This window comes from Chenopodium album, chromosome 24 (assembly GCF_948465745.1).
Source record: "Chenopodium album chromosome 24, dcCheAlbu1.1, whole genome shotgun sequence".
In the NCBI taxonomy this organism is placed as follows: domain Eukaryota; kingdom Viridiplantae; phylum Streptophyta; class Magnoliopsida; order Caryophyllales; family Amaranthaceae; genus Chenopodium; species Chenopodium album.
The window spans coordinates 26,905,277-26,977,365 of record NC_137857.1 but is presented as its reverse complement, the minus strand read 5'-3'; the positions used below and the strand labels follow the sequence as shown (position 1 = coordinate 26,977,365).

At 37.8% G+C, this 72,089-nt stretch overlaps 5 protein-coding genes across 6 annotated transcripts in view; 1 reads left to right on the top strand and 4 right to left on the bottom strand.

The window, feature by feature from the left end:
- Positions 1-370, top strand: part of LOC145612100 (phospho-N-acetylmuramoyl-pentapeptide-transferase homolog) — a 17,775-nt gene extending 17,405 nt beyond the window's left edge. For both annotated transcript variants that reach the window (XM_081667471.1, XM_081667470.1), the window contains one exon: positions 1-370. This exon is cut by the window's left edge and continues 140 nt beyond it. In XM_081667471.1, coding sequence (XP_081523597.1) covers positions 1-43 — 43 coding nt within the window. In that variant the 3' untranslated portion in view covers positions 44-370.
- A 31,435-nt stretch (positions 371-31,805) lies between these two features.
- LOC145610719 (replication protein A 70 kDa DNA-binding subunit D-like) lies at positions 31,806-36,821 on the bottom strand. The gene is made up of 10 exons (XM_081666020.1): positions 36,612-36,821; positions 35,362-35,478; positions 33,865-34,132; positions 33,684-33,780; positions 33,455-33,585; positions 33,298-33,376; positions 33,097-33,208; positions 32,832-32,994; positions 32,616-32,734; positions 31,806-32,198 (listed from the first exon to the last, which is right to left on the bottom strand). The coding sequence occupies exons 1-10, from the start codon at positions 36,819-36,821 to the stop codon at positions 31,806-31,808; spliced, it is 1,689 nt and encodes a 562-aa protein (XP_081522146.1).
- A 178-nt stretch (positions 36,822-36,999) lies between these two features.
- LOC145610718 (uncharacterized) lies at positions 37,000-37,860 on the bottom strand. The gene is made up of 3 exons (XM_081666019.1): positions 37,603-37,860; positions 37,504-37,557; positions 37,000-37,350 (listed from the first exon to the last, which is right to left on the bottom strand). Exons 1-3 carry the CDS (start codon positions 37,858-37,860, stop codon positions 37,000-37,002), a joined length of 663 nt encoding a protein of 220 aa, XP_081522145.1.
- Positions 37,861-38,583: 723 nt separating this feature from the next.
- Positions 38,584-43,661, bottom strand: LOC145611197 (uncharacterized). The gene is made up of 2 exons (XM_081666488.1): positions 41,397-43,661; positions 38,584-39,249 (listed from the first exon to the last, which is right to left on the bottom strand). Exon 1 carries the CDS (start codon positions 43,426-43,428, stop codon positions 41,641-41,643), a length of 1,788 nt encoding a protein of 595 aa, XP_081522614.1. The 5' UTR covers positions 43,429-43,661; the 3' UTR covers positions 38,584-39,249; positions 41,397-41,640.
- Positions 43,662-45,373: 1,712 nt separating this feature from the next.
- Positions 45,374-54,196, bottom strand: LOC145610717 (uncharacterized). Its single transcript, XM_081666018.1, has 9 exons — positions 54,013-54,196; positions 49,075-49,165; positions 48,925-48,989; positions 48,758-48,829; positions 48,567-48,638; positions 48,376-48,447; positions 48,205-48,270; positions 47,229-48,110; positions 45,374-47,124 (listed from the first exon to the last, which is right to left on the bottom strand). The coding sequence occupies exons 1-9, from the start codon at positions 54,194-54,196 to the stop codon at positions 45,374-45,376; spliced, it is 3,255 nt and encodes a 1,084-aa protein (XP_081522144.1).
- Positions 54,197-72,089: the final 17,893 nt, after the last annotated feature.

Genomic DNA, 72,089 nt, shown 5'->3' with positions numbered 1-72,089 from the left:
CTTGGCAGTTCTAGCAGGTTATGTGGGTCTTGTTTCAGCATAGCTTCAACCAGGTTCTCATCATAGCTTATTTTTTGTAAAGCTTTTCATTTATTGTCCTTTTTCTTTGGTCTCTCCCCTGATTAAACAATCTGGGTTACAGTAGCATCATCATGAATGATGTTTATAGCATATTCTATGCCCAAGATGTTGTGATGCGGGTTGCTAACATCTAGGCAACATTTTGTAGGGTTTGCCATAGATCATTTAGAATGAAATTCAGGAATTTGTAAGAGATACTCTGATGTGTTGGGATTCTTTGGCTGGCTATTTGTTCTTTTTGGAATGTAACTTGATATTGTTGCATGATGACATAAATCCTTAAATTTCATTTTCTAGTGGTTGGTGTTGTAAAGGGTGGACAATATTTTCCTTTTGAAACAGATAACTGTCATATTCTTCCCTGCTTCTAACTTTCCTTTCCTTTTTGAAAATGTATGCTATTAAAAATGGAAATTTTGTCAGAAAAAACCTTTTAAAGCAACGTTTTTGTTGAGAAAAACCTTTTAAAAATTTCTTGGCAAAATGAAACCTGATTTTAAATCATTTTTGCACATGGTCATTATTACTAATCCCGAAGTTGACAAAGGGCTACTTTTCGAAGTTGACAAAGGGCTACTTTTCGAAGTTGACTACGCTGATTCCGACGTTGACTCCCCCTTGTGACATGCACATGGTCATTATTACTAATCCCACCCCCTTTTTCTTATTATTTCCCTTTAAATTCCTTCTTTATTACTTCCTCCATTTCTATTTAGTTGACGCGTTTGTTTTAGGCACATATATTAAGGAGAGGAGAGAGAGTGATAGAAAATGAAAAAGTAAGTGGGGTAGCTTGTAAATACAAGGTAAAAAAATTTACCCAAAAAGGAAACATGTCAACTAAAAAGAAACTATCTAAAAGAAATACGTGTCAACTAAAAAGAAACGGATGTAGTATTTAACAACTTGATTAATTTATAAATTAAAAAACCACCACCAGCTATCCCCTTCCTCTCCCTCCCTAATACCACCGCCCATAATCGGCGACGCCAACCTTTACTGTCGGTAGACCCGCCTCTACCTCCTGTTGACCCTCCACCGCTCACTATGTACCTTATCTTCACTCTCACCCCTCTTCTTTCTCTCCAAATTTCCAAAACCCAGTGATTTCTTCAAAAACACCCAAAAATGAAATCAAATCAAAATCAAGCTAGTGTAACCTATTAAACAATGCATGCCTGGAAACTTGCAATGTCAATTCTTCTCAAATCAAAATGGCAGATTATAAATGCTCCTGTTTCAAACCCAAATGTATTAACAATAATGGCTTTGCTTGTCTATGAAAGAGGAGAGAGAATTTAAACCCACAACTGTCCAGTCGCTCGAATCCTCTCTTGCTTTTCGCCGTCAGTGTTGCCAAGACTTTCATTGCGACCCTCGATCGAATTAACCTTCTAATGTAGGTTATTTCTTGTTTTATTTTTGAAAATTTGGGAATCTTGGCAAGAAATATTACCCAACTTGAGAATTTTGGTTCAATTTTCTTGAATTTTGTTTTGTTTTGTTTTGTCATATATATTTTAGTTATATTCAATTTCGGCCATAGAATTGGCCTCGATTTTAGCCTCACCAACCCCTAGTGGTTCGGCCGACAGTGGATGCAGCTTGCCGGGGGTGGGGAGATGTGGGCAGAGGGTGGGGTGGGGGAGGGGGTGGCTTTCAGGTGGAGGTAGTTGTGCTTTTTTTTAATTCATAAATTAATTTAATTGTTATTTAATTGAGCGATTTAGAGGGTAATTAGTAAAAATGGGGTGAGAATAGAAAAAAAAATAACATGTGCAGGGCACATGGGGGAGTCAATGCCGGAAATAGTGTAGTCAACGTCGGAAAGTAGCCTTTGGTTGTCTTCAACAAAAAAAAAAATTCAATTACGTTTCATTTTGCCAAGAAATTTTTAAAAGGTTTTTCTGAACAAAAAAGTTATTTTAAAAGGTTTTTCTTAACAAATTTTCCTTTAAAAATATGTGCAAAATATATTTTGAGGTGGATGGAATTTATGCATAATTTAAAGATAGTTGTGATGAGAAGATATCTTTATATTTATGTTTATTAAAATATGTACAGAAAACAAATGATACCTATATTATAAGATGAAGGGACTATATGCATAGAGTATAAGAGCATCTAAAGATAGCTATGATGATTAAATTTATGCTTTTTAAAAAATGTACGGAAAACAAATGATACTTGTACTAGATTAGTCTTGTGGATTACACAGTTTGATCTTTATTTTTTTATTTTCTAAATTTATTAACAAAAAATCATTAAACAACATTATTCCCAAAATAAATAAAAACATTAAACATTAACAAAAAATCATAGAGCTCGTAGAAAAAAATTGAATGATGAAAAGGGCACGCAAGGAAGAAAAATTAAAATATTATTACCGAATAGAGTAGACCTTTTTCAGAATTTTATACTAATAATAATGTAATTGACCAGAATTTTAATAAATTAAAATCAAAATCACAAAACGATGACAATATATAGTTTTGGAGGGAAACTTTTTAATGACTACTTCCTCTGTTCTTTTTTACTTGACCTGTTTCTTTTATCACGCTTGCCAATGCAAAACTTTAACGAACAATAACTTTAATTATCCATAAGTAAAAATTATAAAATTTACATATTATGATAGTACTTATTGAGACGAATTCAAAAAGATCTTACATGAATATGTTTTTCCTTACATATTATTCGCAAACGACGGTCAAAGGAGGGGTGATGAATAGTGTAAAAGTCAAAGCGGATCAAGTAAAAAAGAACGGAGGAAGTATATGACATGCGTCTAATTTTAAAATAGAATGATGTCAGCGGTTTCTATTTTTAGTATTAGTTATAGATTTTGTAAAGTGGATATTTGACTAGCTACTCCGACGTTGACCCATGCACGTGACATTAAATGAGCCCTAATTCCCCCCCCTCCCCCCCCCCCCCCCGTTTTCTTTCATTTTCTCTTTCGATTTCCCTCTTCTTGCCCCTGTTCCTCTTTTCTCTTCACCTTCTCTTCTATGTTCCTCTTTCTTCCTCGCACCTCTGTTCCTCGGCTCGGCTCCTCTCCATTGTAGTAACTTTTTCTTGATTTCTATGTACCAAAATCTGATTTACACCCTGCTTGACTTGTCGACTCCAAACTAACAAGCAGTAATCGTTCATTTTGCAGATTACGGTAACTTGGATAAGTGGCCACAATATCTCTTAAGGTGCTATCTATTAATGCTTTAATCTATGTTACTCGTATGAGTGTCTATTATGGGTACATGTCGAATTGTAGGATTATGGAAGTGCTGAAATTTCAAATATGTGGACCCTGTTTTATTAGCTATCAGTATTGTTCTAATAAAACACAATAGATCTTATATTGTTCAATGATGTTATCTCTATTTGTTCATTTGAAATCAAAAGATGTGTTTCGGATGAAAACAATGGGACCTGGCTGAAGGTCCGATGAGGTGGTGAAGACTGGATTCGGTCCAAATGACGTTGGGCCGAAGATTTCCTGCACAGCAAACACACGTAAACTAGCCTCGGGGGTGTTGCCGAGGAAGGCCCCTCCGATGCTAAAGTCAGTACAATGTGTAGAGAGAAAGCTATGCAAGAGAATTAATTGCTTGAGGCTTTGTGTTGTTCTTTCTGAATGAATGTACAAATGTCATATTGATGGCTTTTATACCTTGGCATATATGAGAGATGTGGGCCTTGGCCCAATTGACTTGACTTGTGGACTGATGTTGACTTTAGCATGGGCTGGAGAGTTGAACCTTGACCTTGGGCTTTGAATTGGATCATTTAATGACTAGGCCCAATTGGATTGAATTGGACCCAAACAACTTGCCCCCCAGACCCGATTTGGAAGAATGACGGGTCGGGTTTGATTAACCAGAAAAAGGAGGGAAGTAAATGATTTAATTAATCCAAAAATTTGAATTTAAACCGCAATTAGTGAAATAACGACGGTTAAATGGATAATTGAGGAAGTTGGACGGATAATGGGTCATTAGATTAGGGGAACGTGCTTAACGGTTACTTAATGAGGAATTAAAGAGCAAATTTAAGCGTGAACCTCTTAAAATTCCCATTTCTGGAAATAAAACCAAAGGATACGCACTCTTTCCTCATTTCTTCACCAACACAAAATTAAACCCCGCAAGAGAACCCCTGAATCCGCATCAAAACTTCACTGAATCCCCGAGAAATAAGCTTAGAAACCGAAATTCGTCATTCCGAACTTGTAGATCGGCGAATTCCGCTTCAGATAAAGGTAATTTCCTCTGATTTTTGTTTGATTTTCTTCAGATTTGAACTCCTTCCCCTTTTCTTTCGACTTTTTTCTTCGAAACTTTGACAATGGTAAGAGGAGTTAGAGACAGAGCCCGTGCTCCAAGAAGAGCAAGGCCGATCCCAGATCCTCGGAATAGGACTGGAACATGGAACGGACAAGTTGTGTCCGACCCTGCTGAAGGAATTAGGGCAACTCCAATTTCATCGGCGCCTCCTGAAGGGACGGAGGGTCCGAGCACTTCTGGGCAGGACGGAGAGGTTCCTGCTCTGCTTTGGGACGTTCTCCCTGGGTACCAGGAGTGGGAGGACCCCGAGGTTGCCTCGGCCATGATAAAGAATGCCCCCTACTCCTGGTGGGTACAGCGCGCCGAAACGTATCGGTTCGCTGAACAAATTGAGCTGCACTACGGCATAATGGAAGCCGATGGATATTGGTGCCGAATGCCTGACGCATCTGATAGAATCCATCGTCCACCCCCGGGGTATGTAGGGGTGTACCTTAGACAGCTTCAGTATGGGCTGAGGTTCCCATTGGACTTATTTGTCCGAGATTTGCTGATACATTACAAGGTCTCCCTATGTCAGCTAACTCCTGTCAGCATCCGAAGGGTGATGACATACCTCTGGGTCTGCAAGTTCATGAGATACAACCCCAACTTGCACTGCTTTAAGAAGATCCACAAGCTGGTGCCGAACATCCAGAGTGGACATGGGGACCATGGTCCTGGGTGGTTCAGAATCGAGTCTCGGCAAGGACATCTGACAATGTGGCCGAATGACTCTTCGGACAAAGAGTGGAGAGGCCAGTGGATTTGGGTTAGGGCACCCACAGATCCTGACCATCCCCACGTCTTCAGCGTGCCGAGATATCTCTCCAACCCTGACCCAGAAATGCTCAGTCTGGGTCCCTTAGAAAACGATGGCCGAGGTGATTGCAACCTTGAGCAGGCCAACATTTTTGGGAAGGTTGAGAACCCATCTGGGAGAGGTCGTCTGAAGACCATTCCAACAACTTGGCTCCCTGATAACCACTACATCTTTCAGGAGCACATGCTTGCTGCTGTCGGCCTCAGCCGAAAGTTCAGAGATGGTAAGCTGTTTCGGCTGAGGCTGAAGCCCTTTATTTTATTTTTTCGCTTTTGCCCTTTGTTCGCCACTTTGATGTTGCTGAACTAACTCGTGCTCATTTTCTTTGTTCAGTGCTGAACGAGGTCACTGCCAAGATCGACTACGATCGTCTCGGCGTTGACTAAGCAAGGAACATCTTGGACAGAGCCCCTCCTATTACTCCATCCAAGGATCGTCCTGTCCATCTGAGCTATACCCACTCCTTAATCGAGCCTTCAGACCACTATTTGCGGCAGAAGCCTTGGTGGAAGAAGAGAGATCCTTGGGGTCAGCTCTTGGACGAAGAACTCGAAGCTGCTCGCACTGCCGAAGAGGTTGCACGAGCTGCTGAAGCTTTGAAAGGAGGAGAAGGGTCCTCCAGGGCTGCTGAAGCAGAAGCAGCAGCGGAGGCAGCTGAAAAGGAGGACGAGGCTTTGCTGGAGACCTCGGTGAGTTTATACTTAGCTTTTTGGCTTCAATTTTTTTTTTTTTTTTTTTTTTTTTTTTTTTTTTTTTTTTTTTTTTTTTTTTTTTTACTCACACCTCTTCTTGCCCCCCCTGTTTTTTGCAGTCTGAAGGGAGCAAAAAACAGAGAGAAGGAAAAGCTCTTGCTCGTCCCGAAGACCAAATCCGGGAAGACTCCGAGGAATCTGATATGGACGAGCAGCCCCTTCGGAAAAGGAGGAGACGGATGGCCATCATCGGCCCTCACGACTTCCCGACGAGGCCGAGGCCAGCCGGCGTAAACATCAGGGAGCCTGAGGAAGGCGGTGAATTGCCGAGGGTTCCCCCACCACCACCACAATCTCCACCGAAGACCCCTCCCCCACCTCCTGAGATGGAGGTGGACCAGAAGACTCCCGATCCAAAGGGAGGGGTCCCAGCTGAGGGGGTGGCTGATAGTGCCGAAGGGCACAAAGCTGCAAGCGCTGAGAAGCCCGCTGCTGAGGGTTTCTCAGTTGACATTGATAGAGAGGTTGAGGATTTCGTCCTCAAACCTGAAGGGGAAGCAGAGGTCATCATCATCGACTCTGCTGAGAAGGAAGAGAAGACCGCTGAAGAAGAAAGTGCTGAACCTCAAAGGGTTCAGGAAGTTCCTGAGTCTTCTTTCCCCTCATTCCAGACGCTGCATTCTGCAGACATGGGGTTCTCGGCCCCCCGGATTCCAATTCCAGATCATATCTGGGACACCATATGGGGTCAGAACCGAGAAGGTGCAGAAGCCTACTTCGGCAATTTTGCTGGAATGTCTGAAGTAGACAGGGCAAGGGCCTGGTCGCTGAAGGCCACTGCTGGGATGGGTGAATCCAGCAGATCTGTCACAGACCCTGCAAGGACGAATCAGTTGCTGATGATGCAGGTAAATCCTTACACTTGCCTCTATTTTTCTATCCAGCTCTTCAGCTTGAAGTTTTTTTTTACTGAGTTATGCCTCTGCTTTTCAGTTTGTGCACAATCAGACTCTCACTATAGAGCTGATAGATTCCCTACAAGATAGGGTTGATGAGGCTGAGCACGCCCAGAAGGTGGCTCTTGAAGAGCTGAAGCTTGCTAAGCTGAAGCAGGCAGCAGCCGAAGAGAGGCAGAAGGAAGGAGAAGAATATGAGAGGAAAGCTGCTGAAGCTCTCCAGACCTTCTGCACTGCTATGGAAGAGGAGGTTTTTCCCCCGCTGATAGAAGGGGAGAACTTCCTCCGAGACCACATGGGAGTGGACGTCACTAAATTCAAGGCTATCAATGAAAGTCGAATCAGGGATGGAGCTACTGCACAAGCTGAGGTGCAGCAAAAATTGGAAGCTTCGGAAGCCAGTAGGATGGCTGCTGAAGAAAAGCTCCAAGCCCAAAACGTCCAACTCTCAGAAGCTGCTGCTGCTGCTGATGCTGAGAGAGCCAAGCTTCAAGAGGCTGAGGATCAACTATGGGCCAAAAATGACGAGCTGGCTCGACTGAAGGCCGAAACTTCAGAGGTTCAGCAAGAGCTGAACAAGCAGAGAGGCGCCTCTTCCAAGCTCACTGATGAGCTGAATCAATCCAAGGAAAGCTTGGAGGAGGTACAGAAGAAGCTGTCAGATGCTGAGGCCCTGCTCAAGACCCGTATTTATACTCAAGAAGAGTATGAGATGGGATTCACGAACGGGCTCAGAGTATGCCGAAGACTCTGTCTCCATGCTGAGCCAAATCTGGACTGGTCCAAATGTGCTGAGTGGATCCAGAATTCAGAAGATCCCCACATGAAGTTCCCTACTCCAGCCGAAGCTGAGATTCTTGCAGCTGAGGAAGCTGAGGAAGAAGCAGAGAGGGAAGTCGAAGAAAGAGAGGCTCAGCAGGGTGCGCGACCTGCTTCATCTGCTGCTGGGGCTGAAGCCAGCATTGCTGATCAGTCCGATCCTCAGGCTGAAGAATAGGAAATCGGGCAGTCGTCTTCAGAATCTTGCGGTTCATCATGCGCTCAACTTTAGACTTGCCGCTTCTGAACTTTTTTGCCTTGTATTTTTTTGCTTCAGCTTGCCTTGATGTACAAACTGCTTTATTGCTTTTGCATGTACATCGGCAGCTGTTATTTTCTGTTTGTGGACGGCTGCCGATACTTTATTTGAACATTTGAACTTGAAATTGTAGCTCATTTTCTGAGCATTATTCTCGTTAATCTAATGCTTTTTCTTCAACTGCTTTGCCTTATTTTGAATGCTTTACTGTTTCTGAACTTTGAGAAATCTTCGTAAAATTTGCTAAGTACAAAGCTTTCAGCTGAAGAACTCTGCTGAAGATGAACTTGCACTGACAGTGCTCCTTGCCCCCCCAGTAATCTGAAGATCCAAGTCTTTGGATTGCTGAGTTGGGTTTTAATCCTTCAGACAAAGCTGAATAAAAATGGATATCTGAGACACAGGGCCAACTGAAGGCAATGTCTCAGATAGTGGCCCTCTGGGATACAAGGCTCAGTTAAGGTAGTATCTCAGATTTGTCCATAGAGTCTTGGGGGAACAAGTCTTACTGAAGCTGAACCTCAGCTGAAAGACCAGAGTTCCCTAAAAAGACAAAGTTGTTAGCAATCTGGAACCCAGTTACCCGAAGGCGAAAGTTCCAGACGAGGCTGAAATAAAAATGGGTATCTAAGACACAGGGCCAACTGAAGGCAATGTCTCAGATAGTGGCCCTCTGGGATACAAGGCTCAGTTAAGGCAATATCCCAGATTTGCCCATAGTCTTTGGGGGAACAAGTCTTACTGAGGTTAAACCTCAGCTGAAAGACCAGAGTTCCTTAAAAAGACAAATTTGTCAGCAATCTGGAACCCAGTTACCCGAAGGCGAAAGTTCCAGACGAGGCTGAGATAAAAAACTTTAATAGTTGTTGTTATGCTTGATTTTCTGTCTATCTATAAAAATGGATACCCGAAACACAAGGCCAACTGAAGGCAATGTCTCGGATAATGGCTTTCTGGGATACGGGGCTCAGTTAAGGCAATATCCCAGATTTGTCCATGGACTCATTGTCTTTGGAGAACAAGTCTTACTGAAGTCGAACTTCAGCTGAAAGACCAGGGTTCTTTAAAAAGACGAGCTTGTCAGCAATCTGAAACCCAGTTACCCGAAGGCGAAGTTTTCAGACAAGGCTGAATGAAAGCCCTTAAAGAGTAGATAGCAAAATGAAAACTTGAAAGCATGAAATGTTGAAAACTATTGTAGAAATGGTGGCTCTGAGGCCTTTCATTAATAATTCAAAATGTACTTACAAAGATTTTTCGCCCCGAAGGGTTTATACGTGATATTTCTTAAGCACATCGGCATTCCAATGATTTTTCAGCTCAGTTCCATCCAACCGCCGAAGTCGGTATGTTCCTGGCTGAAGCTCATCATAAATTTCGTAGGGTCCCTCCCATGCAGCTGAGAGTTTCCCATGGATTCGGCTTTTCTGAACTGCAGCAGCATTCCGAAGGACAAGGTCTCCAATTTTGAGAGGCCTTGCATGGACCCTTCGGTTGTAAAATTTGCTGATTCTCTGCTTGTAGGCAGCCATCTTGTCTCGGGCTGAGTCTCTTACTTCGTCGAGGAAATCAAGGGATTCCTTCATAAGTTGTTCGTTCTCAGCCGAGAAATGGTGCACTCTTAAACTTTCAGAACCGATCTCCACTGGCAGAACGGCTTCGGCACCATACACCAGCTCAAAGGGTGAATAGCCCGTTGCCTCTTTTTCGGTTGTCCGAAGTGACCAGAGGGTTCCTGGAAGCTCCTCTATCCACTTAGACTTTTGATCTTCAACCCTTTTTTTCAAAGCGTTGAGGATTTGCTTGTTTGCAGCTTCGGCTTGGCCATTACTTTGCGGATGGCACACTACTGAATATGCCAATTTGATGCCGATTGATCTGTGTACCGCCTCAGCGGTAGGTTATCAAATTGCCTCCCATGATCAAAGACAAAAACCCTCGGAATACCAAAGCGAGTAATAATATTCTGCCAGATAAATTTCCTAACAGTTTGCTCTGTGATATTCGATGCTGCTTCAGCCTCAATCCATTTGCTGAAATAGTCGATGCCGACTATTAACCATCTTTTTTGGTATGGTGCATCTGGAAAGGGTCCCAAAATATCCAGCCCCCATTGGGCAAATGGAAGCGGATTAAGGATCGGCTAAAGGTCTCTAGCTGGCTGATGGATGACTGGTGCGAATTTTTGACATTTCTCGCATTTTCTAACCAGCTCCTTAGCGTCTGAGATCATGGTGGGCCAGTAGTATCCGGCCCTCAATGCCTTATGGGCTAGGGTCCTTCCCCCGATGTGGTTCCCACAGATGCCGAGGTGAATTTCCCGAAGGATGTAATCTGCATCTGTTGGTCCCACGCATTTCAGCAACGGGGCTGAGAAGGATTTTTTCAGAAGCTTCCCTCTGAAGACGATGAACCTTGAGCTAGTTCTCTTCAGTTTGGAGGCCAAAACTCTGTCTTCAGGAATTTCTCCCCGAAGCTTGAAAGCTAGGATGGGATCCATCCAGCTGGGCTCTGGGTCGGCGCAACACACTTCAGGTGTTTCGTCGACACTTCTCTCTCGGCGCACTTCCACATACACAGATCTGTTCAGCTCAGTAAGAGTTGAACTGGCAAGCTTGGAGAGTGCGTCGGCCTGAGCATTCTGACCCCTTGGGATCAGCTGAACTTCAAAAGTTCTCAGCTTCGCAAAAGTTGCTTTGATCTTTGCGAGATAGGCTACCATTGAGGGCTCTTTGGCCTCATATTCGCCTCGGATCTGATTTGCGACCAGCTGAGAGTCTGTTTTCAGACGGACAAATTTGAGTGCATACTCAAAAGATTTGCCTTCGGGAGAGGTTATAACTACCCCTGCCCCCGAACCATTTACGGTGGAGGATCCGTCCGTAAAAACGGTCCAGATTTTCTTTTCATCGTCTAGCGTCTCTTGGTACGAGCATTCGGCCAAGAAGTCCGCTAGAGCTTGAGCCTTGATGGCTGTTCTCGGCTGGTAGCTGATGCTGAACTCAGTGAGCTCGAAAGCCCACTTGGCCAATCTACCGGATTTTTCAACTTTGCCGAGAACTTTTTCCAGCGGCTGATCAGTTAAGACCACTATCTGATGGCAATCAAAATAGGGCCTCAGCTTCCGAGCAGGTACCACTACTGCGAAGGCAACTTTTTCAAGTAGAGGGTAGCGAGTCTCGGCATCCGTCAGAGTGTGACTGACGAAGTAGATTGGTTGCTGAATTTTGTTTTCTTCTTTCAGCAGCACTGCACTGATAGTGGCTGGGCTGACAGCCACGTATAAGTACAAAGTCTCTCCCTCTACTGGGCTTGCCAGTGTTGGGGGCTGAGCCAGATGCTCCCGAAGCTGCTGAAAGGCTTTTCTTTGCTCTTCTTCCCAAACGAGCTCTTTTGTTTTTGGGAGTTTCAGGGCTTTGAAGAAAGGTAACCCCTTGTCCGAAGCTCTAGAGATGAACCTCGAGAGAGCTGCCATTCTTCCGGTGAGCCGCTGAACATCCCTTTTTGTTTTCGGCTCGGGAAGATCTAGAGCTGCTTTGACTTTGGAGGGATTGGCATCAATCCCCCTCTTGCTAACCATGAATCCAAGGAATTTTCCTGACTTCACGCCGAAGACACACTTCTTCGGATTCAGCTTCATCTGATGTTTTCTTAAGGTGGCGAAGGTTTCGGCCAGGTCCTTAACATGGTCCTCAGATTTTTTGCTTTTGACGATTGAATCGTCCACATAGACTTCCATGTTTCGGCCTTTTTGATCGGCAAAAACCTGATCCACCAGCCTTTGATAAGTTGCCCCTGCATTTTTCAATCCGAAGGGCATCATTTTGTAATTGTACACCTCGGCGTTCGTGACGAATGCCGTCTTTGCTCGGTCGTCGAGGTGCATAAAGATCTGATGATACCCCGAGAATGCGTCCATGAAACTAAGCAAGGCGTGGCCACTTGTCGAGTCGACTAGCTGATCGATCCTCGGCAAGGGATAAAAGTCCTTCGGACAAGCCTTATTTAGGTCCGTGAAGTCAATGCACATTCTCCAGGTGCCATTAGCCTTCTGAACCATCACCACATTTGCCAGCCATTCTGGATACTGACAGGGTTCGATGAAGCCTGCATCCAGTAACTTTTTGACTTCGGCTGCGATGTCTCGGTTCTTATTTGCGGAGTAGTTCCGCTTCTTTTGCTTAACTGGCCGACATGTTGGGTCGACGTTAAGCTTATGGGAGATGAGGTATGGACTTATCCCGGGCATATCGGCTGCCGAGAAAGCAAACACATCTCTGTTGTCCCGGAGGAGCTGAATAAGTTCACAACGGGTGCTCGGATCAAGGTCCATCCCGATTGTTACACATTTGTCAGCGTCTCCTTCGGACAACTCGACCGTTTCGGTCTGCTGGTCTAGCTCCATTGTAGTGGGGCCGGACTCTTCATTATCTGGCCTGCTGTCTATGTCAGCGGGTGTCCCAGACTTTTTATTCTTCGGTTGGCTCCCTGAGTCTTTCGGCTCAGATGAAGAGCTTGCCTTTTCTTTTTCTGACCCTTTTTCTTTGGGTGCAGAACCTTGTGCCGAAGCACTTAGACCTTTCGGCTTCTTCGTGCTCGGCTCTTTTTCTTTCTCCTCCTCATCCTCGTCATCGTCCTCTGGACGACTAGTGGATGGCTTGAGGTAGTTGCACCTTCGGGCCTCCTTTTGGCTGCCTTGGATCCTTTCGGGGAAGCCGCCGTTTGAAACGTATATCATCAGCTGATGATAAGTTGAGACGACTCCCTGGATCTCGTGAATTATGGGTCCCTCCAAAATCACGTTGTACACTAAAGGAGCATCAATGACAAAAAATTCGGTCATGACATTCCTAGCTGCTTCGTCACAGCCGATAGTGACAGGAAGTAGAACCTTCCCATCTGGAAAAGTTGAAGCCCCATTGAATCCGGATACTGGGTAGGATACCGGCGTGAGGTGCTTGGGCTTCAGCTTGATTTGATTGTAGGCCTTTCGGAACAAAATATTTGCCCCGCTACCACCGTCAACTAAGACTTTGCTGACGTCGTGGTTGGCCACCGTGGCGATGATCACCAACGGGTCCTCGTGAGGGTACGTCACCCCCCGACAGTCAGCGGCTGTGAACGTCATGTTCGGCACCGGTGACTGGGGTGGCTGTATATCAGCATGATTCACCTGATGGGTCAGAGCCCTGAGGTGACGTTTGTGCTCCCTCCGAGAACATAGTCCTCCCGAGATAACATGAATTGGGGGGAATTTTCCCTCCGCAGTTTTGCTGTTCTTTCGGGGGAAGTCGATCTCCTGCCGAGAGTCCTTTTCGGACCTCTCTGCTTCTTTTTTCTCGCGGTGATCCGCGATATATTTTTTCAAGTACCCTTTCCGGACCATATCCTCGATTTGGTCCTTCAGCTGGATACATTCTTCAGTGTTGTGTCCCGATGATTCATGGAACTCACACCACTGATTTTTATTTTTGCGCTGATACCACTCTGGGAGCGGTCTCGGCTTTCTGTAACTCTGCTCCTCCTTCGTCACGCTGTAGATCTTAGCGCGCGGAAGAGAGAGCGGAGTGTAGGATTCGTATCTGCCCGCGAAAGGAGCAGATTTTTCCTTCTTCGACTCGTTGGCCGAAGATTGTTCCGAGGCTTTTGCTTTTCCCTTTGCCTTCTGGCCTTGGCCTTCAGACGAGGGTATTTGTTTTTGTTTCCCTCCCCCAGACTGGGGTTGGGTTTTTGTTTTGTTCCACTCTTCGGCTCGGATGAACTTATCCGAGGCATTCAATGCCTCCTCCAGGGTCTGAGGTGAATTCATGACCATGAAGTCAGAGAATAGTCCGACTCTGAGTCCGTGCTGAAGGGCGAAAACCGCTAACCCTTGGTCCAGCTGAGAAATGCTGGACGACTCGTTGCTGAAGCGAGTCAGGTAGTCTCGGAGGCTTTCAGCCTCCCCTTGCTGCAGGCCCATCAGCTCTGCAGTAGTCTTCTCTCGGCGATTTGCCGTGGAAAACTTACTCTTAAACTTGGAGGACAGATCGTCCCACCCAGTTATCGAGCCTTCCTTTACTCCCTTGGAGATCCACGATTGTGCGACCCCCTTGAGAGTGGTTGGGAAATATTTGCACCAAGTCGCTTCGGACCTGGGGCAAAGATGCATGTGAGCCTCGTATGAGGCAATGTGGTCCTTCGGATCCGAAGTCCCATCATAAGTAATGTGCGACGGGATCTTAATCGTCGACACAGGGGCTTCCAATATCCATTGCTCGAATGGGGAACTGGAAGGTAGCATCACGGCCTTTCCCTTACTCCTAGCCGAAGGGACCGCGCTCCGCCCTCTCAGAGAGGTAGAAGTGGTTTTCGTCCCTGGCTGGGAAGTCTGGGCCTCGGCTACAGGGTAAGAGAGGCGGCTATGCACGCTCCGTTCCCTGCCGCCGAGACGGTCGTGAATGCTTCGGCGAGCAGTTTCTGGCCGAGAGGCAGAACTACTGCTTTTGCGGGTCCTGCTCGTGAAGAGCTGAGTAGAAGGTTCCCTGAAGAAGTGAGAGTTCCTGTTTTTCTCCCTCTCGGTTCTCCAGGTATCCTCCTCCCAGTCGCCGAGCTCCTTGTAAGACGAGGGTTGCCCCCCGTCCTGACCGATTTTCCTCCGAATATTCCTAGTTTGCGGAGCGGTTCGGTCGCGTGGAGGCGGCACGTTCTGGGCCTTCATGGCTTCCATCAGGACCGCTAAGGCTCTCACTACCTCCTCCGAGTTGGGCCCCGTCAAGGGTGTCCTCGGCTGAGAGCGAGAGTGTGAGCGAATGCTCCGGGATTGGCTCCGGGCATGAGATTGTGTCCTTTGAATGGACTGGTCGTCGTCATTCGACCGAGGTGGACTCGGTGGATGATTGGACTGGATGATAGGAGATTCGGATGTCTCCCGAAGCTCCTCACGAGAGTCGGGTCCCGCGGAGGGGCTCCTATCCCGGGGAGGAGACTGGCTAGAAGTGGGGCGTTCTAGGGGACCCCTTCCTAGTGACTTTCGGCGCCTTCTCGAAGGAGAAGCACCGTCATTTTTGTTCTTGCGATTCTTAGCCATTGGAACTAAGATTGAGGTAGAACGAGCGAAATTGGCTTAGAGATTTTTTGAAAGTCTTCCCCACAGACGGCGCCAAATTGTTTCGGATGAAAACAATGGGACCTGGCTGAAGGTCCGATGAGGTGGTGAAGACTGGATTCGGTCCAAATGACGTTGGGCCGAAGATTTCCTACACAGCAAACACACGTAAACTAGCCTCGGGGGTGTTGCCGAGGAAAGCCCCTCCGATGCTAAAGTCAGTACAATGTGTAGAGAGAAAGCTATGCAAGAGAATTAATTGCTTGAGGCTTTGTGTTGTTCTTTCTGAATGAATGTACAAATGTCATATTGATGGCTTTTATACCTTGGCATATATGAGAGATGTGGGCCTTGGCCCAATTGACTTGACTTGTGGACTGATGTTGACTTTAGCATGGGCTGGAGAGTTGAACCTTGACCTTGGGCTTTGAATTGGATCATTTAATGACTAGGCCCAATTGGATTGAATTGGACCCAAACAAGATGTAAGGCTTGAAAACAAGAAAAACTATATCACAACTTCCCAATGATAAGGTGATAACCTATAAACTCCTACTCATATCTACAATTGCGATTTGTTAGTATATGTTTTTCAGGTATGAATATGAGCAATTAAGTCATTGTGTTTTGTTTATTGGCAAATTGGGATTAACAAATGTCGTAATATAATTTTCAGGGTAAAATTTAATTGTCGTTGGTACTTAGGAGTTCTTATGGAGTTAAAGTTTAACACTTACCACAATTCTATAAGCTACTTAATGCAAAACCAAAGGCTACATCTAATACTTTGGTGCACTGAATTATTGAGTGCTATGATGTAGAGAACAAGTGTTTTAGAGTTAAGGATCTAGTTATATCATTTGATGCGACTCATATAGTAAGAATGACAGGGTTGAGTGATAGTAGGGACCCACTTGCATGATGAGCCAAAAAGTTATCTACAGACTAAGGTCTGGCGCATTGCTCCTATATGTAAACATTGCATATAGGATGGCAACGTAGTAATTAAGTTGAAGTTGTAGTGGGAGTACAAAGTACTATTTTATAGGTAAATATTAACATTAAATGTTGTAGTGGTATAAATATAATGTTAATATTACAATTAAGTATGTAAATGGTACATCAAAATATTATACAACTGTGAGATATGATAGTACAATTAAGATATAATGGTACAATATACATGTATAATAGTACAAAAAATGTACCACTTAAACCATAAAAAGTATTATTCTGAATGCGCTTTTCCATTTTTACCTTCCTATATGCAACAAATGCATATAGGGGCTATGCGACAAGATGCACTCCCATCTTGCTACTATTATTTGTGTAATGAATGTCTCTCGGGATGAGCAAGAGAAAAGGAAGACCAATGCCGCAAAGACAAAATACAAACAAGGTGAGAAAATCAAGTCCAAACGAGTTGGACATAGAACAACTGTGTTTGAAAATCTTACCAATATGTCAGTACGAAACTGAGGCGGCACATCACAATTAACCATAACATCGAATGGAGTGGATGGTTATATTAATATTCCAATTGATAAGAGATATTATAAAATAAAAATAAAAAAATTGCATAATTACCTTCAAAGTATAAGCCATAAAGCCATAATATTCAAGAAAGGTATTTAAATAAAAAAAATAGAACTTTTTTTTTTTATATAAACCCCACCAAGGAACTAGACTTTATTCATGGGAGAATCAGAAATCAAAAGAGAAGTAAGGGCCAATCTGATTTACTGAACCGAATTGTTTATGAAAGAAAGAAATTAGGAACTGAACTGAACTTAGCTGAAATTAAGCTGAAGAGAACAGGCCCTAATACATGATGGAAAATTTAGACACACGAACCCTTCTACCGCCCATGACAAGTTGTGTGCAAGCTCATGTGCTATTTTATTGCCATTCCAATGAACAAAGCTAAAATATAATTGATATATTTGTAATTGTATATCAATGGCAAAGTTGTAAATAATTTGGTTTGATTATTAATATACTAAATTTGGTTTCAATAGTTTAACTTTTTGTTTTAAAAGTATTTGTAATACCCCGTATTTTTAAGTCATTTAATAATTATTAAATATGGATTTTTTCGAAATATTTTATTATTATACGAAAATATTTAAATGATTTTACGAAGATAATTTCATAATAAAGGTTTTAATTATACAAGTCAAAGTTAAAATTTATCATACCCAAAAATCGAAGTTCAATTGATAATATTTTCCCGGGTCAATAAACCTTGTTTTCGAGTCAAATTACAAAATATCAATTTTATTTCTTAAGCCCAAACACATACTTGTTGTACACTAGTACTACACAAAACAAATACTCCAATCTAGCTATCTTCTTGCTTCCCCAAAATTGGTATGTATTAAAAAAAAATGTTTTGATGTCGGCAAAGGTGGGAGTTAATTACCCACTTGCCTCCTTCATTGAATGCCATAGTTGAAGACCTTGAAGTAGTACCAAACTTCCCTATAAATAGTCATGGAATATGAGCTATTTCATCACATCTCCTACTTCTCTTCTAATCTTACTTTCTTTCTCCTTTCTCCTTCCTCCTCCATACTCACCTCCTTTTAGCTTTCATTTGTGGTCTTGAGCTCCTCACGAGCACCTCCTTGCTGCCACCCTACTGCCGCCATTCGACCACCATCGTGCCGCCACCTCCTTCCTTGTTGTTGTTGACCATAAGTACCAAGCTACTGCCATACTTCTTGATCTTCTATCATGCACTAATATGTCTTACTACTGCTACTAATCCTACTTCATACTACCTGCTAGACTATTACTACTCACGTATTACTACTACTCATTTTGTCACTACAATGGTTATCAACATTAACTAATTTACTACCACTATTTACTACTACTAGATACTATGTACTACTACCATACTACATACTTATTATTATTATTATTATTGTTATTGTTATTTATTATTATTATTATTATTATTATTATTATTATTATTATTTTTATCAAAAACAAAAGTCATACAACCTACAATAAATTAGTGGGAAGTCGAGATACAATCTGGGCCTCCACTCCTCTAGCTATAGCAAATCCTACCCTAGTGAAGATATGAGCTGCAGCACGAGCCCCAATGTCTTGCGTCGTCGAGAACCTCTGAATCCGCTTCAGTAACGCAACAGCCTCCTTCTCTAATTCCCCAAGCGAAGAAAAGGAGAAGGGAATGAAACCATATCCAATCGCCTGACATCGAGCTTCATACTTAACCCGCTTCCGATGAGCAGCATCAGCCACAACCCGCCCAGGAATAAAGTCAGATAGCCCTGACTGTGTCAAAGGAGAAGACCCTGTCAAATCAATACAGACATCGCGACCACGATCCCATGAATAAAGTAACACATCCGCAGGTCTGAGGGCCTCGTCGTTCCTATTATTATTATTATTTGTTACTATTGTTACTATTGTTATTATTATTATTTGTTATTATTATTATTATTATTATTATTATTATTATTATTATTATTATTTGTTACAATTGTTACAATTGTTACAATTGTTATTAGTGTTATTATTATTATTATTATTATTATTATTTGTTACAATTGTTATTATTGTTATTAGTGTTATTATTATTATTATTATTGCTATAACTATTATTGTTATTATTATTATTATTATTATTATTATTATAACTATTATTATAACTATTATTATTATTATTATTATTATAACTATTATTGTTATAAAAAGAGTTAAAATAATCAATTGTTCATGCACAACTAGTCAAAGTCGGTATTCTAAGTCCTCGTGTCTATGGGTTGAAAAGTATTTGATTAGGATTATTGGTTTATTGTAGAAGGAATTTCCGATTGGTAACTAGGAGCCCCGTGTTTGTTTTATAAAGATCGAGGTACGTACACGTGGCTAGATCTTTTATAAAGTGACCTTTATATGAAATGTGATTTACATGTTAAGTGATTTCGAACCATGTTTAAATGATTGGGAAATAAATTCCAGTGAAGCATGTTTTAATCGTTTAATCTCAAATGCTTAAATATTTTATATGGTTGATTATAAACTTGTATTGATATTTAAGAAGGAAATTTTATTGTTTAAATTATCCCGAGTATGGGATATTGGAAAGTTTATTTATTAGGATTTATTCCTTCGATCTTGGATTTTTAACTCCCACTATGCGGAGTAAGTTGAAGACTATGGAATTTGTATGACCTAGCCTTTCTCCTTGATAGCAAGCACTATGTAAAGGAGTTACTAGCTTGGGGGGTGTGCACACTTAGATGGAAAAATGATTTATGAAAATATGGATTGATCCACCCTATTCAGAATTATCTTTGGAAAGTTAATTATTTCGGAAATTGGTCCTTTTGACAAGCTTTTATACATGAATTTCTATTAATGAATGGTTAGGATAAATTATGATTTATTAAAGTCAAATCTCTTCGAAAGCATGTTTAATTAATTAAATTGATTTTACATGTTTAGCATTTGTATGTACTTAGCATCTTGGCTAATACGTATTTGTTTTGTTTTGGCTTGGTCCTACTTATCATTTTGATGAGTAGATAGGTGAAGGCGATCGGACAACGTAAACTATATGTTGCATTGGGAAGGATGGGCGGTGATCACCTAGTTTAATTTAGCAAGCATAGTATTAGTGTTGTAGTTACTTTAGAAGTGTTTCAAAACTATTATTATTACTATTATTATTAATGAAAGATAAGTACTATTTTTCGCTGCAAAACTCTATTAAGCCTTACGTAATCACGTGGCGGTAATACTCCCAAGTTACTCACTAAGTTGGATTATTATAGAGAGTAATTTGGGGGTGTTACAAAGTGGTATCAGTTTTCGGGTCTTAAAAAGATTAAAATTGGAATATAAAACTGATGGGTAGACCTAAGAAGGGCATATAGGATAGAGTTTTGCATTTTTTGAAAGTATATATTAAGTATATATTTAAGTAAAAACTACTTTCTATTTTAATACGAAGAAAGATTAATAGTGGGGATTATTGGATTGACAATGAGCTCTGGCTAGGTAGGATTTGGGCTCTGGGCAACGTTGACCCTAACCTCTCCTACCTGGGATCTCATTAGTCCAATTAGTCCACATTATGAATCAAGTATTCAACTTATAACTATATATTATATTTTCAAAATAAAAGAATTTGAAACGTATTCAAAAAGTGATTTCGAACTTTACGTGAATTATGTGCATATGGACTAAGCAAACGTCCAAACTATGTTTTAGAATATAAAGGTTCGAATTTAATTTCGAATTGCATTAAGATTGATAGTCTTTTGGGAATTTTCATATTCCAACGTATATTAGTGAAGGTTCATGAATTATTATTCGATAATTATTCATAAATTGGAAATGGATTGGAAGGTGAATTGCGCTTTTATGTGACGAATTATATGGAGAAGTGTTTGTTGATTTGTATGTTATAATTCTATGCAAATTATGATAAATCTTATGATGATTTATTTTGAGATGTTACATAGAGTTGCTTCTAAAGTGACAATTTAGACTTGCTAGTTAATTTGATGAAACGTCTAATACTCAAGATATTCTATGAACAGTAAAGTTATTACATTTTCCGAGTCTTTGTTGGATAGATGAACAATTTGTTTGTAAATTTATGTGTCTAATTACCACATTATTCAGGATCATGTCTCTAAGGCAACGAATTAAGAAAGGGAGTAGTTCCAAAGTCAACTCTGTCATCAAAAGGCTAACCAAAATAACCGAAAACATAGCTGGTATTGTCTCTAACCAGGGAAAAGCCCATAATGGCCTTGATGCTTTTGGGGAAGTTTTTAAAAGAGTAGCTGCAGCCAAACCACCCACTTACCTTGGCAAAGTAGACCCAGCAAGCTAAGAAAATTGGGTGAGAGAGTTTGATAAACTTTTTGATGCTATTAATTGCCCCGAGGAGTTAAAGGTCAATAATGCTGTTTATTACCTTAGAGAGGATGCCGATTTGTGGTGGAGTCAAAGGAGAAATGACTTACTAAGTATTCTTAACTTTGGGTGGGCTGAATTTAAGGAAGCTTTAAGAGAGAAGTTTTACCCTTCCTACTTGAGGAAACAAAAGTGTATGGAGTTTACAGACCTTAGGATAGGGAACATGACAATTAATGAGTATTATAGCAAGTTCATTGAGTTAATGAGATTTGCACCTGAGGTAGTACCAACTGAAGCACTTAAGGCACATAGATTTGAGCAAAGTTTGACTATGACCCTTCAAGGAAAACTAGGAGAGTGGCCTTTGAAACCTTAGATGAGGTTTATGGGAGAGCTGCGCACCTTTATGGGATCAAGGGGAGAGAGCTAGAGGGAAACTTTTTCGGGGAAAAGAGGAAGCCTAGTGGGACTTTCAATGGGAGTGATAAGAAACCCAAGGTTGAGGAGAACCCGAGTGGGAATTTCAATGGGAAAAGGGACAACAGGGGTAAATTTGAAAGAGGAAATGGAAACCGAGGGATTGGAGACAAACCCAAGAGAACTTATTTTTGCAAGAGATGTGCGAAGAACCACCCAGGAAGGGATTGTGAGGGAAACCTAGTGACTTGCCGCTACTGTCAAAAGCTAGGTCATCGTGAGTATGAGTGTTACAAGGTCTCTGATGAGCAGTCGGGTAAACCCCAAGATGAGATGAACCAAACCAAGCCAGCTCAGCCCAGTGGATTCATTCCTAAACAAACACCCAAAAACAGTGGAGCCGCTCCCAAGGGTCGTGTGTTCGTGGTGAACAGCCGTGAGGCTGCAATTGTTTCTGATGTGGTAATTGGCAATTTCTTTATTTGTTCTATGTCTACTAAAGTCTTGTTCGATTCAGGGGCTTCTCACTCTTTTATTTCTAGAACTTTAGTAGATAAACTCAAGTTAAGGAGTCCGGTGTCTGTTTCTTTAGATATTGCTATCCCATCAGGGGAAGTGGTGAATTGTACTAAGATGCATCAGGGTGTACCTCTTGTCATTTCAAAAGTAGAATTTCCGTCAGACTTAATCGAGATTGACTTACAAGATCTTGATGTTATTTTGGGGATGGACTAGTTGGGCAAGTACAAGGCCCAAATTGATTGTGAGGCCCAAAAGGTCACGTTGTGTTGCCCGGGCAAAGTTAGGGTAACCTATCGAAGGGAGGGAAAGAAATCAGGGTTAAAGATCATATCTGCTTTGCAACTTAAGAAATGTGTAGCAAAAGGATATCCACTGTATTTGTGTAGTGTCTAGAGGATAGAAGAGGGAGGTAGAGATGATGGAAAAAATATTCTAGCAGTAAATGAATTTCTTGATTTTTTTCCCGAGGAGATTCCAGGGATGCCGCCTGTGAGGGATGTTGAATTTACCATAGACTTAGTGCAGGGACATGACCTATTTCAAAGGCTCCATATAGGATGCCCCGGCTGAGATGAAAGAGCTGAAGACTCAGTTAGACGACTTGTTAGAGAAGGGATATATCCGACCTAGTTCATCACCATGGGGTGCACCAGTTTTGTTTGTGGAAAAGAAAGATGGAAGTCTAAGGTTGTGCATAGATTACCGAGAGTTGAACAATGTGACAATAAAGAACAAGTACCCACTGCCTAGGATTGATGATTTGTTTGACCAGTTGAAAGGGGCGGGAATATTTTTGAAGATCGATTTGAGGTTAGGGTATCATCAGTTGAGGATAGCAGAGTCAGACATTGCAAAAAGTGATTTTAGGACTCGTTATGGTTACTATGAATTCACTGTGATGCCATTTGGGTTAACCAATGCACCTGCGGTTTTTATGGATTTAATGCACTGAATCTTTAGGCCATACTTAGACAAGTTTATTTTAGTGTTTATCGATGATATTTTGGTGTATTCGAAGAATCGAGATGAGCATGAGGAGCATATGAGGGCGGTATTGTCAACCTTGAGAGAGCATCAATTGTACGCCAAACTCTCAAAGTGCGAGTTTTGGTTGGAAGAGGTAGCTTTCTTAGGTTATGTGATTTCTAAGGAGGGAGTATCGGTGGATCCAGCAAAGGTAAAGGCTGTAAGTGAATGGCCGACCCCGAGGAGTGTGTTAGATGTCCGGAGTTTTCTTGGGTTAGCAGGTTATTATAAGAGATTTGTTAAGGATTTCTCGAGAATTGTAAGGCCTATGACGAGCTTGATGAGGAAGGAATGTAAATACGAGTGGACTCCGGAGTGTGAGAAGGCTTTTCAGACATTAAAAGAGAAGTTGACTACGGCACCTATGTTAGCCCTGCCTGATGGAAGTGAGCAGTATGAAGTGTATAGTGACGCGTCAAAGTTCGGGTTAGGTTGTGTGTTGATGCAAAATCGAAAGGTGATTGCTTATGCCTCAAGACAGTTGAAGCCTTATGAGGTGAATTACCTGACCCATGACTTGGAGTTAGCCACAATTGTGTTTGCATTAAAGATTTGGAGACACTACTTGTACGAAGTGACATGTAGGATTTTCACCGATCACAAGAGTTTGAAGTACATATTCACTCAAAAGGAGTTGAATATGAGACAACGGCGATGGTTGGAGTTGATTAAGGATTACGACTTGGAGATTCAGTATCATGAAGGGAAAGCGATTGTTGTAGCTGATGCATTAAGTAGGAAGTCAAGTCATGCAGCTAACGCAATGATTCTCCCAGACCAATTGTGTGTGGAATTCCAAAAGATAAATTTGGAGGTATTGGTACAAGGAGAAGTTAAGAAGATTTTGAGTGCCTTGTTGAGCAGACCGTCAATCTATGATGAGATTCGGGAAAGTCAGCCTGGAGATGAGAAGTTAAACAAGATTAAAGAGAAGATCGAGGAAGGGCAAGTATTGGACTTTTCAATCGCCGATGATGGAAGCGTGAGGTTTAAAGGGAGATGGTGTGTTCCTCAGAATCGAAGTGATATTAAGCAGAAGTTGATGGAGGAAGCTCATAGTTCTCCTTATTCAATGCATCCCAGAGCGGATAAGTTGTATAAGGACATGAAAAAGACATTCTGGTGGTCGAATATGAAAAGGGAAGTGGCAGAATTTGTGGCTAGATGTTTAACTTGTCAAAAGGTCAAAATCGAGCATAAGAGACCCCAAGGAATAATTCAATCCTTGGAGGTGCCTAGTTGGAAGTGGGATCTGATCTCCATGGATTTTGTGAGAGCCTTACCCAAGAATCGACCAGGAAATGATACGATTTGGGTCATAGTGGATCGACTAATGAAGTGTGCAATGTTCATATCCATGAGGAGTACATAGTCAATGGATCAATTGGGAAGAGCATATGTGAAATTCGTGGTGAAATACCATGGTGTGTCGAAGGACATCATCTCGGATAGAGACTTAAGGTTCTTATCCAACTTCTGGCAGAGTTTACAAAAGGCTATGGGGACTAAGTTGTTGATGAGCACTGCATTCCACCACACAACCGATGGTCAAACAGAGAGAACAATACATACATTAGAGGATATGTTGAGATCATGTGTCATGGAGTACCAGGGTTCGTGGGAAGATCATTTGGACTTGATAGAATTTTCCTACAACAACAGTTATCATGCAAGCATTGGGATGGCGCCATTCGAGGCTTTGTATGGGCAGAAGTGTAGAAGCCCAATATGTTGGAGCGACATAAGTGAGACTGTTACACTCGGGCCAGAGATGATCGAGGAGACGGTGAAACAAGTAAAGATGATTCAAGAGAAAATTAAAGCCGCACAAGATCGTCAAAAGAGCTATGCAGATCAAACTAAAGACAAGGATATATGACTGTTACATCACACTTCATAGATGACCAATGGAATTTGCGAAACAGAACCTTAAGGTATCCATAATATTACACTCTTTAATATACTAGTCGTTGGCCCGCGCGCTACGCGCGCGGTCCCCCAACATTATTTTGTTTTGTAATTAGCGCGTGATTAGTTGATGTGTATGTGTTAATTTCGGCTGATTTATATTAAGTCGAAATGCTAGCATAAATATGACACAAGTTTAACTTCTTTTGCTTGGGAAGGCCTTCTTATTCCAAATAAATATAATTCATTCAAGAGATATCGTATAAGCAACGAAGCTTATCACTAATTGGCAGGAAGTTATTTGTCAGGAACTTTGGTTAATTAAATAAGAATTATTACTAATAAGTCAGAATCATGTTTATCTGCTAATTTAATTATAGAAAATAAGCAAATAAGAATTGTGCAGTTATATATTTTAATCTAATGTATTAAAATAGAGTTGACATATAATAAGAAAATAAGAGTTATTATGAACAATCAGTTTTCATTAGTAATAATCAACAAAACTTAGATGTAATCATTAAAGCTAAATTAGTTTAGTAGAGATTATAGAAAGAAAAAAAAAGATATGAAAGCCCTTATGCAAGCTAATACAACGAATATTGAGAATTTTCCTATTTTCACTTAATTAAATGTGCATAAGACAAATTGCAAAGCTTCGTGCATTGATTTTGCAAGTTACGTTGTAAGGTGAAGATTGTTATCTAAAAGGTTGATATTGATATTTAGTAGTAACTTTTGTAGCTTATTATTAATGATGGAAACTTTTCTGCTGTAATTAAATAAATTTACTTGAAAAGAAAATGCAAAATAACAAAGAATTATTAAATGTTACTGATATGAAGAATAATTGAATATTTTTGTTTTTTTATCCAATTTGAAAAATACACTAATTGTAGAATACAAATTTATAGTGATCGTAAATTTCGTTTTTTAAAAATTACATACAAAATCTCTTTCATTTTCTCCCAACATACAAATTTCTCTAAATTAAAGGATTTTATATGTTGGTGTAATTTTCCCAAGTTATTTCGTAGGAGCCGGGATTATTTGACGAAAGCTAATTCCATTTGCTTAACATAAACACCGACTCCATTTGCTTCAACGCTCTACTTGGGCATTATTAATAAACTTTAATACAAATATGTTGCTGCGGAGTCGATTTAACCGGTTGCGACATAATTGTATTAAAGAATATTTTTAGGGAATATGTTATCACGAGATTTGGTGATAACTCCCTATTTACCATTAACTTTGGGGTTGAACATGTTTTAAAATTTTGTGTGTAATGGTATTCTGAGGAAAGCTATTATTGATTTTTGATTGATGAGAGGAGGGAGGGAGGTATTATTTTTTTGGGTTGTTTTTTTAGCCATTTTGAAAATTAGAGAATGTGAAGGATATTGTTATGTTGTTGTTGTAAATGAGAAGAGCAAGTGCTATATTTATAGCTAAATGTAGCATTTTAATTATTATTTTTTTTAATACATATTGCACTGGTGAAGGGTAGTATTGTGGTGCAAAACATTTCTGTTTTTTTTTTTTTTTTTTTTTTTTTTTTTTTTTTTTTTATCAAGTATAAGTGTAGAAGTGCATTATTGGCAAAGAATCTTTTTTTACTTGTACAATTTTGAGTGGGTTTGTTGCTAGTGTTATTTTATAGTGCACGTTCTCCTTTCTTTTTTCTGTTTCCTTGCTTTTTTTCACTTAGACTCTTAGTCATACGAAATATCTTGCATTCAATTTGTTGTTTGTTGTCAATCAATAGTTGACTATTTTCATTTAGAGACGTATAAACACAACCATTATGAAATAAGAGTTATTCTAAAGACAACCAGTTAGAAAAATATAGTATTGCATCATTAAAGCTAAAAACGGATTTGCAAAGAAAAAATAAATACATTGCTTTATTCTAACAATATTTAAATTACATTAATTTTAAAATACATAGAAAATAATGTCGGCTAATTTGCGAGAGCATCTAAATTACAAATTCTTGAAATCATACCAATTTTTTTTTTTTTTTTTTTTTTTTTTTTTTTTTTTATTTTTTATTTTTGCCCGGCATGCATAATCTTTCGCCCTCTTGAATTTTTCATGTTGGCACATTTTTCCCAAGTTATTTGTAGGAGATGGTTTAGTGGAATGGAATGCGAGTCATTTTTTTTCCTTGTAAAAACCATCTTGTTGGCTTCAACACGAAACTTGGGTGCTATTTAGGTGTTTAATTGCCAATATTTATATGGTTTTTTTTATTGACAAATTACCTAAATAGCTATTAACGAACTCTAATACAATTACGTCACCCACGTAGTGAATTCAACTGAAGATAACGTAATTGTATTAAAGATTATTATTAGGGAATACATTACCATTAACTTTGGAGTTGATTCCCTTATTTACCATTAACTTTGGTGTTGACTTTTAGTAGTTTGATATATAGAATGGTATTTTGAGGTAAGCTGAAATTTTTTTTTGGTTAATGAGAGGAAGTTGAAAGCTAATGTGATTTTGTATTATTTTTCGAAGCATTTTGTGAGTTAGGTGTATTATATTTGGCATAGGATTGCTTCTTTTTTTTTTCTGTTTGTTATTGTGTTGTTGTGTATGCAAAGCAATAGCTCTATATTTATACTAATAATCTATTTTTTTTTCTTTTTTTTTCTTTTTTTTTACTTATGTGAATTGTATTGGCATGAACTCCACGTAGCTGCTTCTATGAAATATTCAGCAAGTTTATTTTCTCAAAAGAGCTGTATATATTTTTGTACAGATGTAATTATATTTCTTTGATAATTTTTTTTTCTTTGTCCTATTGTTAAAACTGGAATCCTATGTCTGTATGTACAAATAAACTGTATAATTGCTGATTTTAGAGATATCGAAATCTATGGCTTTTTTTTTCTTGTCCTCTTTTTTTTTTTTTTCAGGTTGTAAATGTATGATGCATTATTAAGGCTGACAATATGTGCAGAAATTTATCTCTATCTATTTGTTTTTATTGGATACTCTTGGTTGGAAACTTATCTTGTTGTTGATATTGTTCAGTATTGCTTTGTTGATATGAATAGGTATCTGCTCAGTATTCTTATCTTTATTGCTGTGTTGTTCGGTTGGTATGAATGACGACTATTATTGATTTGTCACCAAAAATACTACTCACTGAATGCCGTGACTAAATCGATTTCTATGAATGCAGTATGATATGATATGATCAGTCCTTCTTGTTAGATTATTGTGTTGTCTATTCAGTGTTCACTAATCTAATTAATCTAACTCAATTAGAATTAGGATAGGTTATATGAAGATTGCAAATTAATTTAGCTTGGGAAAAGATTATGGATGATGCTTACTACTACAGGTGAATCTCTCTACTCGAGGAAGCCCTCTGAGCATTTGCTGATGAGGGGGTGAAATTCCCATGCTATGTCAGTTTTGTGACTCATGATATTGCCATTTTCAGTATAATCTCAATAATGAAATTTAAATATTAATTGTCAATCAATGCTAGATTTCTAATTGCCTAAAAACAGAATGGCAATCTATAATTGTTTTGTAACTGATTATAAATAAATTAGTAACTGATATCAATTAGTAAGTGATTATAAATTGTGTTTAGGAGTATCCTGATATCAATTACTAATTGATTATAAATAAATTCTTCAAATAAAACTGATTTCCACAGAAAATTTTTAGTAACTGATTTTCAAAGAAATTTGATTTTTAGGCTTATAAATAAACTTTTCAAAGAAAACTGATTTTCATAGAAAACTCTTAATGACTGATTTAATTGTGAGATAGTTTAGTCCTTAATTTTGCTAAATTGTTGTATGTACATAGGAAACTCTTACATAGTATATGTGTATGCAAAGTTTAGTCAAGAGCTTTGAATGCTTGTAAGTAATAGTCAATGTGAACATTTGAATATCATATATGTGATTAATACATCACTAATAGATTTCTTTAACTACGGTCAATATCTACTAATTGTAACTCTTATTAGAGCTGGAGTTACTAAGGTTTTTGCATAGACAATTAATTCTTTGATCCATTATATTAGTGAAGTTGTTTGTATTTTTTGAATAGATGTGTTGGTATTTCAAAATTATGAGCTTATATCAGAATTTGCCGTCCCATTTGGTGTCTTTTCAAGATGAATGTCGAAAAGAGCTGGTATGGAAGAGATTTTTACTGATTGTAGTTAATACTTTTCTTCTTTGTTGTAGAATTGTCTTTGATGTTTTTAATATTTATTACAGGAGCTACCTGAAAGTTGGACTTCTATGCTAAGCTGTTTATCTAGCCCTGTGGAAGTCCTCCGTGGGAGCAATAGTCGGATATGGAATAGTGAATTGGCAAAAGTCACAGACCAAACCAGAGAGTATATGACTCTTGGCATTGGTTGGGAAGTGTTTGTAAACGATAACCAAATCTGTGAAGGCGAAGTTCTTATGATATATTATGGTGGGAATAAGTCTTTTTATGTGAGGATATTTTCAGCGTCAATGGTAGAAAGATTCAGTCTTATTGAACCTTTACACAAATCTGCTTCAAGTGATGCAGTTTGCTTCTCTGAAGATTAATACTGCCTTAAAATCTAATAATAATTTAGTAATGGATTTATATCCAAGCTTTTTTTAATTGTAATAGCTTCAATAATGTCAAAGAAATTTGTATGGGAAAGCTTTGAATAATCTGTATGGAGAAGCTTTACATATGTAATGGATTTACTCCTCTGATAAAAGTGACTGATCTCCTTACATGTTTTTTATTTTATTTTTTTTTGTTTTTTTCCCTTTTGTTTTCTTCTGTTTTTTCTTCCTTTTTGCATTGATATATCAATCGTGATAAGCAATTTCATTTATAGTGTAGTTCACATGGCTACAGTTCACTTTGATTTCTTATCTAAAATATATATTTTTTTAAAAAAAAATTATGTAATGTTAATGAGTATATAAGAGAGTGATATAATTTGGAGAATTTGAGTGTTTCATTTGCATTCGATTCGTGGACTAGTAATAATGGTATGGATATTCGAACATGAAAGCCGATGATATTTATATTTTAGTGTATTGTAAAGTATGTTCATGTTTGTTTGTTTTTGTTTTTTTTCCCTTCTGTTATTTTAGGCTGATGGCAGTTGTGCAATGAAGTGGATTCTGAGATTGGATGAAGATCATCTAGAAGTAGTGGTATAGTCAGCTATTTTTAAAATAAAGTCTACTTTTAAACTTGATAAGTTTATGTGGTCTTGATTAGGTTAATTGTTGCTATTGTTTAGGAGATTCCTTCTATGTTTTATCACATTCTAGCACAGCAATGTGGAGCTTTTCAAATTTACCGCAGTGAAGATGGAGTTGCATGGGATATAGTTGTTTATAAGACTTGCATTGGAAAGTCGATTACTGGTATGTATATTGATGCAGGCTGGAAATAATTTGTCTCAGATAATGATCTAGAAGTAGGAGATACTTTGATATTGTATTTCATGGGTAATGGCGTCATTCACACCAAAATGTATAATTCATTTGGGGAGGAAAAAACACGTGTAAATGCTCCTACTAATCGAACTATCCCTGTTCGAAGAAGGCTCCTTCTGAGTGCTGAGGAAATGTATAGGCATTTAACTCAAATGCAAGAACAATGCCCTGATCCATCGTTTAAGTATGTGTTTGATCGTCGATGCATTTTCCAGGGAAAAATTGTGAGTTTTTCATTTATAGTGGATTATGATCATAGTTTGTTGCTGTCAGGAACTGTAATATTATATGTTCTATGCAGGTGGTTCCTCTATTATTTGCAAGGGCTCATTTTCATGAAATAGAACCTTGCACTTTAGTTTTACTTCAGCATAGAATGAAACAGTGGCCTGTTGAACTTCATCTAGTAAAGGAGAATAACCTTATCACTGATAGTGTTTTGAAGAATGGAGTTAATTTGTTCTATGAAGATCAAGCAATTGTCGATGGAGTTGGAGCGTTAGTCGTTTATCGACATGGCTATCCTATTTTGTTTGAGTTGTTGCTTGGACCAGTTTAGGAGCTGTAGCTTAATTGTCTTTAAGTTGTAGAATTATTGTTTTTAGAGTATGTTCTTAGATTATGTAGTCTTTATCTTTGCCTTAGTTTTAGTAGATTTTAATTGTATTTGTGTATACTAAATAAATATAGTATTTTACCTGTTGTAATATATATTTTCATTTGCATTTTTTCCTAAACTCTTACATTTTCATTTGTTTTTTTAAAAAAAGTTTATGCAAGTACATATAATAGTAATAGCAAGATAAGCAGTTCATTTCTAATAAATATATTTTAATATATATTTATATAAATAGGAGTACATAGGACAGAGTTTTAGCTTGGTGTTTGCTAGAAACAATAACCACTGTCATTGTTTCTAGGAAACCCCTCAAAAGACATCTTTCTACAGCATCCTTCTTCTATATACATAAAACCATAAGGACATACCTAAAGTTGATCCTTAGATGATGCTAGAGACACAACATAAAGCACCTAATGTGCCATTTGCTAGATAAACCTGAATAGTTGTGTTTTTAACATAGCAAAAGTAAACAGCTATGGCTGCCTAGATACTTGAGAGCAGCAAAAAATTTAATATTCAAAAGGTGTGCAAGAAATGCACCTTAAGCAGCCGATGTTAGATAGTCGATCACTTTGCCACATATATTGCTTGGTCTTCTTTAGGTAGCTGATAAGGGAAATTCGATCATTTTGCTATATATATGCTTTATATATCGGGTATTAATTTCCATTAGTGGCTGGTTCAGTGGAGGCGTTTTTGATTTTTTCAGTCTTCACAGTGATAGGTGTGGTTTGTTTCTGATCAGTTTTGGTTAGCTCAGCAGCATCTTGAGCATTACCTCTTCCCAGAGATGTGGTGTGGCCTTGACTTTTAGTGCGCTTCTGTGGAGACATTCCACCAAAGCAAAGCTTTTTCTTTGCAGCAGGTTGTGATCTCAGCAACTATGATGTGTCTTGCTCAGCTTCAGCTTCCATGGGCCTTTTCCCTGTAGATTTTGTTTGCTTGATCATTTCAGAAGTTTGCTGAGGTGATTCAGGCTCCTCAGTAAAAGTTTCTTGCTGCGAATGGTTCATTGAAGAGATTTTCAGGTTCGGTGTAGGAATAAATGGCTTAGAACTTTGCATCTCAGTCATGATGTTAGCCACTTGTGTTTCGTTTGCTCCTTGTGTTTCATCTGTAATCTCCTGTGTGTTGGGATCATCTTTCAGCTCTACAGATTTGAGAGCCCACTTTAGGACATTTTTTTGAGCCAGGTGCAAAGTTGGCCCTACTTGAATGTAGAACGGGATGCTGCTAAGCTTATTCTGAATAGCTTTGAATGAGTCGTAATCACCCTGTATTGAATGCATTATAGTAGCATATGACAAAAATAAACTCTAAACATGTAACAGGTGAAATTTACATCTGTGATTTTGTAGGTTTATAAAACTGTTTATGTGGTGTATTTTTTCAAGTCAAATGTAATTTCTGCCATAATTAGCTGTTTCTTAATGAGAATTTGATGCAACAGAGTGTGTAAGATCGAAACATATGTGCACAAAATGCTACAAATGTATTAGTTTTCAATTTTGTGCTGTATTTTTATGTAGAATTCATTTAGTGTGTATCAGCGTGTACTTTATTTAAGGGTACTGAATCAATTAATTTTGTTAAGAAGAAGTTGCTTAAGTGCTTCTTCTAAGTATATTCTCAGTTGTAAGTAAATTAATACGAAAGTAAAGAGCTAAAGCGGTCATTGTAATGTTATATACCTCTTCCTTTATAGCATAGATTTCTGCAGCAGTTTTTCTGAATAGTCTTTCTGTATCATCGTTGAATGTAGTGAATGCCATACTTCCTGTGTCATCTCTAGCTTCGAACTTAAATGTTGCTCTAATATAAACAATAAGTCTATGTTATTAAGTATAATGCTACTAAATAGACATCGTTATATAAGTTCATATGTATATACCTCTATGTGCAGATACTCTCTTTGTTTGAACAAGAAGAACATGAGAAACGCTTCTGCAATGGGAGATTGGAGCGCTTTGAGCAATTAGAACATCCTGTATATGCTTTCACCTTCTCTAAGTCAGCATTTTGAATAGTCACTCCAATCCAAAGAATCTCTTCTTGCATGGTGTTGCTTGGCTATGCACACATTATAGTTAATGAATATTTGTTAGATTTCACATGTCTAATTTTCAGTTAGGCATGAATCTTTGAATTAATTCAGTAAGAGCAATGTCTTACCTTTCTTCGCTTCAAATCAGCAATTGAGACTATCTTTTTGTTTTCACTTGGGTATTTAACATCTAATACCATTGCATGTCTGTCAACTATTCTCTGGTGGAAGAGTTTTACCCTAGCATAAGTTTTAGTGCAAACAGAATTAGCAAATTATAAGGTTTATGGTGCTGTTATTTCAGATTATATTTTGGCACAGAAAATTACCAGTCTTGCAGCACACGTGCGCGTTCTCCCTTAGGTTCATATATTATGCGAGTAGACATACTTGAGTTCATTGAAAATCCTATTTAAAGCAGTAGTGATGACATATTCATAGCATTAAAATGCTAAAGTAATTTAATAATAGCAGTTTATGTCTTACCACGACGAGTATATGGTTTGAGTGCTCTAAATCCTATGACTTGGAATGAATCTGCCCAGTTCTTTAATCTGTCGAAGTACCTTGGTTCTGTCAAGTCATTCCACGGAGAGATGGAGAGTGGTTGATCGCAGCTATTACATGAAAAACACATTGTTAGTTATTGTAATACAGAAACATGATTAAATAAAATTTACTATTCTCTTTGACACTGAATATCATGTAAAGTAACCTCTGATCAGTGATGATTATTTCTCGCACTAAGCTATCTCGTCCTCCATCTTTCCCTTCAACTGTTCTTGGTTTGTCTTCAACATAAAGAACCACTCCTACAACATCCGTGATTAAAAAATGCTAATTAATATTTTTGTTAGATAGAGTTATTCTGAACATGTTAAGTTATATTATCTTACCATATCTCTCATCTGGATCTACTGCACGAGGAATAGCTGCTATTAGCTGGTAGTTAGGTAAAACTGGTCCAAGTTCAGGATCAACTGGCTGAATCACAGTTCTACTACCAAAAGTCATTTGGTAAGGGAACTGATCAAGGTCAGTTCTCCATTTTTCATCTATAAATTTGATTGGTGCAGCAGAAATATCATATTCTCCCAGATACTGCAGTGCATCTTCAAAAGCCTCAATCTGATCTCCAAATAAAGTACCTCGCATCCTGTTGCCCTACAACATTGCAGCACAAACTTGTAAGCCACACGATGCTATTAGCATCATATTGTAAAGAAGATTCAGCAATCTACTTCTGCTTGTTAGCTAGTCCAAGGCATTCGTTTCAAATTGAAAGCTAAAGTTATAAATATAAATAATTATCTTCATATTTGGCAAAAAAAAATGCTGTCATTAATGTATTATAATAATCCTATTATATAATGTGTCACTGTTGTAGAAATCATTGAGGGTTTTGTTTCAGTTCAAATTATGGTTAATTTATAATATAATGATAATGATAATGAGTCTTTTTCTTTTTTTTTTCCAGCTCAAATTATAGCTAATTTATAGTGTGGTGATAATCAAATGCTAATCCCTTTATAAATGATAATAACCGAGTATAGTATAAGAGCCGATCAATCTATTAATCAGTCTAGATGTCATTTATCAACTTATTGATTATTTTACAACAAGATCTGATTCAAAGTAACAAACTAATCGTGTACATTTACTAATAGCAATTTATGCTCATAACTTGTAGAATAAAATGCGTAAAACAGCAAAAATAATTTTACTAATAGCAATTTATGCTAATAACTTGTAGAATAAAGTGCATAAAACAACTCATTGAAAGGAATCACATGTATCAAAGTTCAGAATGCATAATTGGAATCAAACAGCATAATAGCATATTACAGTTGTCACTGAGTCTTGTTAAAACAATCATAGGCATACATAATACATAGCAGCAACCTAAAGCAACATGGATATGATGCACAATCACTTACTGACCATTTAGATTTTATTACAATAATAACTATAAGTCTAAAGGATATATAATATCTGCCATTGCCTTGACTAAAATAAGTTTATGGTTTACAAAATCAAGCAGCCTGTTAAAAGCATCATATACTCAGATTTTATTGTCTAAGAATTTCGGTAAAAGCAAGATCTATGTCTTTTTTTTTTCTAGTCCAATATCTTTCAAAAGTGATTGCCTATTTTTCATTGACTTTTTATTAATTTATCTATTTCTCCTTTTTATGTGGAGCAAAGGTGAACAATAAATTAGTTAGACTACTGCATACAATCATAGTAGTGAAAGGTTTGTACTTGGAAAACACTTAGATTCTCACATTCAAAACAGTCCAACCAAAATTGAGTGGTAAAAACTTAGATTCTCACATTCAAAACATACCTAAAATAACATGGACTTATAATCTTCTAAAGCAATAAATAGATACCTGCTTATCCTTCAGTAGCAAAGTCTGGAATCTGACAGTTTTTTTGGAAGATAGTATGTCTTTTCCCTTTTCAGCAACTACTACTCTGACTATATAAGACTTTCTTGATGCATTTAACTGATTCAAATACACATATTGTGGTTTGTGTCTAGTTGTTCTGAATTTTAACTCTATGCATATAAATGTGTACATAATTTCATGGTTACTATCAGCTTTAAAACAGAATCTGCAATCCAATTTATTAATTTTTTTCTAAAAAAACATACAACTAAATAACAATAAATTTCTTAGAAAAGGTAAACGAAAATAAGAATTCTAAAAACTAATATGAGTAATTATTGCATAAGGAAAAACCATAACTTCCATAGTTCAGAAATTAATGCTAAGAATACTTGCTTCTGTAAACAAAAAAAAGCATATGCCCTAGCAGCAAATGCTTTTATAGTGCTTTAAAAAAACATGTAGTCCTTAAAATCACAGGTAAATTGACTACAATAGCCTTGGATACTTCTAGAGATAGATTGGAAAATAACTAGTGAGGTTTTTTTTTTTTTAAAAAAATGTTGTTGTTACTGTTTATATTGTTCATCCCATACCTCTGATTAGGAAATCTGTACTCTGAACTTTAAACTGCACATTCTATGCTTTTGGTTAGGTATTCAAAGTGTCTCTTTTTTACATTTGATATGTCTAACTTTCTACTTACATATAAGAAAATAATAAGTTATATTTTTTTTTGAAAAGTCTTTAAAAAAAAGAACTCATTGGAGAAATTTCATATGGTCCAAATTCTAAATTTTGGCTGAAAAGTCTATGATAGGTTGTCAGATCTTAAGCCACCCTAAAAGATAGCCTAAACTTTCTAGCATACTCTATGATACTACTATTATACTATAATATTTAGATGTTTATATGAATAATGTAAATGAATTTTTGCTTTCTAAGAAGGAACACTTCATATTTCAAATCAAAATAATAAAGAGTACATAATGCATCTTAGTAGACCATTTTATACAGTTATAGCTTATTCTAAAATGCTATAACCATAAGGCTATTGCTCAAAAGTTGTTCAAAAATGTACACAAAATGACCTTAAGCTTGGGTGTAGATCCTATAAAACCGGATTCCCTGCAATGTAAACATGCAAAAGAAACTAAATTAAGGATTTATGTGTAAATGCATATATATTGTCTTAACTAAGATAATATGTAATAAGAGGCTGGTTTTTTTTGTATTCTTACCTAGATTACTCCTGCTAGTTTTAAGACATTGTACGAAACAACATTTTTAACAGATTTTTGGGCGTACTCTATAGCAGGAGCAACTGATAGGACTCTGATTTTATCCGATGTCCGTGCACGTGAAAGAGCGACATATAATTGACCATGTGAAAAGCACGATCGAGGAAGATAGACCAACACTTGGTCTAGTGTCTGCCCTTGAGACTTATTGATGGTCATTGCAAAACTTAATTTGATTGGAAACTGGTTCCTCTGAAATTGAAAAGGATACTTCTGAGAACTTGATGGCCTGAGTTTAATTCGAGGTATAAACACATGTTCGCCTTGATACTGTCCAACAGCAATCACACACTCGATTAAATTTGAGGAAAACCTCTTACATATGAGACGTGTACCATTACACAGACCAGAAGAAGGTAACAGGTTTCTGAGTAATATTTGGGCAATCCTTCTTCAACACAAGGTTGTGAGGACTCATTCCTCCTGGGCACAGTTTGTTCAGAAATTCCGTAGGGTATATGTTGCCAGTGTCATCCAAAATAGTATCATAGCTTGTATATGTCCTTGCTTTCCCTGGAAACTTATCAATCATGAACGAATTTATAGAATCGACATCATCATTTATAGGAGTTAGAACAGCTCTCCTTGAAAAAATTTTGGGATCCAAACTGCCTGAACTCAATTCTGGAAAAGTTGATTCTAGGTAGTCTACTATTGGATCTTCTTCAGGCTGAAAAGTCTTCACTATCTGTGTTGGTAACTAAACGAGATCACTTTCCATAGTTTTCAATTCCCCATTTCCTATTGCAAGCAAAAAATCACTGAATGCAGGGTCTTCTTTGGCCCTTAAGTTTTCAGTCAATCTGAATCTCTTTAAATGATTCCATATATATGAACTCACCACACTTGCGTCAACTACTTCTTTCTGAGACTTATTAGGAACAACAGGCAACACCTGTCAAAAATCCTCGCCAAATACAATTACTTTTCCACCGAATACAATATTATTATCACATATATCCTGTAACAATAAGTCCAAAGATTCCAAATTTTGCTTGTTTGCCATTGATGCTTCATCCCATATTATAAGGGTTGTTTCTTTTATCAATGCTGCTAGGCTACTTTGCTTAGAAACGCTGCATGCTAGTGAGCAATCGCTGTCTACTGGTATTTTGAATCTTGAGTGCACTGTTTTACCAGAAGGAATGTTTGCTGCAGCTATACCAGAGGTTGCTGTCGGCAAAACAATCTTATTCATGAGGCGTATCTCTGCATACAGTGCATTGTATAAGAATGTTTTGCCGGTTCCATGAGCGCGGGGAAATTAGGTCGTTGACTAACCTCCTCACGGCCAAACAAAATTTATTATAATCCTAAACTAACCCCTAAACAAGTCTAGTGGTAAGTTCGGAGTCGAACCACAAGGAACGGCAATGTTGGATTGTTCTCGATCTAATGCTTAAGCTACGCCGAAGTCGGTTTATGGATAGTGGACACTACAACTACACTAACACACATATAAAGATCAAGATATTATAAAGTCTACTAGGGGCAAAGATCCACTTTGAACAATTAACAAGTTAATGGGAATCGATTGGATAATCAATCATGCAAAGAAAGAATTAAAATGAGAATTAATTACACTCAAGAGCAATCTCTCAAATTCCTAGCCTAGATCCCTCATTGACTAGGCGCATAGAAGAAATTTACCCAAAATGCAATCAAATATATTAATTCTAATTCACAATCCCTTGTCAAACTAGAACTAACATGCAATTAAGTTTGCTATCTTGGGAGATCAATCCAATCTAAAACAAACAACATGCCATCATCAATTCAATCAATTTAATCACACAATTATCATCAAATTTATCTCAAGTAACTTGATTAACCATACCAAAGCTTCACTCAACACCTAGTAGAATGAAATCTACTTAAACATGATTAACAAAGCAATCAATAAAGCATAAAGAGAGAAGAGAGTAAGAAATGCTCATTGATATAAAATGGAGATCTTCAAATCATCAAATTCCTCCTTTGATTATCCAAAATCCATGAAAACCATTGTTTCTCTCACTTTCTCTCTCTAAAATTTGAGAGTTTCTCTCTCTAAAAACCTAACCTAAGCTAAAATTACACTAAGAAGCTCTCTCTTTTACAATCAGAGCTAAGAAGGTATTTATATTACCCCAAATAGAAAGGACGGAGAAAACGAGAAAAACGACCCGTTTACAGGTCGGCACGGACGTGCCAAAGGTTGCACGGACGTGCAGACCTGTTAAAATACGAGCAGCAGCTACTGCCTGAACTTGCACGGGCGTGCTTCATTAGGCACGGACGTGCAGGGACCGGCACAGACGTGCCACTTATTGGCACGGACGTGCAGCCCTTTTTTGGCGAAACAGCTTATTTTCGGAAGGTCATAACTTCTTCGTTACTCATCGGAATAAGGCATGTGACCAGTCGTTGGAAAGCTCTCAAGATGAACTTTATTCTCCAATTTGAATCACTTCAAAATGTTTTTTAGATCAAAAGATATAGGCGTTTGAAGTATGATCTTTGCAAATCAAGTGCACATTTCTTCATTACTTGTTCTTTTATGTTTTATATTTCTTCAATCTTGAGCAATGAACTTATCCAAGTGTTCCTAAACATAAGAGTAAACCAATAAAGTTTAATCTAATGTCATAAGCCACCAAAATATGCAAGAAAAGCCAAAATTGAGCAATAACGACATTTCACACATAAACATGACAAATGTAGTAAAACGTTATTAAAACCAAGTAAAAAGATAGAAAAACTATGAAAAACTAACTAGAAAACTCCTAAAAATAGCGACATAAATAACACTTATCAAATTCCCCCAAGCTTAACTTTTGCTCGCCCTCGAGCAAAACAAAAGAAACACAAGGGAATGTGATGCATTTTATACAAACAAAGAAAACTAGAAGGGAAAGAATATACACTAACTCACTTTCGTAGGAATCACGAATACATTTAGCGTATGCATCAAGCACTTTAAACCCCTTAGATTGCTCTAGAGGACGAGTAAGCTCTCGTAAGGGTGTCCTAAGAGTTTAACCCATAACTCTTGACAAAAATCAAGGCAAAGCAATAAATAAATAAAATAAAATAAATCGAAGTAACAGAAAAGTTACAAGCGTTCTAGAGTGGACTTTTATGATGGAACAAACACTAATGAATGTCAATCTTTCTAAAATAATAAAGGTATGCACGTTCTAAGATGTCCAAGGTTGATTGAAACATAACATATGCTAAGCATAGAGAACTAAAGGAAACACATTCCACCTTTTGTTTCAACCAATCGAACCACGTTCTCTCTACTAGTTTCAAATCCACTTTCAAGTTAGCTTCTCATGATTCCACGAAGGAACCAGAAAATAAATAAGAAATTAAAAACATTGAGAAGGTTACCCGACATCTTGGCTATGCAAACTCGCTCTATAGGCTTGATTCCTATTTCCCGCCATCATTGAATGACTTAACCCTCTAGGATCAAAAGGACTTTCAAGGTATTAACATATAAGCTAGGAGAGTAAAGGTGTGGAGAACTCTTGAAATTGGTGGTAAACCTATGTGAAGCACGGGTGGAACTTCTTCCACAAGATCCAAACGGTTCCAAAACAAAAGTGCCATGTATGCTTATTAAATAACTTTCCCCAAGCTTATTTAACACAAAATAACAAAAACAGGGAAAACAACAATAACAAAACCCTTTTTTTTTGTGCTTTACATTCTTCTTTACTTTTTTTTTTCAATATTTCCTTTTTCCAAGCTTTTGTTTTTTTTTTTTTTTCAATGTCCTTGCCTCTTTTAACTTTGGATGGCTTTTTTCTCAAAATGCATTTGCTTTTATGCACAAAATTATATACGATACATACTTGCTTTGCAAATGAACTCATAATTCTAAACTTGCACCATAAACAATAAAACAAGCTCGAAAACAAAATTGCTTCACAAAACTAAAGGTAGAAATTAAAGTGAAACCAACGCTTGAAGGCTTGTATGTGGCTAGAGAAAAGAATGCATATGGGTCAAAGGGGCTAGCAAGAGGGGCAAATGCAAACCAAATCCAAAAATTGAAAATTAATCCTATAAAAAGAGAAATGCCTTTGTCATCCCCTAAAGTGGCTCGGTTGTGATCTTGGGAGCTAAAAGTCAAGTTCTAGATATGAGAATGCAATAGCCAAGGATCCAAAAATGCCGCTCAACAAAATATGATGAAGGCTTGAACAATTATACCTCACTAGGGATAGCAATAACTAACTCTTAATTTCATATCCACTATAGAGAGCAACTCCATCTTACCACAAACAAGTGAACTAAAGCTTCATGGTCCCAAAGTTCTTAGCCAACTACCTTAGCATACCATATCCTAGAGTCAACCTAACACATTCTCAAACTGTGCACACCTCTAAAATTTAGGAAGAAAGACATTCAAGAATACAAGTCCAAAAGTATTATGTCCAAAGCAAGAACAAAAGAAAACACATTGCAAATTTGCCTTGATAGAAACAAAAATCTTTTTGTGATTTTCAAGATAAAGAACATGAAAATACATATACAAATGTGCATGGCATATATGAATCAACATCCCACCAAACATGATGGAATACCCTCCCCGAAGCTTGAATGAAACACTAAACTCAATCATAAATCAATTAATCCATGGGAGGGGAAAACGAGGAGATCAATCCAACAACCCAACATATGTCCTGTTTCAAAGCCACTTTAGGTATCAACCAATGGAAAAATAGCAAGGAAAGATATTACCGGATTTTAGGTGGGTGTATATACCCGCAAATGACCCAATTAAACTTTTCAAAGCCACTTTTCTCAAGAATTGAATCTTGTTTTCCATATGCTAGCAATTGTGGTGCCAAACTTCCTTGATTCTTGATCCAAACTAATGCACCAAAGTATATCATGTTATGTACCTAGAAAAAAGCACACAAACATTTCCATGAGAGAAAATCTATTCTAAAAAGAAAAGAAAATGAAAGCAATAAAACACGGGTTACTTCCCGAGAAAGGCTTGCTTAAGGTCCAAGCTTGACCGCTCTAGTAAATAATATTGCAACGATCGCAAGAGCTTGTCAAATGCACTACTACACATCTCATAAGATAACAAGTAGGCAAATGATATAAGAAGGACATGCACCAAGATTAGGGCACACAAAAGAAAATGAAGAGGGAGTTGCCAAGAAGAAGAATAATCAAAAGAAAATTCAAGAAAATAAGAAGAAGAATAGAAAGGCAAACTCTCTTCACAAAAATCTTTTTGGGTGGCAAAATCACCCTTTTCCTCAATAGAAGACGAATGAGGGACATGAAAATCATCATAGGCAAGGGGTTCCCTAATAGGCTCATTAACAAAGGAAGGAAGGGATATAGGAGTGTAGGGGATATGGTTGAAATTCCTTGAAAAAGGGACATGAGAGAAGGGGATAGGAGCAATGGTCTCACAAATGGTCTCTTCTTCACCACCATCCCTCAAATCACCAATTTGAGCATGAAAATCAATCATAGAATCCTCAAAAGAAGAACACTCATGATCATGATCTTCCTCAAACATCCAACTTCCAAGAGGAACTACATAATCCCCTTCACTACAATCATGAACAACAACTCCCTCAACTTCCTTAAAGCCTAAAATCTCAAAGCCATGCATGAATGGATGCAAATTCATTTCAAAATTATCTCTCTCCCATGAAGCATGCTTAATGAACTCACTCAAAAGGCTATGGGTTTTCATTTGACACTCAATAAACACATTAGACATAACCTCAAATGAATCCAAATACTCGTGGATAAAAGGATCACAATCATGCACTTGAGACTCATCAAGATGGGAAAGAGGGTTAAGATTTTCAAAATCAACACTCTCTTCATTCTCAACTCCTTCACCATCACTCATATGCTCACCAATGGGATCCTCACACTCTCTTGGTTTCTCAAAATCATCATCATCATCCTCAACACACACATTAAATTGGGATTTTTCACAAACAAGCATCAAATGTGACAATTGGCTTTCTAACTCTTCTTTTCTTCTCCTTCCCTCCTCAAGACGCTCCTCATTCTTTTTCATTATCTCTAATTGACCTCTCATAGAATTAAGAATCATTTCCTTACTAGGCCCAAGCTCATTATCAAGCTCAATGCACCTAATTTGAGATTCAAAAGTAGCAATAAGGGATTCAAAAGGTGTAGAATATTGAGGCTCAACAAGAGAAGAAGAAGTACAACCAAGATTGGAAAAATTAACATTAAGATCATGAGCATATACATCACAATGGGGAGTGGGGGCACAATCAAACACATGAGATTCATCATTAAGGGAACGAAGCACATCACAAGAAGGCATGGTAAATAATGAAGAATATTGAAACACACCATTAGCATCAACTTGAGCATGTACCTCATCATCATGAACAAAAGAGGAAATAAAGTTGAAATCATGTGTTCTAGGTTCACTTAAGGGATCATGTAACAAATCGTGGGAATTCATGCTAATATTGAAAGTATCAACACATTGCATATCAATAATAGAATAATTACCCTTATTGTTGACATCCCAAGAAAACCAAACATAAAAATCCCAAGCATCATCAATTGATAATGCTCTAAATTCACCATTATGCATGCATTCAATTTCATCCCTAGTTTGCTCATTCAAACCAAAATAACAAATCTCACAAGCCTCCCAAAGACTACAACAATTAAAGTCCAAATATCCCTCAAGTCTATTGAAATATTCACAAAAAGGCTCATTGTCATATTGAGGAAACGAGTTACTTGCCATTTTTTTACAAAAACAAGCAAAAATAAAAATAAAAAAATAAAAATAAAAAGAAAAGTATACACAAAGACCTAGACTCAAGCAATCAAAAACAACCAAGCATTGACACCGTTCCCCGGCAACGGCGCCATTTTGAGCGCGGGGAAATTAGGTCGTTGACTAACCTCCTCACGGCCAAACAAAATTTATTATAATCCTAAACTAACCCCTAAACAAGTCTAGTGGTAAGTTCGGAGTCGAACCACAAGGAACTGCAATGTTGGATTGTTCTCGATCTAATGCTTAAGCTACGCCGAAGTCGGTTTATGGATAGTGGACACTACAACTACACTAACACACATATAAAGATCAAGATATTATAAAGTCTACTAGGGGCAAAGATCCACTTTGAACAATTAACAAGTTAATGGGAATCGATTGGATAATCAATCATGCAAAGAAAGAATTAAAATGAGAATTAATTACACTCAAGAGCAATCTCTCAAATTCCTAGCCTAGATCCCTCATTGACTAGGCGCATAGAAGAAATTTACCCAAAATCCAATCAAATATATTAATTCTAATTCACAATCCCTTGTCAAACTAGAACTAACATGCAATTAAGTTTGCTATCTTGGGAGATCAATCCAATCTAAAACAAACAACATGCCATCATCAATTCAATCAATTTAATCACACAATTATCATCAAATTTATCTCAAGTAACTTGATTAACCATACCAAAGCTTCACTCAACACCTAGTAGAATGAAATCTACTTAAACATGATTAACAAAGCAATCAATAAAGCATAAAGAGAGAAGAGAGTAAGAAATGCTCATTGATATAAAATGGAGATCTTCAAATCATCAAATTCCTCCTTTGATTATCCAAAATCCATGAAAACCATTGTTTCTCTCACTTTCTCTCTCTAAAATTTGAGAGTTTCTCTCTCTAAAAACCTAACCTAAGCTAAAATTACACTAAGAAGCTCTCTCTTTTACAATCAGAGCTAAGAAGGTATTTATATTACCCCAAATAGAAAGGACGGAGAAAACGAGAAAAACGACCCGTTTACAGGTCGGCACGGACGTGCCAAAGGTTGCACGGACGTGCAGACCTGTTAAAATACGAGCAGCAGCTACTGCCTGAACTTGCACGGGCGTGCTTCATTAGGCACGGACGTGCAGGGACCGGCACAGACGTGCCACTTATTGGCACGGACGTGCAGCCCTTTTTTGGCGAAACAGCTTATTTTCGGAAGGTCATAACTTCTTCGTTACTCATCGGAATAAGGCATGTGACCAGTCGTTGGAAAGCTCTCAAGATGAACTTTATTCTCCAATTTGAATCACTTCAAAATGTTTTTTAGATCAAAAGATATAGGCGTTTGAAGTATGATCTTTGCAAATCAAGTGCACATTTCTTCATTACTTGTTCTTTTATGTTTTATATTTCTTCAATCTTGAGCAATGAACTTATCCAAGTGTTCCTAAACATAAGAGTAAACCAATAAAGTTTAATCTAATGTCATAAGCCACCAAAATATGCAAGAAAAGCCAAAATTGAGCAATAACGACATTTCACACATAAACATGACAAATGTAGTAAAACGTTATTAAAACCAAGTAAAAAGATAGAAAAACTATGAAAAACTAACTAGAAAACTCCTAAAAATAGCGACATAAATAACACTTATCATTCCACCTAGACCATCTACAAAAAATGCTCCTGGTTTTCCTTTTATTACATGCTCCATTATAGATGTAAATGCTTCCTTTTGAGCTGCATTTAAGAGGCTGCGGCTGTCAATACAGCTCTGAGGAATTGGGGCATCTAATGCGTCTTGTATATCCTTTGTTCTGTCAATCATGCTATCAGTGCTATCACTTAAAGAAGCCAAACCACATTCACCCAATGACTTTCCCATAGCTTCTAGATGCTGCTCAATTGATCTAACTGTGAGTTTTTTAATTTTGGTTTCTGTACCAGGAGTTTTTTTTTGCAAAATCTTTTGACAATGCAGCACAGTATCTGCACCATTGTTCTTCAGGGTTTTCTGGCTGACAGAATATAAGCACAGTAGCAAATAAACGGCGTAAAGCTACTGGCAGCTGAATTTCAATCGCTTCAGCTAAACAAATGTTTGCAGCATCATCCATTTCTAAGATACCTGCTTTAAGGCACGCCTCCTTGAAGCTTGCACATACATGCCCGCGAACTGTGCGTAAGTCTGTAAATGACCTAGGACTCTTGACATTTAGCAACAGCAATCGCAAATAGAAGCGCTCACCTTCAGAAGGAGCTACAAAGGTTAAACGGCCTACCATTTTTGTTTTACGTTTCCGCCTGAACCATGCTTTTGCAGTACCATCCCATCTATAGTGCTCTGGAAATTCTCCATAAAAATACCCCAAACCATTCTCAGAAGCAGCATTCAAACGGAAAAACTCAGTTAAAGGAGTCTTTGCATAAACACCACTTGCAATTCCCACATCTAGTCTTTCATGTGGCCGCACACACACGGTGTTCATTTCTGGCATATGAACTGAGAGAGGCATTACTGGTGGATATATTTCAAATAAGTCAAATCCAAAAATTCTCCATGCTGCTTCACATGGTGACACCCATCTTCCTGACTGATACTGAGCAATCTCATCTTCAGAATTTCTATCTTCAGCTGAAACATTAAAGGCCACCCGATCATGTCCCTTGTAAACATATTTGTACAAGTACTTTACTGCTTTTATAGTTGAACAAACCTCAACATTTAAATGGCAGTCAAAAAGTGAAGAAAGATAAGGGTTATAAGGCACAACCCATCGATTATCTAAGTAAGCACCCCTGACCTTGACTTGTTCTCCAGTATCCGTCCTGCGATAGCATAGGTAGCCATCCTTATTTGTTGTGGTTTGTGGTGTGAATTGTTTTGGATACCCATTTTTACAAGAAGATACACTATCTTTCTTTCTCATACGAGGGCATTCTGGATTTAATTCCCCACATGGTCCATGCATCATATGCTGTAACACAATCTTACGGAGTTTGGGTTGATTCACAGAAGGTATTTCTGCGCAAACAAATTTATCATAATCAGCAGGACACTTCATCTTGTACTGTGGCTGTAGAATTAACAAGAAATGAGCATGGGGTAACCCTCTATTCTGGAATTCCACAACATAAATCATAGCAGCTACTTTGCCAAATATTTTTTCTTTCTTGATTTTTTTCCTGAGAGCAATCAACTTTGCTCGAAATATTTTAGCAACTAAATCTGGCCGATCCTGAGCAGCTTCACCTGGCGATAGTTCAGCTTTTATCTCTGGCCAATTTACGTTGCATGTTACAGTAACGAAGAGATCAGGTTTCCCGTACTTCTGCACAAGTGCCATTACATTCAAATATCTCCTTTTCATATCACGAGGCCCTCCTGGGAAAGATGGTGGCAAAATGAACTTATGTCCAACATTTTCTGCATTTGTTTCTCCACTTTCGACTGTATCAAGAATCCCTTTATATAGATCAGCTCTTATTGTATCCTGATTCCTCCGGAAAAAGTCTAATCTTGTATTTTCAACTTTGATATACATATCTACAATGTACTGCAGGAAAGAACGACCTGCCCTTAGAAGCATGTTTCCTATCCTGATTTGAATCATGTAGGCATAGTACTCTCTTGCAGAGATGTACTTATCGGCCTTGGTATGCCTTCCAGAAGCACCTATAATAAGCATTAAGACAAATGAATGAACTGAACATATCTTATTTAAAGGAAACAATGTTATAAAAGCAATATAAAAAATTAAAGTCTTTGTGCAAACTCACGGGCGGCTTCTACATCCAGAAACTCTGCTGGAGTATGTACTGCACAAGACTGAATAGGATCAGGTTCAGTGGCCAATTGTCTGTCTCTACCGTGCGAAACTTTTTTCAGACCTTGATGCCAACCACATTCACCTCTTGGAAAGAGTAGAGGATACTGTAAAGGGTCATAGCACCCATAATAGTGTGCAATCCGGTGAATTTCTGTAGATTTTCCAGTTACAAGGATATGCGGCCATGAACTCTGGCTCGACGAAACACTATCAGGCCAAATAACTGCAACTTCATCTGAAGTGGGAGCATTATACACTCTTTGATCTGGTACAGTGTTTGAATTTATTATGATGTTAGTACTTTCATTGACAGTTACTTCTTTTAAAGAACGAAAAAATCTTGCATATGGATTATCTCTAGTTACTCGCATTAATATGTCAATTACATCTTGTCTTAATTTAGGAAAACAATCTGCCCGATGTTTAAGTTCATTTTGGCCATCATAGAAGTAAAGTTGCAAGTATTGTGGGCCTTTTTCATCTGGAATTAAATCTGGTACAGAATGATATATTTGACCATGTAATTTAAAGACATATATTCCTTTATGTGTTTCTTTGTCGACTTTACCACCAATTGAACTAAAAGCAAATAAATTATTGTACAATCTAGCAAACTTTCTAAAATGCACAGCATCTTCATCCTTTGAAGTAAAAAGCCTTACTAATTCCGGGGGATATTCATTAGCAACTATCTTAACATCTCCATCACCACAATAGAAATGCAAGGTTTCAAACTGGAATTTCTTAGCCCCACATTTGGCACAGTAAGTAGGCGGAGCTAACTGTAATGGCTGTGTAGGCAATGGCTTCCCTATAGCAGCCACAGGTGTTTCTGTAACATTATCAAAAGATACCTTGTAAAATTCTATAACACAACAGCATATATACATTGATCCTATGAACTGCAACTATAAATAAGGACTTACTTTTAGCCGCATCTCTTAATTGCTTTGAAGTTTGTGCAGGTGCAGACACTGACGCCTTGTTTTTCCCTGTAAAATTATAAAGTAAAAACAGAACAGAAAGTAGTAAACAGTATACTATACAGCAACATATATAGATTTTCTTTGGAAATCGTAATCACAATATGATCTCACCCTTAGCCAAATCCTTTAATTGTTTTGAACTCTGTCCAGATGATGGAGTTGCCTTGGTAGCCTTGCTTCTTTCTGCCATATACCAAAACAACTAAAAAACAAAACCTGCTTAGTAAATTCACCCAAATATTTCTCCCACACAGCAGCACACATACACTAACCCTTTAAACCGAACCTACAGCAATGCTTACTTTTCGGTGCCTTCTCTAACTGCTCTGAACTCTGCGCACATGATGGAGTTGCCTTAGTAGCCTTGCTTCTTTCTGTCATATCCAAAAATAATTCAAGAACAAAACCTACTAAGTAAATTCAGCCAAATATTTCTCCGACACAGCAGCACACATACACTAACCCTTTAAACCAAAACTACAGCAATGCTTACTTTTCGGTGCCTTCTCTAACTGCTCTGAACTCCGCGCAGATGAAGGTGTTGCTTTAGTACATTTAGGTTTTTCTGTAATGCAACATAAATAAAACAGGAAGAAAGCTTATTAAATAGATTCACATATATATCCTCTTTATAGCTATAAACCAAAACAAAGTGCTTACTCCCAGCTGTGATGTATGTCGAAGGCCTTGCTCTAGCCTTTCTAGGTCTTGGTTGTTCTTCCTCACTATACAAAGCATAAAATACAGGTGGATTTGTTTTTTAACATAATTATATCTGGCATAATCATAGTTATCATAATAACCTAGTACCTGATGGAATTCTGCAGCAATGATACACTAATTGCTCGTTTTGACTGTCGACCTTGAGCTGATGGCCTCTTAAAATTATAAGGCGCCTCAGCTATTATATAAACATTGTAAAACAGCAATAAAGCAGCTATTCATTAAGGTGATAATATGCAACAACACAATATTCAAAATAAATAAGAAACTTTTTTTCTGTAAAGATTATTTTACTGCACAATGATAAGTGACTTTTATGTCACTTTTAGGGTATCTATCGAGTCGTTTCTCGGCTTATTTTTCCAATAATTTAACCCTTTTTGTCCTTTATTTCTATTATTTTATTATTCTCGTCTTTTATATTTATTTTGAGTAGTTTTGGAGCGTTTTAGTTTATTCTCTTTATTTTATTAGTTTTAGTTTATTTTCGTATTTTATTTTATTTTATTTGCTTGCGTAGTTTTAATTATTTTTTTTAGTTTAGTTTTATGTCCCTTATTTTCTATTTTATTTATTTATTTTATTTGTCTTGGTTTTATTTTATTTCGTCCTCTATTTATTTTCATTTTTATTTATTTCTATTTTATTTATCTTATTTTATGTCCCGATTCTCCAATGTGTATTTTTGGTTGTGTAGGTATGTTTTCGGGTTGAAGCACGGATTTCAAAGTCAAGTGGTTTGCATTGGATGTTCGAGGTCCGAGGTTCAAGGCAAATGCACAAGCTGCTGCTCTTCCCTAATTACTGCTGCCAGCCTAACCTACACCACCCATCTTCTTAACCTACACCACAACGCGCAGCGCATCTCACCTTCCCCTGCATCCCAACTCAGCAACAAACACAACACCCTGCTGCCGCACCCACAACAACCACCAATTCACAACTCCACTCAGCCACCCAAACCACCTGAGCCTCGCAACTCACCCCACACACCACCAGCAGCAAGGCTGCCCAGCCACAATTCACTCCCTCACGCACTCCACCACTGCTGCCCCCTTCACCACTCTCACCAGCCACGCAAAACCACCAATCAACCAACCACCACGAACCCATAATCAACCACCAAACTCAAACGCCAACTCCAACCTCACACAACCAAACCAAACAACACCAATCTCCATCCACCGCCCTGAACCACCATCAACAACCACCAGCCGCAGCAACCTCACCAAACCACGACTCCAACACCAACAGCAGCAGAAATTGCGCCACCATTAACGCACCAATTCTCAGCAACAAATCGAACAACAGCGCCCAAAATTCAGAGCAATTCAAATCAATTGGGTTCGAGCAAACCCATTGAGAAGTTCGGTCGAATTAAAAGGGCGAAAACAATCAGAATCATTTGATGTTTTCTGATTTTTAGAGGAGTGGTCGAACACACCCATGGTTCGATCGAACCAACCCATAGTTCGGCCGCACCTACTTTCGGTTCGATCGAACCATTTCACGAGCTTCGCACATGGCATTTAGTGAGATTGAACGGTTGCGATTAAGTGATGATTGCTGATGATGGTTGATGATGGAGTATGAATGGCGTTGATGATGGTTGTTGGATGATGATGATAAGAGAGCAGCCACGAAAAAGAAGAAAAACATTTGGGGGTCTGATGTATTTCGTGGGTTTGGTGGGAATTTTGGGGGTTATGTTTTCTATTTTCATTTTCTTTTATTTTCATTTTTATTTTAGTTTTGTTTTTGGATTTAGTTTCATTAGTTTTATTTAGGAAAATTTCACATTTGCTACCAGGGAAAGCACCCTATTTCACATTTGCTACCCCTTTAATTTTTTATTTTATACTACTACCACCTAAATCAGAGTTTTTTAAAAATCACTACCACTTGACAGATACCGTTACTATTTTCGTTGCCACCACCCAACCACCGTCCAGCCACCACTCCTTCCCACCCACCACTTCTTCTCACCCACCACTCCACCAGTTGTCACCGCAACCACCACTCACCGTCCAGCCAACCATCCGTGACTCCCTTCCCGTGACTCCGACCAAACTAGCCACCAGCGAGCCCCTTTCTTGCTGCCGACCAGCCACCACAACGAACCCCCCTTCCCTTTCCCCGTTCTCGCAGCAGCCCCGACCCCGCGACTCCAACCACCCACCCTGTCGGCGCCGGCTTCGCGTTCCCAGCCCCCTCGAAAACCCCATCTCGGCCCCCTCTCTCCCCTCGAAAACCCCCTCGATCCCAGCCCCTCTCCCCTCGAAAACCCCCTCGATCCCAGCCCCTCTCCCCTCCCCTCGAAAACCCGATCCCAGCCACGGCCTCGTCCCCCGTCCCCTTTTTCGGCCGCGTCGGCGTGCTTTATCAGCCACAAATCGCAATTCCCTGCCACCCAAAACCACCCTAAGCGAAACCCTAAAAAACGTCTAGGGTGGTTTCGGGCAGGGAAATAGGGTTTAGGGTTGTCGGTTTTGGGTGGGGAAGGGGAGGGGTTTGATTCCGATGCCGGCCGCCGCCTCTTTGGGCGCTAACCGCCGGCAGGGGGAGGGGGGAGGGTGGCTGACGGGGAGGGCAAGGGTTTTTGGGTGGCTGGTTTTTACTTTTTGTTTTTTTTTTTATTTTTTTTTAATTTTTTAATTTATTTTTTTTATTTAATTTTTATTTTTTTTAATAAACTTAACGGAAATCCTAACGGATTCCGTTAAGTGGTAGTGATTGTAACAGTTAGTGTGTTTGTGTGGTAGTAGTATAAAATAAAAAATTAAAGGGGTAGCAAATGTGAAATAGGGTGCTTTCCCTGGTAGCAAATGTGAAATTTTCCTTTTATTTATTTTATTTTTATTTTATTTTTTTTAGGCCTTGTATATAAATACCCCTTTTGGGGTTATTTCTCTTTTAACTTTCCAATCAACATTTTATTCTACCCTAGATTAGATTAGAGTAGTTTTTTTTTTTTTTTTTTTTTTTTTTTTTTTTTTTTTTTTTTTTTTTTTTTAATGTACTATTAACATTCTCTCTCTAAAAATCCTCTCTCTCTCCCATAACCGCCGCCCCTCTTCTTCTTCTCCGGCTATGAGGCTCACCGGCGGGCGTGTGGCTCACCGCCCACGCCACAGCGTCGGCGAGCCTCCGATCTACCCCTTTAGATTGTTTATTTCTTTTTCCGTTATGGTTTTTCATTTTTTCAGCCTTTCATCTGGCGCCGTACCGCCTCTTCGTCCGCCGCCGTTGTTCTTCTCCGACTGTGAGGCCGGCCTGCCGTCGTTTCTTTGTACCGCCTCCCCGCCGCGCCTTCGCCCCACCCCTTTGTCCGTTGCCGCGACGTGGTTTACGAGAACGGGGAGGGGGAGTTTCCTCCCTCTGAGTCCCTCGTGTAGGGCCGTTCTAAGTCCCTCGTGTAGGGTTGTCGTTGCAGCGGCTCAGGGGCGTGTGGGGTTCGGGCTTCTCAGGCGGGCCTCGGTGGTCCGTGCGTTTATTTCCGGCGTTTCGTGGGCTGGGTCGGTGAATCCCAGAGCGTGGGTGGTGGGACTCGGTTTGGCAGCGGGGTGGGATGTTAGGGTTTCGTTTTTTGTTTTAGGGTTTAGTTTTCGTTCTGTTTTTCCTTTTAGAAGTCGTTGTGTGTTTTTTAGTTTTATTATTTTTTCTGTTTGTGTGGTGTGTTGGAGTGATATGGGGCTTGCAGATCGGTGTACCGATCTTCTGGTGCAGGATTTAAGCCGGGTTTTTTGGCTATGGGGCTTCGGTTTGATCTTCTGTTGGTTTGGGCTAAAGGGTTTTGCTTCCATGCCGATATCCGTGTTTGAATCGGAGTTGATCTTGTCTATGGTGAAGTGTACGACACCAATTTTGATTTCAGGTCGAGGAGTATGGGATTCTGAGCCAATGAAGGTTCTCATCAGAAATTACATCATATTGCCAAACCCCCTTGCAAGAGGCTGCATAGGACAGCGTTATATGAGCCAAGGGTACTTAAGAAAGTCATTCTGCGCGTGCAATTGTAGTTTCGTTTATTTCGAACTTGTAATTGGTTCGGTTGTCTTTGTATTGTTCGATTATGATCTCTTATGTAAGTGTTGTATGGCTTTTTATTAATGAATATAATCTCCCCCCTTCAAAAAAAAAAAAGATTAGAGTAGTTTTTAGCTATTTTATTTTCTCTCTCTTAGGGTTAGATGAGGATTTTCTCTCTCTAGTTTAGGAGTAGTTTAGAGAGGGAAAGCTTGGATTTTTCATGGAGTTTTGAGAGGTTGAAGATACAATTTGTGGATTTTTCTTCTCATTAATTCAATGAGTCTTTCTAACTTTCTCTCACCTTTATTGCTTTCATTTATTATTATTTTTGCATATTTATTTGTTTATTTGAGTAGATTAATTAGTTTAGTTGTTTGATTCTTGCTTTTATTATTATTTTACCTTGTTTTCCATGTTTTTGTTTATCATGTTAGCTTAGGTATTCTAGGGAATTGGATGAAGGTTATGTTAATAAATTGAATGATTGATGGTGATTAGTATGAAATTGTTTCTTGATTATTGTGTATGGATGATGCTTAAATGGATTAGAATCTTTCTAGCTAATTGATTCTATGTTCTTAATTGTGTTTTCAATCGATTGTGCGAGAGTGAGTTGGTTGAGAGCTCTAAAATCTTCCATACCTTTGCTAGGCTAGTTGCACGAGAGTGAATTAGTTTAGTAGGATAATTAACATGTTTAATTGTGCGAGAGTGAGTTAAATGTGTTGATTGTTCCTAATCGAGGTAATTTTCATCTAATTGTTTGATGTTATTGAATGTATTGATGTAATAGGATTCCACTTTCCCTAGTTTTAATTATTTGTCCTTAGTTGTGTTTAGTTGAACCTCTCTCTATCTCACAAGTTTTCCCTAGTAGTCTAATTAGCACAAATTGATACACTTAGTCCTTTTGGGTTCGACCCTTTACTTACCCCTATACTCGTATTAGGGTAGTTTAGGTTTTATAAATTTCTAATTTGATTAGGGTTAGTAGACCAACGACACTATCTAACTCGCGATCACACAAATGCACCCATCTCACACTGCCACAGCTGAAACCACCTCTAGATCTTATATATATGGTAGCAACAAAGTCTGCGTTTTTTGTTCTTTTATTTCTGCATAAAACCACAACCAACAACCCAGTATTACTTTTTGCAGCTAACTTAGTGTTCGACATTTCACTAAGCTTTAAAGAAAGAAAAATTTGTTTCTATGACTATTTCAGAGACAATAGGCAAAGGAGAAATAATATGTTTATAAGTAACATAAAACAATGTGAACTTAAATAGGGCAATTAAAAGGTGCTTTCATTCATTTAGAAAGTACATTACATTATATTCAAGCCTTATCATACATACGATTTCTTTCATGCGGTTTCAACATACTCAAAAGAAGCACTAAATCTAAACGCCAAAAGTAGAACATAAGCTCATATAATAGACCTAGTGCACACTAAACATAAACACTGATAATGAGGCAAACATCGTGCCATGCTACTTATTAACTATAACACTAAGTAACCTAAGCAAACTTAGCGCGCTTCCAAACAGTCTCTAGTTCAGGAATGCCAGAAACCAAAGGTTCTGTAACTTTGACAGCAGAAGAAGATGCGGTGTCCATTGCTGCACTTGAGCGGCGCTTCATTGGAGCAGAGGGTGGCACAATAGGCTTAGGAATCTGAAACCTTTCAGATGTCGGAGTCACACAGTCTCCTTCAGGAAAGCGGTCACTTCTAGCAGCTAATCGTTCCTTGAAATGGTAAAACTTAGTCTTTAAATCAGAACAAGCAGCACCCTTCTCTGAAGCAAGGCCATAATTAGCATCTATAACCTCTAGGTTATACTGGGTGACCAAGTAATGGATAGCTCTTTTAGCGGCCTTTTGCCTTGCAGTTGCTACTTCAGCACAAGGATCACTATAAATGCACTCCATACCGGTTCCATTGTGGGGGCAAGACACAGTTAGCCAAGACACAAAACCCAAACCTTCAGCCCAAATAGTCTCTAATGAACTTACCTCTGCTCCCGTTTTTGTAACAACAGCACCTAAAAAGCCAACATAATTCATCGTCACATGGACAACATCCTCGGTTGCTCTCTTTCCTAAATTGCCTTCAGTTGTAGGCATCTCTAGCCCTTTCTCACGACATAATTCAACAATCTTATGCTTATAAAGTTTACTACACAACTGATACATTCTTGCTCTATCAACAGTAAAATCATTCACTCGTACTCCATAGTGGCTGATCATTTTCTGTACAGCTTTTTGAGCTGCCCTTTCCTTTGACTCCTGAATTGTATTAGCCTCCCCACCAAAGAATACAAATTCAGATCTGCCACATTCAGTCTTAACACGAACAAAAGCGTTGTTCCTATCCTTATCTACGTAACCATACAATGGTTCAGGGAAATTCAAACATTCAACCACCTGACCTAATAAAGGTCGAAATGGAATGGTAATTTTGTTCGGATGAATGGCCATAACCTGTAACCGGCAAAAAATAGCATCTTAATTAAAGCAACACAAGCACCAACTAATCAAACACACCTAGCAAATTACAAGATCTAACAGCAATCCAGCTAAGAAACCACATACACTCGAAACATTCCAGTCCAAATTCACCACACAAACTTACTGATAGTAGTATTGCGCTGATTCACCACCACAGCTAGCCCAAGATGAAGTTTCCTATCGTTCTGTTTTATTTCACCAAGAAGAGGGGGGCAAAAAGGAAAAAGGAAACACATAACACACAAAAAAAAAGCAACATAAGCAACAACATTTAAGCCAAATCTCCAGAAATACAACAATATTAGCATAAGTACATAAACTAACAACTAAACTAAAACTTGTAGTTCATATTTCCAGCTCATTTTCGTTCCTTTATAGTCCAGAAATTCAAGTACTCTTATAATCCAAGAATCACTATGTCAATATGCAAATCTGTTTATATAACTAAGTTTCAGTAAAATATGATCCATTATCCTGCAGTGTTCTCATCAAAATTAGCCAAAAGAAAATAGCCTCAGTCAAAGTTTCATAGCACCAACATTTTCTCACACGGCATATGAAGAAGAACAAAGAAATACATACAAGAAATAAGAGAAATATGTGCTGGTATAAAAGGCAAAAAAATAAACCGAAGTACACACCTATACATATTTTAATAAAACAAAGAAGTACATCACAAAAGTATTTTAAGCCTCGAAATTCAAATATCTTCTATACTTAGTATATTTAAATACAATAAATATTCTAGCAATTTTGTAGTACAACTCAAACAGCTGCACCACATCATTCCTTGTGCAAACACTGTAGATTAACAGTATCTAACCTACACCAATTTTCCAATTGCAATAATTAATCACTTAATTAGCTAACCAGACCATATCCTTTGCTACTAAAATAACAATTCAAGAAGAAATAGCCCAAACAAATTTTCCAATCACAATAAATAATCACCTAATTATCTAACAATACCATAACCTCCGCCACTAACATAAAACATACAAAATGAAATCCCAAGGTAAATAGCAAATTAACACAGCCAACCATAAATCAAAGATAACTAAATTTCAGGGGAAAAAAAAGAAAACGCACCTTATAATAACCCATAAGCACCATATATAAAGCAGCAGCAACCCAGATTACACGAAAAATCTCCATTGAACTATGCTCTGGAAGTGAAGAAAACGCAATTAACAAATTAATTGGCTAATTACATCAAAGATTATTACATCAATAAAGAAAGAAATAAGGTTCCCAGGAAGCATAGTTGTATACGTGGCCAACATCAGCTGACAAATGTACACCAAGCAAGGAAAAAACGTGAAAGGACAATCCTACCCCTGGAATTTTGGTGCTCCAGCAAGGGAGACAAAGGGCAAAGGCGCCATTTCTCTGTTCCTAAGGAACAGTAAAATTGGAAGCAACTTTGGTGCAATAGTAAGTTGCTTCGGGACTTTTATAAGAGTTAAGGATAAACTATTGCATTTTTCATAATAGTTGTCTTGTTGTTTATATTTGTGTATTGATTTGTTTTGTTTCATAATAAATTGATTGTGCGTAATTATTTTTATGCCTAGGTTTGTTTATGTTCCTTGCCCACATACTGCCAACATGCTTGCTCAGGTTTTGGTGGATACTCTGAATATGTACAACATAGTTGAAAAAATTTCATCTGTGGTTCTTGATATTGCACAACAAATGATGCCATTACTCGGACTTGTCTCTAAGTGTCGTGTCTGACAATGTGTCGGAGTGTCCGACACCTTAGTTCTAAATTTTGGTCGACACTTCGACACGCTCAAAGGAGTGTCTTAACTAATATTTAGGATACGGCTACTTTATAAAGTGTCTAAAAAATTTTATCCAACACTTAAATAAAATATAGATAAAAGTCATAAAACTAAAAATTTTATTTAGATGAAATTTTAAAAAAAATATTAAAAACTACTTAAGTGCTTAAACATAAGATCATATTGTTTGGAAATAACAAATAAAAAAATAAAAAAAATAAAAAAACCATTACAAAATAACATCCTCTGATTTGGTTCTTCAAGAGGTAGCCTAAAAGAAATAACAAAAATCCAACATTCTCTTATCTTCATTAAATCATTCATCTTCTCCTCCAATATTGAAAATAGCTCTTTCGAACTCTGGTTCGTTGATTGATAGGTCAGCTATCTCACAAATATTCACAACCACATCAAAATTATCTCCACCTAATCAAAGATCAAATGATAAGTATCATAAGATTAATAATCTAAAAAGAAATGCATAAAAAGATATAAAATAATTAGTATATAAATATTTTACCAACATCCCAGTAACGACTTGGGCCAGATTTGTAACTTTCCTCCTTCCTTGATAGTTGACAAAGGATATTATGGCAATAAACTAAATCCCTTGCCCTTTCAGATTTCAATATGTTTCTCTTTAATGTGTGGATGTTGCCGTAATGGCTCCAGTTTCGTTCACAACAAAAAGATGATGCAGGCTGTGACAATAGCTTAAAGGCTAGAGACTGCAAATGAGGTAGGGAAGAACCATAATTTGCCCACCATATAATTGGTTCTTCATCTCTGGCAGAAACTACATGGGCTTTGTTGAAAGGATATACTTCACTTGAAAATGCTCCATATTCAAGTCTTTTATGCTTGAAGTCATCTAGATTAGGAAAGAGGCGTCAGAGATTAGAATCTTCTACATCTTCATTTGGAGCAACCCTTGGAAACTCAGATGTATTTCCCTTTAACCAATTTGTGCTATAATACCTTGGAACTAGAGAGTGGGCAAAGGAGTGTTGCTCTTATTCCATCTACTCACTAATACCCCCTGAATAGCATCGAAAAAATCAGAAATTCAAGATTGAATATCTTTCCCTTCATGTTCATACACAAGAATCTTAACTTTCTCAATCATTGAATCCTACATGTCATTAACCAAGTGTAAGACGAGGGCATCTTTATCTCCTATTCTAAGGAATTGATAAATAGGTTGAGAAAATTTCAGAAAATATTCAATACTGTCCCACCAATCATCACTTAAAATCTTCTCTTTACACTCACCTGCCTTTATATCAAAGCCATTTTTTTGTTCATTTAGCTAAAGCCCTGAATTCTGGATCCATCACCATCTGTTCAAGTGCTTCTTTCACAACTTTTATACGCTCACCAACAACATAATGGCTCGCAAACCTTGTTTCAGCCACTAACAAGAGTTGTAACTCAGAGTGCTTGTTAAATATTGCCTTCACCATATCATGTGTTGTAATAAATTTCTAGATGTTATTGTGCACAGATGTGCACAAATCCTAGAGTCATATACACTGATCATAGTGATCTGAATTATCAGATTGCTCACAAAGGCTTTTAAAGGCCAAATTGACACAATGTACAATGCATGGAGTCCAAAAAATATGAGGATATTTTTCCTCAACAATGTTACCTACCAAAAACAAATAAATATTGTTATAGGCCTAATTATCTAATGTGAATTCTACTCGATAGAGTGCTCAGAAAAATGGAAAGACAATTGCAATAAAAATAAACAAAAAAAAGGCAAAAAATTCATACCTACAGCTTTGAAATTAGGTCCATTATCAGTAACAATTTGGACAACATTCTGCGCTTCCACTTCTTCAATGGCTTCTAAGAACACCTCTGCCACATAAGAAGCATCTTTGGGCTTCCCAGATGCATCGACAGAATCAATAAACAAAGCAGATGTACCAGAAGCACCCATAATGTTTATTATAGGCCTACTAACTGCATCAGACCAACCATCCGAGCATATAGAAACCCCCTTCTTTACCCAACTATTCTTTGTAGGTTCAACCAATTTACTAAGATGAGCTTTCTCCTGGACAAGCATGGTTGTTCTAAGTCGTTCATAAGGGGGAGGGACTTAGGAATCAACATTGCTATTGGCTAATTGCGTACAAAAATTCCTAAAATAAGGATTTCTTGCAAAATTAAATGGAAGAGCAGTTGAATATAACATTCTAGCACATAATTTATCAAGTTCATCCCTTTCTTTTGCTTTAAAAGCTCTTTCAAGAGCATACCTTTGCGTTTCTTAGGTTGTTTCAAGTCAGAACTTGGAGGAAGGGAAAGATAATCTGACTTTTTGCGTGCCTCCTCTTTTGTAGTCAACTTCCTCAATTCAACTTCCTCCTCTTCACGTCTCATTTCTTTTAAAATGTCATCGGTAACCTTCTCACAAACACCAACCCCTTTACCTCTGATATGAAGCAGATGGCCCCTCACCTTTGAATATGACCTCTTTACTTGTTTGTTGCAAAAATTGCATTTCCAAATTGTGTTTCCACCACCATTGACACTATTGTGGACAACAGTCGTGTACTTCCACAATAGAGTTGTTAATAAGTTCACGGGCCTGCTTCCCTCCCCTTCTTCATTGATGTCAATAGTTGAAGACATTGAACTTATGTTTGTGTATATTTTATTTTTTTTTATTCTGAAATCAGAACTGAGTTTGACAATGAAGTAATTTGTGTAGGTAAGTAATCTAGAGAAGCATTATTTATACTCATTTTTTGGAATTGTATGAGGCGTAGAAGATGAAATGTCTTGAATATTTTCAAGAATTGAAATGAATAACTATGGCAGAAAGCTAAGAGTTGTACTATTGAGTTTTGGGAAGTTTTCAATTTACTTTAAATGGGGTAGGTGTTGGACATTAGAAGCGGGGAAGGGATTGCTTTGCTGTCAACCTAATATCAAATTGAGGTGTGCATGTGTAATACTAAAATAATGGGACATGCTTGTATAAAGAATTAGTGTGACACCATATTAACTATGATTTGTGGCATACTAAAATAATGTGATATGCTATTATGTTACTACTTAGTAGGATTGTGGTCAAATAATAATATTATTGATTCATGATCAATTATATTAACTACCCTGTGATCTTATAATACGTGTGATATTAGAGTAATCTAGGTATAGATACGAACTTCTTACCTATTTCGTCAATTATTGGTTTATTCGTAATTTGTTAATTAATAAATATAATTTGTTTCATGCAACAAATTGAATATTATCTACTAGATTTATATCAAAACAACATATATACACTTTTTAATTGACATTAGTTAATTTTCGTGAAAATCTAAGTAATATATTACATGGTGACATTTAATTTTTTATAAAAGTAGATGACACTTGGGGTTTGATATGATGTAGAAATTTGCTATGAAGTTTGCAAGTACTTCAGAAATAAAAAGCTTCATCACCTCATTGGAGGTGAATTCTAAAACCCTCAATTTTTTTATCTGTGTATCTCAATGGTTTCCATTGACGATTGTTCTTTCATCTTTTTCATTTTGCATAAAAAGATCATAATCTTTGTGGACAGAGAGCAACTTTATTTCAACCAGTTTGCACAAGTTGATTTTGATGACTACAAATTCACTCAACAAATGGTTGATGATTGGAAGGAGAAAGCAAAAAAGGGAACGTCCCACTATAAAGGAACCACAGTTGAATCCATTAGATCAGCTGAGAAGGAAGTAGGTTTTTGGGCTTCTTTACATGATCGGGCTAAAAAGATGTGCAGATGTTGCAGAAGATTGCAAGGAACTGGGATCCTAACCCGAGTGAATTTAGTTTTGTTATGCGAAATACAAAAGATAGGAGGATACAAAAGATATGTTATCTGGGACTAGTAGAGTATTAAATTTAGATATAAATCATCGTCAGGGCAGTGTGCAGTTGCAAACAGTACATGAGGCTATGAGATGAGGATATTACATGCACGTCAACAGATCTTATATTTATGCACAGATAATTCAAACGATATTTCAGTATTAGCGTAACCAACAAGGCAACAACAATCTCAGAGAGATATCAGAGATACTTCAGTTGAACTTGAGTGGTGAGAGATATAAATCGTCGATATAGCTTATTAGTTTTTTTTGTCTTTTTCTCTTCCTAATGTAGCAAATGATTGCCCTTCCCTTTGAACCCTTCCTAGAAGGTGTCAAGGGGAATAGGAAATGATTTTGTAGACATTAGGACTAATGGTTTTTGGTACATTTATGCATGTTTTGATCATAGTTTTGTTTTGTCTAGTAATTTGATGTAAAGAAGATTTTGTAATTATTTTTTTTCCTTAATGAATACTTATCTTTCCTAAAATAAAAAAGTTAGTAGAACACTAAATCTTTAACATCAAGAGGCCTCGAGAAGCAATTAAACTGACATTCCATACAGAGGTAACAATTTTCAACAGAACTTTATTTTATCGGAAAGTAATAAATGATTCCCTACGGAAAAAATTAGTTACATGGAACACCTCCAAAGCATCGAAGAGGACCAGTGGTTACATGTCTCATGTTAAGATTTGTAAATCTTAAATCATTTATTTAGGCCAATACAAAGACCAAGCTGAGGTCAAAAACTCACAAACCACTTCTGCAATTATTAAATTAACAGCAATGTTGTGATGCTTACCACAATATGGAGGCGAGCTCTGGGAATTTCTGGCTGTCGGGGAAGTAGTTCTGCGTATTCAGGAATGCAGTGAACACCATCAATGGTTGTTCCTTGGTTAATGGCCACCAAGTGTCTTTTATGAACTTCACCATTGACTGTGGCAATACATCTACACATGTAAACCAAGATCCATTTATGGATTTTATACAAACCACTGCCCAAAGCAGCAGCTTCATGATGAGCAATGAACCCTGGTGAATCGAAAACACAAAATATGCAAGGACAAGTGATGTGTTTTAGAGAAAGTGGGCCTATGATGAAGAGAGATAGGAACAAGTGAAATGTAAAAAAAAGTAAAGAACTTGCAATTAATTTGAAATTTCCATTTTTGGTAATTGTTGCAAATTAAAAAGAAACTGAGGAAGTAATAAAAGACCATGTGGGTAGGAGCCAATGATGGGGAAAATAATGTAATTAAGGACACCTCAAAGATAAAAATTTGCAATCAATTAAAAAACACAAAGACTAAGAGTATTTCCAGAGTTGGTGGAGATACTTGAAAAGTGTGCATAATAAATAGAATGCAGTCAAATACCAAGTGAGTACGCACCAAAATTTGGAAAATCAATGAGTGCAATAATTGGCATTCATGTAAAGCAAGATAAGAAAATAGTTGGACTTGTGGGCATCTTGATCGCTAAGGAGTTCAAAGACCACATTGTGGAAGTAGAGAGAAAGAATGATGGAACCATGTCTTTTACATTTAGCTTGGTAGAGAAGTAGATAAATGTAAATTTCCAGCTTACATGCTCTACTGCCTTGAAAAGGAGTCAGATGAGTTAATGCATGAAGTTCCTTAAATTAACAAGCTCCCTATAGAATATTTCAATGGTCATGTAGGGGGAAAAGGCGAATCGGTATGATAACCCAAACGAAAGGTTTTACAGCCGGACATAATAGAGGAGTTGGCAATTGATTTCTTGATATCTAACTTTCTTTTGACGAAATTTTTTTTTTAAAAACCTAGTGACATTTTTACAAAAATAAGAAAAAGAAGAGAGAGAGAGAGAGAGGGGAGGCACAATCAAGTCTGAAATTGGCAGGAACTATACAATAAATTGAATCATCAGAGGCTTTGCTTAGTGCAAGTAGATTACAGAAAAGGAACTTACAGGACTTATGAGTAATGAGTAGTGAATTCTAAGTTCTAACCTTAACGTTTACAAGTTCATCTGGCCTTAGTAGCAGTGAAATCTAATTTAATACAATATTTACTTTGTATTGGAGAATATTGATATTAGTAAATGAACTACTTACTCCTTTGTTAAATTTGACGAAGGATGTGAAACCCTTTGAGCAAACTCACCTGCATAATTGAAGCAATTGATATGTTCAATATATATTCAATTTAAAATCTTTACAAAAAATGGCATTTACCATAGTCACAATAATTAGTCCAGTAGTTGCAACATCTAGGCGCCCAACTGTAAATATCCGAGGCTTTGGCTGTCCAGGATAATTTTTGTTCTAAAAAGATGTAAATACCACTGTTGATTAGAGACATTATACAAATCACAACAATTCTCAGAAACAGAATTTAGAAAAACATATTCATGGAGCTATATAAAAATAAGCAAAACATACCCAATTTTTCAGAAAATCATCAAACAAAGAAAGAACAGATTTAAACTCTTTCTCTCCAAAAGAGCAGATGTACCTGCAATAGAGAAATCATTTCAGTGTTCTTAGTTGAAAAGGAGTCATAAAGGACTTGACAAAGAGAATTTCGTCTTTCTCAGAAAAAAGCATTTGTGAGTATCCGACCCTTTAGGCTTGTTCAGAGCAAGATAAACCTTTGGTGGAAATTTTCTAGGTAGTCGTCTTCCCTTGACATAGATATATAATATCTTTGGCAGGATCAACTTTTGTCTGTAAATCGAGTCATCAACACTAGGTAGTTAAAGTTACATATTTATGGAGGGAAGTCAAGTCAAATTTACAAGACAAAATGATCAGACAGTAATTTATTAAGCATAAAACATAGAATTCTGTGAGCAGAATCAGTAGCAAACCTGAGGCGTTTCACAGACTGAACCATTTACAGTCACCTTCCCCTGAAAAATGAGTTCTTCACTACTCCTCCTTGATGCAACTAAGAAGAGAAAGTTGAGAGACTTAGAATTGACAGCAGAACAATTTCTGAATATTCATTTAACCTTAACTGAAAGATTGGCTCTCTGATGTCACCATCTCCTCCCAACCCACCCACCCGTTCTTTCAAATAAAAAAAAGAAAAAAATAATAAATTTACAAAAAAAAAATGCTATTGTGTTGGGTAAACTCAAAAACACAATGAACCTCACTTCTTTACTTCCATTTTCAGATAACATTGTTACAATATTGAGGAAGATTTCTTAGATTATCAACCAAAACAACAACAACAAAGCCTTAATTCCAAAATAATTTGGGTCGGCTAGGCTTCAACATAGAGAATCGCAGAAATCGTCAATATAAATCTTTCTCCCTTCATTTTTTCTTTTGTTTGAAGCCACATTTTTACCAAGTCCCAATAGTTGCATGTTGCTTTTAACCACCCTCATCAAGTTTGCTTTGGTCTTCCTCTACCTCTCACCTTCCTCTACCCTTGCTACTCTTTGGGCCTCCTCACCTGTGCTTTGACGGTTTACGACTCACATGACCAAATCATGTTAATTGATTCTCCCTCATCTTATTCTAAATGGGTACAAGTACAACCCCTACCTTTTTTCAAATAACCTTTCTTATTTTATCCTTTCTTGTATGCCCACACATCCAACGTAGCATACACATTTCTGTCACATTAATCTTAGGAACATGACAATGCTTCACTGCCAACATTCTATCCCATAAAACAAAGCTGGCCAAATAGCAGTTCTGTAGAATTTTCCATTTAGTCTATGGGGCACATCATGATGCTAGTCCAGATGCTCCCTTTCACTTCATCCAACCAGCTTTGATCCAACGATCAACATCTCCATCCAATTCCCCATCTTTTAAGATAGTGGATCCTAAGTATCGAAAAACCTAAAAACTCACAACAACCTTTCCATCTAAATGAATCGCACTCCCCTCCCTTCATCTAAACGATCAACCAAAAAATTTAAATAAAAACTTAACAAAGTTCCAGTTCAATAAAAAAAATTATACTACACCTTTCTTTCTAAGGCAATACCTAACATTAATGTATTCCGCGTGGCCCAAGGGCCAAGTCAACATATAAGAGACCTAATGCACACACCTAGCTTGATTTTTACACATGGCTATGTTACAATTTGTTTTAGCTAAAGCATTGTTTTGATCAAGTGATGCATCATATACCCATTGCTTCTAGTTGTGCACCATCTAACTCTGACCTTCGTAATAATTGCTTAATAAGTCAAGTATTATATAACAATGAAACGCATCTCAAGGTTTGTCTAAAAAATAATAAGGTATACTAGGTGCACATAGTTTAAGCCTCTAAAGGTAAATGCTAGAAAATTATCTAACTTAAGTGGACTATCTATATTGGTATAAACCGATGACCAAGAGTGGAAGTAATTACACTAACTAGTGAAGTAAGAATAAGTAGTAGACCCATCCTTCATTCTTCCTCGCTCAATGATGACTTCCAGTGTCATACTATCTAATTAGTAGTTCTAGTTGTACAAAGTCATCATTAAGGCTCCGTTTGTTTTATAGGAAAATGTTTTCCAGGAAAATCATTATCCCATTTTCCCTTGTTTGTTTGGCAAAATCAAAATAAAAGGAAAATTTGATTGGAAAACTATTTTCCATTCATAAGAAAACCATTTTCCTTTCAAAAACAAAGGAAAACAATTTTCCTTTATTTTCTCAAGTAAGGTTTCTTCAAACAAACAAAGGAAAACGACTTTTAAGGAAACAATTTTCCATACAAACAAACAATGGAAAATAATTCTAATTTCCAATTTTCCTCCGGAAAATGTTTTCCATGGAAAATCATTTTCCATTGAAAATGTTTTCTTCCACAACAAACGGAGCCTAAGTATCTACCCTGTGCAAAATCTTTTAATAAGGCAATGAAAACATAAAGGGAGACGAATAATCAATCGGATTATAAATGTTTTGCCATCAAAGCCATACAATGAAACGAGAAAGTTCCACCTTGAATAATTTAACACTACTCAAAGCTTAAATCACATGTTTTATCCACCTATTCAGTGTGTTTAACCATTATCATTAGGTTTGATCATGGTCCCGATAAATCAAACATGATACATTACAGGCAAAAAGGATAATACAGATGAATTAGTGAATAATACATATGAACAATGGGGTAAAAGATCATAACAATATTTTCATTTGAAAATTATTATTGTACAACAAAATGATCATTAATTTTGAAATATTTTTTATGTGAAAGTATAATTCTATAATGTTTATCATAAGAAAACGTCTGTTCATTTCCTGGCATAAAAATAAGTCACATTAAATAAAAACAAGTTACATTATAGGCTTTGTGTACAATGTGCATCATACACCCTTGTGTATAATCTACCAATTGTACATTACATGACACCCTCTAATTTATTTGATTCAAACCTCTATTTTATTTGCGTCAAAGCAATACAAATTCACAAGAATCACAACCTAACGTTTATTTCAAATTACATGCTACGCTTAAACAAAACAAAATAATAGACAGAGTTTTTTATTTGCTACGCTTAAAAAAATAAAATAAAAAAACTATGTCTATTAATCTCCTCGTATGGACCCCTTTCTTCCTTTCTCTCTATCTTTTCATCTCCAAATATTAATTACCTAGAAATCAATAATTTTGAAAATGTAGAGAGTAATACGAAAAGGGGAAAATACCATAATATGGAGAATTGAAAACGAAAATGAAGAATTAAGGAAAGAAGAAGAGTAACCTCCAGCAGCAGCAAGAACCTTGGCAAGGCGTTGGGGCTTTTCGCTGAAGGTGTCATTAAAGTACCTCCTGGCAGCCTTAGAGTAGCGAGGCTGCGCAGGTGGCTTCTTTTCCGCGGTAGCCGCATTCTTGGTGGCGATGTTTGTCACCGCCCGAATTGCGCGCGCATTGGCGGTAGAGTTGAGCGAAATGTGAAGCGGAAGAGAGAGTGTGAGAGTAAGGTGGTGGAGGAGAGAGAGTGAGAGTAAGGTGGTGGACAGAGCTGAGGAAAGACAGTCGAGTGAGGAGGGAGGTGGTGTTTGCAAGTGAGCTTGATGTGGATGCCAGTGCAATGGCCGCCATTGAAACTTCTTTCAATCACTCTGTTCGGATAGGAGGTTGTCGAAGACCCTGGTTAAAAAAGCTCACGTTTAGTTTACCAACCCCTGGTTCGTTTTTTATTTTGACCACGGTTAGTTGATTTAGGTCCAACTGTGCAAGACCCCATATGTCCACCAAATTTTCACTCAATGTAATGGCAATGTGGAATTTATGATTCAATATAGTTACTCCATTCTCAGCAATGATTTTTTTTTACACAACAAAAAGATCATTTATTCATTAGTAATAACCCTTCTAGGATCAAGCCTAGAAATACCAGAGTCGAACATGCTAAAGTAAGGTTGACAGTCCCTATACAATTGCAAAAGTGGACTGTAAACCTTTAAGAAACAAAGCTCAACATGATTGTTGTTGACATAAGAACAGACAAGTCCACGCATGGACATAGCAAAAGAGAAACTAATGACCTTGAGCAGACTACAAGGACTAAAGAGATTAAATAAACCAGTTAGGTAGCCATTTGTACACATATAAAGTTCATCATTAGAGAAACAGAAGCAAAGGTGATTAGTCAACCATAGGGGTTGTGGATCTTTCTGGTTCATAAAGCACAAGGCAGCTTGGTGGAGGAGTGTAATGCAGCTTGTAGCTTTCATACATTTTGGCACCATTATTAGCAAGGTGATGAGCCATGTCTTTTTAAAATAGTAGGATCAGATTCCCAAACCCCACCATCATTCTGTAAAATGATAATTTTTCCTCTTGTTTTTTTTTTTTAATTTTTGCCACTGTGTGGAAGTACTTGGTGTTGTAATCCCCAAACTTTCTCCAATCATAACCAGCTTTTTGGGCCCATATAACACGTTGAATGGAGTAAATTCGTTCCAGATCAGAAAAGAGAGTTTGTACTAGATCAGACAAAAAGATAGAATGATACCTAGACAAAGAAAGTTGTGTTCCGTCTAACCTACGCAAGATATGCTTCTTTTGTTTCTCCAGGTTTCCAAAAATATTAGTATTCCAACCACCTATATAGTATTCAAAAACTTATTTTGCCTGCCCCTCAGCATTTGGAATTCAGTTTGACACAAAAATAGTCATTAAAATTAGGATGCAGAAGCCAAGCTTTTTTGCATCTACGAGGGTAATTCTTCCTAGTTAAATCTTCATCAATTGAAATAATGAGCTTGGGACAGTGATAAGATTTGACACGAGTCAAATGAGATACCTAGGTATGAGAACATTGCTCCAACCAAGCTGAGTTAGCCACAGCCTTGTCCAAACGCTGTCTAATGACATTAAGACCTACCTGGGAGTTAGTCCATGTAAACTAGTTTCCTTGAAAACCAAGATCCATCAGTCCAGCACGATCCATAAAAGATGAGTATTCAGAGGATTGCCCACTCCTGAAATTCCTTCCGCCCATTTTTCATAAGGAGAAGTAATTTCCTTAATATCACCTACCAAAAGCCATGAAGAAGTAGTAGGTTATAAATCATTTGATAAATGACGCCACATAGATCGAATGTCTAACTGTAGTTGAGCTAGGAGCATGCATACCTATCACTAAAAACTCCTTCTGAAGAGGGGAGAACTTGAACAAAGCATGAAAGTATCTGAAATCCCCTTATGAATATTCTAGTAAATCAACAGGATCCTTCCAGAGAACCCAAATACCACCTCGAGCCCCTTCCGCAGCAATAGCTCTGTGGTGATCAAAATGTAGTTGCCTGGTAACATATTCTGCTCGAGAAGAATCAGCTTTTGTTTCAAGGAAAAATAAAGATGGCTGGATGATGATCATCAATCATTGTTTGGGCATGCGGAATGAAAGTATCAGTATCCGCCTGATGGGCGTTAGAACGGTCGCTCATTCCACACTCAATCAAACACATTTATTAACAAACACCTTACAAACCAAGCATAATGACAAGTAAGAGTTCGGTCCACAAGGAACGGGATATGGTTGCTAAAGATCTTAACACTTAAGCTAATTCGAAGTCAATGGTGAATTGGGTTTCGTCAAGTAGACAAACAAACTATGGTTCTAAATCAATGGATTAAAGACACTAGGGAATGGGATCCACTCAACCAAGGCAATTAGGCAAACGGGGAGTAAAATAGACAAGCTATAGCAAGGACTATAAGTAAAATCAACCTCATGCAATAAGAAAACAACTCACACTACTAAACTTAGATTCCTCATTAGTCTAGCAATAGATGATACATAATCAAATTACAATAAGTAATGACATACTCAATTTACACTTCCATGTCAAATTAGGCATATCATGCTATCAAGCTCCTAAGTCAAGGGTAGCTAATCCTATCATGAAGAACTAACAAGCAATCTCATATAATCAATTTAATTGCAATACAAACATCAATGTTTCTCCCATATTTGCATAACTAACCCAAAAGGTTGAGCTTCACCCAACCCCTAGCAAGAAGACTACTCACAACTCATATTTATCAACATGCAATCAACAATTAGGGTTCTAACTACTTCAATAATTGGGGAAAAGTGGTTAACGATTGAAATAACTATCATCCAATAACAAATTACCAAGAACTTAAGAAGATTTAAATAACATGCAAAAGCAAATGAAATCAGAAATTAAGTAGAAAAAGGTTGGAGAAATTACTAATTGAAGCTTGAAATTGAATAACAATGGAGGGACTTGTCTTCTACAATGATTGAGATTGATAATTCCAAACTAATAATTGAAATCTAACTAATGATTTGAGAGTATTTATGTTTCTACAATTACAAACTAAGAGGAAGTACTGAAAACTTAGCTTCTGCGCAATTGAGCAAAAAGGGGTATTTATATGACCCTCAAATAAAAAAGACGGAGAGAACAAGAGTCGGGTACGGCTACAGGGGCGCACGGACGTGCCAGGAGTGGCACGGACGTGCAGCCTTAGTGGCACGGACGTGCCACCCTAAGCACGGCCGTGCAGAATCGGGCAGTAGCTCCAACTTAGGCCAAGTGAGATGCACGGCCGTGCAGCTTCTGGCACGGACGTGCTGGCTGACTTGCACGGACGTGCTTAAGCCTTGCACGTCCGTGCCAAATCAGGCAGTGGCTTGACTTGGCTGGGACACTCCTGCACGGTCGTGCAGGACATGGCACGGCCGTGCAGGGTCTTCTAAGCCCTTTTCTTCACATTCTCTTCAGTTTTGCTCCATTGTCACGGCTTCTAACCTCGGTTTGTTATCCATATGCTTCAAATCATCGGTTTTTGGACCTAAAAACTCAACAAAAACACTAAAAACCCGTGAAGCAAGGGATACACAAAAATTGAATGAAAATAGGAAAGAAGTGAACCAAAATGCTAATATATCAAGTAAACAAGGTTCAAAAATCACCCTAAAATCGTATCAAATAACAAGTTATCAAATCCCCCCAAGCTAAGTTTTTGCTAGTCCTCGAGCAAAACAAACATGTCAAATCAAGAAGGAAGATTACTTGCTAATGATCAAACCAAGGAGAGAAAACACGAACACAAATCCGCATGGCAAGAACCATAAACACTTTTAGCACAAGTGAAAGCAATTTAAACCCCTAAGTCGCCTAAGAGGACGAGTTTTTATCTCGTGAGGGTTTACCTTGAGCTTAACCCACAACTCACACAAACCACACCAACTAACATAGCACATTGTTGCTCTCAAAGTGGTCAAAACACACAAAACCAATATTTTTATTGCCCAAGTCAACTCATCGGGATACAAAACACAAGCAAGACAAGTGAGCAACTTTCAAGAATTACCATTCATACAAATGTGCACCTAAGTTGGGGGTAGAGAGGCGAACTAAGCAAGGTTGCACTAGGATACTTCGTTATACCTTTTACTAGTTCATTAGAGCACGTCTAGATATTCCAAAGTTGCAAAGCCCTTTTTCGGTTATAAAATCTCAAAATGCAAGCCCACCTCCCAAAATGCACTCCCAAGCCCTTTCAACTACGCTCTAATTCGGGAATTTACACAAGAAACATCAAAATAGAAAGCGTGTGGGAGGCATCCACAAATTGACCTTTAGAATAGAAAAAGTGAAAATTTTGAGAATTTTGAAGGAGTTTTTTACTTCTCCACTCTTTTTCTATTTTTTTTTCATTGCCCTCGCCTCTTTTAACTTTGAGCGGCTCTTTCTTTTATTCAAAACATGTGGCTTATTATGCCACTTATTACACAAGATATACATAGAACTAATTCCCTAGCAGAGTTTCGTTTCGGGGAGGAAGGGAGACACACCAAGGGCACAAGGGACCGCAATTTGATTCAAACATATCCTACTTTGGGCAAATTTGACAATATCCTATGCTAGACGTGAAATTGAGCATTCATCGGTTTTCATTTCATATACACTAGTGCAATCAAGATTAATAAGCCTCTAAATGACCCCAACTCTTGCACACACCCTTCTAAAAGAACTTTACTCATCACTCAAGAGTCAAGCAAGCAAATCGTATAAGCATCGTCATTTGAGTCTCATCCAAGGGCTATTTTTCGGTTTTTTTTTTTTAATTCTAAAAAGCAAGAAAAGATAGCAAGTTAGGAGAACTAAGCTAAGCATAAAAAAAATTAAAACACAACTATACAACTAAGTAAAGGGAGGAAAGAAGAAAAGTATTCACACATTAAGAGATTTGGATTTAGGGTGTTAGATTTCAAAGGGAGCAAATTTGGATGTTAAGGGGTTTGGATGTTAGGGAAAGGAACAAACAACATGCAAGGTAATCACCAATCAAGCACATACAAGAGCCAACATAGAAACCAAAGAGAAAGACTCCCCCCCCAAGCTATCATAAACATTGTCCCCAATGTTAAAACAAATAAAGCACAAGAAAGG

Bases quoted from the DNA above. Each gene is read 5' to 3' on its own strand.
- LOC145611197 (XM_081666488.1), bottom strand. From the start codon at position 43,428: ATGGCAAGTAACTCGTTTCCTCAATATGACAATGAGCCTTTTTGTGAA.
- LOC145610717 (XM_081666018.1), bottom strand. From the start codon at position 54,196: ATGTCGAACACTAAGTTAGCTGCAAAAAGTAATACTGGGTTGTTGGTT. The intron at 48,448-48,566 runs GTAAGCATTGCT...GGTATATGGCAG, and splicing joins GTTAGAGAAGGCACCGAAAA to AAAGAAGCAAGGCTACCAAG. The intron at 48,271-48,375 runs GTGAGATCATAT...ATAATTTTACAG, and splicing joins ATTAAAGGATTTGGCTAAGG to GGAAAAACAAGGCGTCAGTG.
- LOC145610719 (XM_081666020.1), bottom strand. From the start codon at position 36,821: ATGACCATCAATAAGTCTCAAGGGCAGACACTAGACCAAGTGTTGGTC. The intron at 33,377-33,454 runs GTAAGACATAAA...TGCTTTAAATAG, and splicing joins CAAACCATATACTCGTCGTG to GATTTTCAATGAACTCAAGT. The intron at 32,735-32,831 runs GTATCTGCACAT...TTTATATTAGAG, and splicing joins TTCTTGTTCAAACAAAGAGA to CAACATTTAAGTTCGAAGCT.
- LOC145610718 (XM_081666019.1), bottom strand. From the start codon at position 37,860: ATGAATAAGATTGTTTTGCCGACAGCAACCTCTGGTATAGCTGCAGCA. The intron at 37,558-37,602 runs GTATTCGGTGGA...GATTTTTGACAG, and splicing joins ATATATGTGATAATAATATT to GTGTTGCCTGTTGTTCCTAA. The intron at 37,351-37,503 runs GTGAGTTCATAT...TTACCAACACAG, and splicing joins AAGTAGTTGACGCAAGTGTG to ATAGTGAAGACTTTTCAGCC.